Source organism: Coenobita brevimanus, chromosome 76, assembly GCF_032717465.1.
Source record: "Coenobita brevimanus isolate Jiangsu-jjx chromosome 76, ASM3271746v2, whole genome shotgun sequence".
Lineage (NCBI taxonomy): Eukaryota > Metazoa > Arthropoda > Malacostraca > Decapoda > Coenobitidae > Coenobita > Coenobita brevimanus.
Genome location: NC_137029.1, coordinates 31,789,543 through 31,861,631, shown reverse-complemented (window position 1 = coordinate 31,861,631; position 72,089 = coordinate 31,789,543). Strand labels below are relative to the sequence as shown.

Genomic DNA, 72,089 nt, shown 5'->3' with positions numbered 1-72,089 from the left:
GAATCTCTAGCCTTGCTATACCCCAGGGGAGCATCGGCAAAGTAGAGTCCGCCGGACTTACTGTGGGTGGAGTGACTGCCGGTTCTCCATCCTCTGCCACCCACCTTCGGGAGCAAGCATATCGGCACGTCCTACAGACACCTTCATTGGTTCTCCCCAGGAGGGAGGCGGGCCTGGAGGTAGACTCCGCCAGAGCTACCTAAGTGGGACAGACCGCCGGTCGTCTCCCGAACTGCCCCAGCCCCGACGACAGGAGGCCAGAATCTGCCAGACCTGTTGCATTGGCCAGGAGTGCTCGCCGGGTCTCTCCTCCCCTTCGTCCCCGGGACAGGTGCCCCAGCCTCAGCGGAAGAGGGAGAGAGTCCACTGGACCTGTGGCATTTGCCTAGAGAGCCCGCTGGACCTCCCCCTACCATCATCCCCGGGACAGGTGCCCCAGCCCCAGCGGCAGAGGGACAGAGTCTGCCAGACCTGTGGCAAACGCCAGGAGTGCCCGCCGGGCCTCTTCCTCTCACCTTCCTCGGGCTCAGCACCCGAGGGAACGTCCTTCGGACCTCCTCTCTCCTCCGTCCCAAACAGAAACCTAGGCAGTGCCAGCCGGGTCTGCCTGGCCGAAGGAGCGACCATTGGGTCTCCCTCCCGTGTCTCGGTCCCGAGTTCCGGCAGGGACTGTCAGGCCTGCCAAGCAGGGGAGCAGGCCGCTGGTCGTTTCCCCTCCGTGACCCTCGAGGTTCCTATGGAGGGTGACGCCCCTCACTCAGTCCATCCCTCCTGTGGCGGAGTGAGGCGTCCCTCTCTCCGCTCCTCTCCCCCAGAGAGTGGGAACTGCTCCCCCCGCAGGTACCCCACCTGAGACCAGCCAGGGCGAGACTATGCTGAGGCAAGGCCTCCTGCAACTTCCTGTCTAGTGGGTCTCGCACCACGCCCTGGTGTCCCTCTCCGCCTGTGTCCGTAAGTAGACTCTAAGGTTACAGTTCCCCCTGGTGGTGTTAGTGTTCAAAAGCAGACCCTCCCCACTGCCGTCGGGGGTGGACTGCGGCTGCCTTCATCAGGAGGGGTCCGGCGGCTGTGGTGGGCTGCAGGGGTCGTCCTCTAGGGGCTGCGGTCTCATCTGGGGGAAGAGGCCGTCAGGGGTGGTCTACAGCTGCTCACACTGGAGGAGTCCGTCAGCGACTGCCGGGGGCAGTGGTGGAGTCGCAGCGACAAGACGCCTGGCCTCGGTGTAGCCTCGCCCTGGCTGGTCTCAAGTGGGGTACCTACGCGGGAGCAGTTCCCATTCTCCAGGGGAGAGGGGCAGGGAGAGGGGCGCCTCGCTCTGCCACAGGAGGGACAAACTGAGCGAGGGGCGTCACTCTCCGAAAGAACCTTGAGGGTCACGAAGGGGGAGTGACCGGCGGCCTGCTCCCCTGCTTGGCGGGCCTGACAGTCCCTGCCGGAACTCGGGACCGGGACTTGGGAGGGAGACCCAGTGGGCGCTCCTTCAGCCAGGCAGACCCAGCGGGCACTGCCTAGGTTCCTGTTTGGGACAGAGGTGAGATGAGGTCCGGAGGACGTTCCCTTGGGTGCTGAGCCTGAGGAAGGCGAGAGGGAGAGGCCCGGCAGGCACTCCTGCCATTTACCATAGGTCCGGCGGACTCTGTCCCTCTGCCGCTGGGGCTCGGGCACCTGTCCCGGGGGCAACGGGAGGGGAAGGCCCAGCGGGCTCTCCAGATGAATGCCACAGGTCCGGCGGACTCTGTCCCTCTGCTGCCGTGGCTGGGGCACCTGTCCTGGGGACGACGGGGAGGGGATGCACGGTGGGCACTCCTGGAGAATGCCACAGGTCCGGCGGACTCTGGCCTCCTGTCGTCAGGACTGGGGCATCTCGGGAGACGACCGGCGGTCTGTCCCACTTAGGTAGCTCCAGCAGAGTCTCCCTCCTGGGGAGAACCAGCGAAGGTGTCTGTAGGACGTGCCGACGTGCTGTTTCGTGAAGGTGGGTGGCAGAGGGTGGAGAACCGGCAGTCACTCCACCCACAGTAAGTCCGGCGGACTCTACTGTGCCACTGCTCCCCCGGGGTATAGCAAGGCTAGAGGCTCCAATGGAGTCCTCTCCTCTTGTGAAGGCCGATCCAGTGGATACGGCGTCCGAGGGCTTGCTTGGGACTTGGGGGTTGTCCCACCTCGATTCTGGCGAGTGCTTCCTCCACCGGAGTGTAGTGCACTCAAACTTCGTACTGCACGGTGGTCTGGCTGCGGGGAAGAGGAGCGTCGGGTCACGGGGGAGATGTGTCGCTCTTGCTGGGAAGGCTCGGCAGGTGAGATAGCCTCCCTCTCATCTCCTTGTGGGGTGGGGGTCACCTCTCTGTACCCTCCTCCTGAGGTGGTGGTGTTCAGCTCGCTCCGCCGAGCAGGTATTTCAATAATTCTCACCATCTCTCAGAAAATCTACAATTCTCATCATCTCAGAAAACCTATAACCCTCACCATTTCTCAGAAAAGCTATAATTATCACCATCCCTCAGAAAAGCTACAATTCTCGCCATCTCAGAAATCTTCGATCATTCTGGCTTGCTGTATCATCAGTGTCGGTTAAGAAAAATTACCGGAAATAAAAGAAAACGCCTTTACGTTCACCCTACTCCAAGCCTTCGTACCGGCGACTAAAAATTGTTATACGATGATGGAGATTACGATTCCTACATAAACTCTGAGAAGTCATCAGCGTTTAGTGCTTAGTTTCAGAATCAGTTAAAAAATAATGGTTATCTCTCTCTCTCTCTCTGTGGCAACGAAGGTAAAAAAAAAACTTCCATATCATCGCCCCCCCTTCTCTCTCTCTCTCTCTCTCTCTCTCTCTCTCTCTCTCTCTCAAGGCAACAACAACGACGGTAAACAGAAAAACAAGGAATCTTCTCCACCACCCCCACACACTTTCCCCTGGGCGACAGACACACAGTAAACGTTTTATGGCGCTGTGGGACCCCCGGCCGTAATGACCCTCTGGACAGTCCTCATGTTTCTCACTCTCCTCTCTCTGATTTCACTTTCGCCTCCTGGTCCGTCTTGTGTGACAGAAGCGCAAAGATGGGCCAAAATTTTCTCCACACGTCTGCTTGTTATACCTCGAGTTCATACGTTTTATAGACATCATCATCATCATCATCATCATCACCCTCAATCATTCCACTGCAGGACAATAGCCTCTCCCATCTTTTTTCCAATCTGACCTATCGACTGTTAGCCTATTCCATCTAAACCCAGTGAATCTCCGAATCTCATCTCGCCATCTCGTCCTCTGGACCTGCCTGCCTACACATCTATCTACCTGCCTACCAAGCTGCCCACATACTCGTACATACATACATACATACATAATTACACAAATGCATCTTACAAGCCAGTGTTTAATGTTTCTGTGGGTCGGCCTTTTTCCTTCTGGTCAAGTCCCCTGACTGGCCATGAGATCCATTCTCAGGGCCCCGTCCTGTGTTTTGCTAAGCCTGCCAGTACTAGGTGTCCCTTCCACATCACGTCTGCAGAGCGCCTCACCCAGTTACTAAACATTCTCTCCACATGTCCATATCATCTCGGCCTACCCGTCTGCGTCACTTATATAGCACTCTTACAGTACTCCTCAGTGTGGCACTTCACATTCATCTCACAATTCTCTTTTCAGTAATTATTTCCCTCCGGTACTGTCCGTGATTCGGTACCAGACAGTATGACATTACTTTCATACGTAGAGCGAGGCCCTTCGGTATCAGCTGTTAAACAGCACCCTAAAATTCTTTCAACCACTTCTGCGTCACTGAGCTAGTTTCTGCACCACTTTCTTTGCTAGTCACATCCCCCGTATAAGAAAACAACATAATCAAGGGCTATATTTCCTACACCAATCTTCCATCACTATACAACATAATTTCCCCCTGCACATGGCATAATAATTATTAGTCACACCCTGCACTCTATCTATCCCATCACCACATTATGTGTCCACCCTGCATAAACACCAAACAATATCGACTTACTATATATAATTTTTTATGCTAACTTGGCCTAGAACTAGTATCTCTCCATTTTGAATGTTGAACTGTAACAATAAATTAACACTAAAATACGGTGCTAGTCACGAAGAAGTGCTATGGAAGGGATGCAGAGTCGTGGCATTGTCTTTTCTGCTACTGAGCTTCATGAAATAAGCTTCACAAGGACGAAAATGTGGGCCAAGTTAGAGAAATACAAGTATACCAACAATTTTTTATGCATAGGACACAAGGCCACTGACCACTTTACCACGAAGGAGCTTCTGTCCACCCCACTGACCATAACCTTTTGGGAAGTCACCTAGCTCTCTCTCTCTCTCTCTCTCTCTCTTCACTCCTTATTTCTAGATCCTACGCACCTATTATTGTTAGACATTGTTATCGACCGCCTTTACATGGCGGAGCGATAATGCTCTTGCCCGCCTGTGTGTGTGTGTGTGTGTGTGTGTGTGTGTGTGTGTGTGTGTGTGTTTCCATTATATCTCATGTACAGCTTGAGCTATCAACATGAAACCTTCAGGGTATCATGATATGGCCAAAATCTTGGACTTGGCCAACAGCATATTCTGGCGGGCGACTAGCATTCGACTCCAGAATGCTTTTCTTTCATTTAGAATGATGGAGTATATCCCGTGTAAATTCCTGACACATAAGGTAAAAAAGAAGGGGGGGGGGGGAGGAGAACAGACGAAGCTCCTGGTGTTTGTGGAATTATTTGGATGAATATATGTGCTCAATTAAATTACGATCACGTATGGAAGGAGGGAATTCATTAACCTAATAACACACACACACACACACACACACACACACACACACACACACACGAGCAAATGAACCGACACAGTTTCACATGGAGAGAAAACCAGGATACACCTTTTCCTGAGGAGCACAATGTCCCATAAATACAGGCTGAAACGAAACAATAAACAGGAAATAAATCTCTATTCTCTGCCACCATAAAACGTACGAAAAATTATCAGTAAGAGAAAACGTGGGAATTTCAGGCTCGAGAGAAAACGTGTGTTGAGAATCATATTGGTGGGTAACCCAAATAAACCCAAATAAACTCGGCTCAGACAATGGGCGGATGGATACCACAAGTGCAGCACATAATTCGTGGGAAACCAGATAATTCTCTCTCTTTCTCTCTCTGACCTCTCTCTCTCTCTCTGACCTCTCTCTCTCTCTCTCTCTCTCTCTCTCTGACCTCCACTCCCCCACCACAAAGCACACACCTCTCGCCACAAATGTCTCATCAACCTACTCCCTATCTCTCAGCTCTCCATCACTTCGTTCTTCCTCTCCATTCCATCCTTCCCTCCCTCTCAACACTTCTACCTCCCCTCTGCCTTTCTTTCTGTTAAACCGTGAGCTTCTTTGCTACGAAAATATCCTTAGATTAATAAATTCCCTTGACGGTAGTACATAAATTAAGATAATTTTTTTTTTTTTTTTTTTTTTTAAGGACCCCGTGGATAATCAGCACAAAAAAAGGTAATTATACTCGAGTCACTTAAGATTCAATAAAATATTTCCATAATGTTTGAAGAAAGTGCACGAAATTGGAGACGGTATGCATCATTTTTTATCTGAATGACATCAATTGTTAAACTATGCTTCTTTTATCTTATTTTATTTTTTTAAGGAAGAACGTCGTGTGTGAGCTTAAGCCTGTATGGCACACAGGCCGATTGCCCATCAGCCCTGTGTATTGCCAGTGTATCTGTATTTACACTCCCTCCCTTCACCGCCTTGCCTGCTGTTCTAAGTTCTGTTTTCTGTGTATCTGCTCAGCTATAACACACCCACACTATCCCACTAACTCCCTGCATCCCTCCTCAGCGACGTGCAGCCAGCGGGAGTGCCTACGGTGTGACCTCGCTTCGGCGCAGTGTGTCAAGTGTGCCTACGTGATCATGCCATCCACACGCCTCTGCCACACTACCTGTCCACCGGGATACTCCACCTCATGGCCAGTACATTCCTCTCTCATGGGACGCGTTTGTACAGGTGAGGCTTAAATAAATATATGAATGGATGGATGGATGGATAGATGGATTGATGGATGGATGGATGGGTGGGTGAGTGGGTGGGTGGATGGATGGATGAATGGATAGATGATGGATGGATGGATGGATGGATGAATGGGTGGGTGGGTGGATGGATGGATGGATTTATCGATGGATAGATAGATAACAGAGAGAGAGAGAGAGAGAGAGAGAGAGAGAGCACGTGCATAATTTTTCCTTTGCATATAATTAACCCTAAGGTACTGCAACGATAAGAGTCACCTTTCTCTATGTTCCACGTCTTATTTCTCTTCATCACTAATCTTCAGTCCCACCCATCCACTGCTGTCTAATCCCACACCACATCTAACTAATGATACCTAATTAAATAACGCGCCGGTAATTTTACTAGCCAAAGTTAATTTAATTACTTCTAAGGTTGGTATTAACTCGTTATTAAATGGGCGGGAATGGCTTGAGAAGATGCAAGCAGTGTATTTTTGGCTTCACATATTTCATTTTTTTTTATTTAATATCATATTCTTTTTTTTTTATATATCTCACATAGTTACCGATATACTGTACATCAATCCATACATCTGTGTGCCCATATAACTGTGTATGTATGTATGTATGTATGCATATATGTATGTATGTATCTCTCCCGCTACCCCAGAACGCATCATTATCAGGTCGGAACCTATTATAGCGACGTTTGCGGTGGGCTATGCGGTTCGGTCTGTCTATCTATTTATCTATCGGTCTATCTATCTTCTAACGTACCGCCCTTACACTACCTACCTATATATTTATCTTTCTTGCACCAGAACTCATTTTATCATCATTAGTTTCTTAACAGGACCTAACAATCAACGTAGAGTTAGCGATAGTTGTTGGAGTGTATCTTTATCCCCGGTCTAATACATCTACCCCACCTCTCCTCCTCTTAATCTATCTGTCTATCTATCTGTCCATCTATCTATCCCCAGAACGCAGTATGTTGGCCCTCGTATCAGGTCGGGACGTCACCATTATCGCTGCGTCTGCGGTGGGTGGGGCGGTGTGTGTGGGTGTGGTGATTGGGGCGCTCCTGTACATGCGCCGACGGACCAAGCCATCACCAGACCCCCACCACAACCACAACCACGGCCACCACAACCACAACCACCACCGCTACCCGCTACCGAGACTGTGGAGGGACAAGAGGCCGAATTCTATAGGTGAGTGGCAAATTGTAACGAGCTGAAGGTATGAATTTGTCGTAAAAAGTTTGAAGGTAAAATATCGTCGTTCACAGCTGCAGATAAAACGCTGCCATTAAAAAGAAAAAAAAAAAACTGATCGAAGAAAAATGTAAGTAATGGTAAAATGCTGCAAACAGTTAAAAGTAATCAAAATCTGTCGGCGAGCTGATTAAAACTGTCATAAAAAGTTGAAGGAAAAACAATGTAAACAGTTGAGAGCAAAATACTGTCAAACGAGTTCATTTTATAGATATTTACCTGTCATAAACAAGTGGAGGTCAAATATATACTGTAAACGTTTCCTGCCACTGGGCTACGTGAAATAAGCAACTTAGAGACGAAAATCTGTACGAGGTTAAGGTGAAATATGAGTAATTAACCCCACAGAGAAGCCAGTGCCTGACGAAGAACGAGGGGAATTTTTGGAGCAGCTGGCGTGTCTAAGGGGAGAGGCTGGCAACTTCCTGGAGATGCTGAACCACACCAGGAACCGGTTCAGGATGCTGGGTGGACCGGATTCACCCACAGACACCAAGACTAAGGCATACAGGTGAGGGACTGACGGGGATTTAAGGGACTGGAGGAAGGATTGAAGTGGGGTTCAGGGGATTGGAGAGAGATTGAGGGGGGTTTAAGGGATTGGAGAGAGATTGAGGGGGGTTCAAGGGCTTGGAAATTGAGGGGGGTTCAAGGGACTGGATGAGAGACTGAGGGGGATTCGAGGGATTGGAGGAGAGACTGAGGGGAATTCAAGGGACTGGAGAGAGATTGAGGGGGATTAAGGGACTGGAAGAGAGATGAGGAGAAGGAGGAAGGGATACGTGCTAGGAGATAACGAGACGGCTAGAAGGTGTTAAGAAATATCCGGTACTATTCCAAAACCCACACACACCTCCTCACCCCACTCTTCTTCCCCCAGGGCCGTGGTAAGGGATCTGTCTCGAGTGCTCACCCTACTAAACCGCCGAGAAGAGCACATCCTAACAGTGCCTGGAGACTGGAGGAGGCTGCTGTCCTGGGCTGTGAGGGTGCTGGCCAGGTACAAAAGGCAAAAGGCGGCCAAGGTTAGTTTATATATTGGTGTTTTACTAAGACCGTTGCAATGATTCTTATTACTGTACCACAGCACTAGATTCTGTAGTAAATAATGGTGGGGATCATTTATTAGCGTTAGTTATATTTGAATCCTATGTTATGGTGAGTAAAATTATACCACGTACAGTGATAATTTAGTTTACCTTCAAGTATTCTATCATAGGTAGGTAGGGAGGAAGGTAAACAGATAATTAATAGAAAATAGATAGACAGGGTAGAGATAAATGGATGGATTGAGATAGAAAGATAAAAAAAACTAATCTGAAGCTTGCGGAATCATCACCTACAGGTCTGGATGACTGTTGAAAGATTGATAAACGAATGGAAGGAATAATAATAAACAGTATACAAACAGTGCACAAAGGCCTATCACTAATTTACCCCCTATGCCCCTGAACATTAAAAAAAACTATGACCTTCTCCACTATCAAACTTATCTCTGTACCCCTCACAGGAAAACGGTGACCTGCCCTCCCCCGACCCCTTAAACACAGGAGGGACCCTATACCAGACCCGACGGCAGGCCCAGGCAGAGAGGTGTAGGCTGGTGGTACAGCAGGCCCCTCCCCCGCCCTCAGTACACTCCACAACCTCACTCTCATCATCACCTTCGTTCAGTGACGCCGATTCGAGGAGCTTCCATCAGAGTTTGGAGGATTCGTTTGAAGGTGAGAAAGATGCAGTTTTCCTTTATTTTACTACCGATCTGGCACTTGGTTTCCCCCCAAACTTCAACTCACGCCAGTTCGTCAAACAGTTACGATTTCTTTTTTTAATGAATGGAGGACATTTGCAGTTGGTGTATGGATTTTTCTTTATAACTGGCTTTCCTTCCTCTGTTCTGTTAAAAAAACTCGTTCGTAATCCGAAAGAGTCAACCAGTCTTGAGTATTTCTTTGAAGGTTTGAAAGATTGAAACCGATTTTTATTTTTTATTTTTCAAAAGCTACTATCAGTCTAGAGGCTTCGTTTGATATGAATGTATTTAATATGTGTTATGTAAGTTATGAGGTAGGAACGAGTCTCTGGTTTGTTCTCAAATTTATCTTCCAGTCTGAGTACACCCTGGCCATCGACTGAACTGAAAGGGATTATAGATATTTGTCAAGTGAAAATAAAATAAAATAAATTAATGAATAAACAGACTATAATGATTCTTCTTGTTTCCCTGGGGTCAAAGATCGTTGTCAGGTGGAAATAAATGAATGAATAAATAAATAAATACCGTAAATAAATAGATAAATAAACAGACTCTGATCCCTCCCTTTCTCCTGCAGATCTTTCCCGCAGTCAGATGGGCTCCCGATCAGTGTCCCTCATGAGTCTCACGCCCATCATTCTGGAGGAGGAGGAGGGCATTCTCTACGAGGACCACCTTCCCACTCCTCCTTCAGACGATTCACCGAGTTCGAGCCGTTTTAGGACCTCAAGCACGGGTACAGTATTCATGAAAAATATTACAGTATTCATATTACATTATTACGGTACTAATGAACAATATTAACCCTTTTCAATCCGAATACTTTCTTCAATTTTCTTCTTGCAATATCAGGACGATTTTAACCTTGAGATTTTATTTATTTATTTATTTTTTTTTTTTTGGGGGGGGGGCTTAAGCACAGGCAGAGTTACATTTGTCTTAACCTTTATGTCCCTTTACCTTTTTCTATTTTATTCTTCTCTCTTTCAGGACGATTTTTTCTTGGGATTTTTCTTACGGGAGCAATTAATTAGTTTAGCAGAGTTACATTTCCCTTAACCCTTTCAATCCCTTTACCTTTTTCGATTTTAGTCTAGCTCTTTCAGGACGATTTTTTTCCTTGGAATTTTTCTTACGGGAGCGCTTAATTAGTTTTCATTAGTACCGGGTGTTTCGTAAGGTAATATCGTCAGGAGGTAGCAAGAATACACCAGACCAATACGTCATCATAATGAAGGGGTTAAGCTAAATTGTTTATATACTGTTCGCTTATTTATTATATGTTCACTACTAAGCACCTCACAAACAAACAAGAGTATGTATTAGTGAAAATTAGGGCAAAAAATTCTTACCGATAATAATTAACCCCAGGAGACTTTTTTTGTGGTTAATCCCAATAATAATGAACTTCTGTGGACATCTATCAAAATTATAGGTTAATTCTGATTTTTGTTAATTGCTGTGGGGACATGTTCGTTGTCAAACCTACTTGAGCCCGATAACAACTGTTCTCATTAATTTATCGTACACAGTACTTAATTCACATTCAGTTAATTATCATGGATACTTATTTATTGTAAAAACTGGCTGACCCTGATGATAATAAATTGCTGTTGGGATTTGTTCACCGCAAAAACTGGCTAAGAACCTGTATGATTACTCCACAGGGGACAAATACGGCGAGATGCAGTTCCCAAGCGTCGACTACAACGTGGAGAACGAGGACAGACTCAAGGTTCAGTATGTCGAGAAGAACAATAACAACATCACCAAATTAGCCTCTGGCAAATACCACTACAACGGCGGGAAAGTCGACCCATACCGAACATCCGCCTCCATTCGGGAACAAATTATGAACTTGAGGAATATGGAACACCTACTGGAGGCCAGGAATGTGGACAAATATATCACCCCTGAAGTCAGCCCATCTTCAAAGAAACAGAGAGAGGCCGAGGCGAAAGAAAACGAGGAAACCAAAACATCCGGGGAACCGCAGGGTGGCGACTTGGATCCGAGAAAGTTTGATGCAGAGTCCATTAACGCCTCCCTTCCCGGTACCGACATTTATACGAGTGTCATACGGAAGCCTGTGTCATACCCTGGCCTAATTATGCTCGCAGGTGACCCATACAGGGACGACACGATTGACAGCGGCTCAGAATCAATTACCTGTAACGAAAAGGCGGTACGTGGGAAGAAAGCCCCAGACCTTCCAGTTGTGGTGGTGACTTGTAATGGTGAATCGAAAAGCCACATATTAACACCCAGGATAGAGCTGACTACCAACCTATAAAACGGCTGTAAAAGGTCAGAGGCTCCAGATGTGTAGAAATCAGGTGTGCTCTGAAGTTATGCACAGCCGACATCAGAAGTCCTTTCACCTTTCCTATTTTTCTCGAGACGGAGTTTGAAAATCGGTATCATGAATCCACAGCAACCAACACTGATAACACTGATCTATCATAAAATAAAAGGTAATATTATCAGCTGGTGCGGATTTATCACACTAATTTTCCAAGACCATGCCGAGAAAAAATGAGATGGCGACAGGGTATTTTATGCTGACTGTACAGGGTGATTCATTACAGCAAGGCCAAAGAGTAAATCCCCCAGAAGTAAGCCAATTACTGATGAATGGATTTACATGAAACTCCTGACTTACGTAGTTCAGTCTGTCACCTCAACCACAAATACGATTTTTTTTTTTTAAGTGGTCTCCTTTGCCATCTTGATATAACTGTACCAGGTGCTCTATATTAAGCTAACGCAGTCACGAGAGAAATTACAACTCTAAGAAGAAATATGGCTATTCAAGTCTCTTTATACTTTTTATTGTGAGGTCACCTAAGGCAAAGGGTCAAAAACAAACCTCACCCCCTCGATGACCTAGAAGCAAACATTCTCTGAGAAATAATGCAGCCAAAACAAAGGGTATATTGCAAGGAACACTCAGTAATAAGGGGTACTAGATACTATTGTGTTCACGTGTAAGGGAAGATCACCTACAACAACCGATTAAGTTACAGACGAACTGACAAGCAAAAATTTCTTAGTCCGGTATTTAATTTGCACCAGTTCTTTAATAATAGATACAAAGACGTTTCTCTGAGGCCTAGTTGTAATTATCATCATCATCATCATCATCATCGTCATCATCATCATCATCATCGTTAGTTACCTTTTTTTTTTTTAAACACTGGTTGCTTTGGGCCTCTCTCAGGTGAATAAAATGGTCAAAATGTAACACCTAAAGAGTACGGGAGGGCTCAAAAATTCTGTCACCTTTCCTGTGTCTCTCTCCATGGACTTCGAAAATCAATGTGGTGAATCCGTAGCAACTGACACTGATGAATTTACTTGGTGTCAGATTAGCGTCATATGTGTCGTTTGCTGAAGATCCATCCCAGTTATTTTTCAGTGCGTGCGTACGTGCGTGCGTGCGTGCGTGTGTGTGTGTGTGTGTGTGTGTGTGTGTGTGTGTGTGTGTGTGTGTGTGTGTGTGTGTGTGTGTGTGAGAGAGAGAGAGAGAGAGAGAGAGAGAGAGAGAGACGGGGGGCAGGCGACAGAACTTTAGATCCCTAGTGCAAAGAGCATTATCTTCCCCGTTCCGTCTGAAGAAACTTTGCAACTTGCGAAATACAGTGAAAAACCCCATCTCTTATCAGCGTGTGTTTCAGATGGTTCGATTTTTCCGCTATGTGTTCGTCAAATTCAGGGAACATACTTGTGTCTGTACCTTCCTGACGAGAGAAGTATTGATATTATTTCCGGCTCTGTTTTTCAAGACTCTACGTGAATAAAGTGTTCAATCACCTTAGAAAACGGACTTAAGGGTGCAAAACACACGTCATCACTTACACTATGACGTCACATTCAGGTATGGCAGATTTAAGAAGGGAATCTGGAGGTGGGATTCTCAGGCACACTTACGATCTTTTTCCCCATCGTAGCTATGTTTCTACGAGAAGATCTGGACAAAAAGGAAGATTTTTATACGCCTCTCCTTGATCTTCCTAGAGAAAATAGTTATAGCCTACTGTAATTTTCGTGTCATGGCTAAAGATTTAATTATTACGTTAGAACTGGACAAAAAGGAAGATGCTAAAGCCTCCCTGTGCCACCTGCATTTTAAAACCTTAGTTAGACAGGGAATTATTCGTAAGTGTGTTTGTGTTTCCCGATCCTGTATTATATATGTAGCATTTATATTCTGTATTATAAAGTGTAGTATGTAAGCTGTGAACTGTACATGTCCGTGTTTACGTAGATGCTAATATTTGGTGTAAATACGAAATACTTAATCAAATACTTAACAAATATTTCTAAGAGTTACATTTATTTATCACCAATGCAAGGAGATGAAGGACTTTAATATAATTCGAGGAGAATCGTTTTTGTAAGTATAAAACCAGTACGGATTGCCAAGACTCGAGGAGTATCTACAATTTTTTTTTTTTCAATAATTTCTAGCAAATATATTAACATCACGTATCACCACAGCATTTATACTCCCTCACTTCATTATCACACCCCTTTTGTATGAAGTTCGTAGCTACAGAATTATTATTATTATTTTTTTTTGAACAGCTTAAGTCATTGCTGGAACCGTATAACTTTCAGTCATTTAATACGCCTTGGTAAGACTTCTTTTTCTTGTAGCTGCAAAAACTTAGATACTATCATGTATTAAATGGTGAAAGGATTAATATGTATCCTAGTGTCACGAAGGAAAACCTTTTATTTTGGGTCTATAAGGATAATTTTTTTTTTTCTGCAACGAAATTTCATTCTGGTTCTAAAGGAACTAATTTAATTTTGGCTTCTGAAGGATACAGTTTTTTTTTTTTTCAATGGACGCGGCTTAATATTTTGGTGTTAAAGGAAATGAATTTTAATTTTGGCTTTTAAAGGATGCATTTTTTTTTCTAATGAAGGACACGGATTTTTATTTTGGTTGCTGTTTCACTACATGTAACTAAATTCAGTCAATCTAGTTCTCTTTCATTACCATTCCTCCCTAACTTGCTCACCTAATCCCTAATTCACCCACCTCACCACAGTAACTGACTCGCATGTTCTTCACTTCTCCTAACTTATCCTAAGTCATCTAACTCCTAACTCAGCGCAGCCTACAAACTTACGCTGACCTTAATCCACTAAAGTTACCCAAATTTATCCTACCTCATTCTAACCTACCCAAAGTTACTCTACTTCACCTTTCTCTCTCTCTCTCTCTCTCTCTCTGATTTACTCTACCTCAGTCAAATCTACTCAAAGTTTCTCTCTCTCTCTCTCTCTCCTAAACCTAGTCACTCAAGATCGTAATTCCAGGAAACCAAAGAAGTAATAGTTAGATGAAAAATAAGTAAATAAATTATAACTGAATAACTCCCAGCTGTAAATACCTGTAAATAAACATAACCTAGAATACATGACGATTTTATTTTGTGTGTTTTTTTTCATACTTTTGTGTTTTTGTAAATTGTAAAAAAAAATCATTAATAAATTTATGTGAAGATCTGGGATTTTTTTTCCTGCAAGACTTTTACTATGTGTAGCCTACGTGTTTTAATCTATTTAGGTATACTGATGTACAGTAAATAGATATAAACAGATACACAGTTATTGAAGGGCAAAAAGGTAGTCCGCCACGCAGTGAAGTAGAGAGAGAGAGAGAGAGAGAGAGAGAGAGAGACAGACAGACAGACAGACAGACAGACGGACAGACAGAGAGAGAGAGACAGAGAGAGAGAGACAGAGAGACAGACAGACAGACAGAGACAGAGAGACAGACAGATTCAGTTATATATACTGTATATATATATATATATATATATATATATATATATATATATATATATATATATATATATATATATATATATATTAGATAGACAGACATAGATATCGGTTCAAATCTCAACCTTTACGGACATACACTCAAAGAACACCTTATGGGTTATGAGGAGACCATTTTCGTCAATAGAGTCATCAGTATCTGTAACCCCTGTTTATCTAGTTTTATTTTTTTATTTTTTTAGCCACACAGTCACCTGAAATTTCTGTGGTAAGTCCCCGTATATTGAGTGTGTGTGTGTGTGTGTGTGTGTGTGTGTGTGTGTGTGTGTGTGTGTGTGTGTGTGTGTGTGTGTGTGTGTGTGTGTGTGTGTGTGTGTGCGCGCGCGCGCGCGCTATTAACCTAAAAGAACTGTATGATTAAATGATTATCCTTGAATCTCTGAGCTTGGAGTTATGTGCATGTGAATTGAAAGAATTTTGTGTGGGGGGCGGGGAGGGGGCAACAAGTGTGTGGGACATGTAAGAGCGGCACAGGTGTGAGCACAGCGTTGATTACAGGTGTGGTGCCGGGCAGGTCTATCCAACTACCATCAAACCTACCTAAATATTATCAAAAAGTTATTACATTTACGTTCATTTTTTTTTTTTTTGGACAATTTCTGTTTTTATCATCTTCACCATTAGCATAACTTCATCATCATCATCATCATTATAATCATCATAATCATCATCACCATCACTAATCATTATCGTTATCTTTATCGTCATCGGTACCATCATTGCTATCATCATATTATCATCTTTTTTTAAATCGTCACCATCATCATCATTAACCATTATCACCATCATATCGTTATCATTATCATCATCGGTATCATCATTGCTGTCACCATCACCATTATCTTTTTTTAAATCATCGTCATCACCATATCATCATCATCATCATCATCATCATCATAATTGTTCTTTAACACTGTCGTCATACCCGTTATTACTCTTTATATAATTATCGTTATCATCACTGCCACTAATGTCCTCATTATCTTTTTTACCATTATCATCTGCGCTGGAATGTCATTATTCTTGCTACCTCCAGACGATTTTAGCCTGCGTTCAATAAAAACCCCTTTAGTACGAGGAGCGTTTTTCAGCTAAATAAAATCCCCTGGAACAGCAAGAGTAAACCTAAATAAAATTAATAAATAAAAAGAAACCAAATCGAAGCCATGCATATACAGTATATATAATATTACCTTGACCCACTAACGGTCGGGGCAACTCTAGTACCGGATATGTTAGCGTATTCCAACTAAGGCCAGATTATTTTATGTTGAATGAGCCAGTCACAGGGGCCTCACATCATCATCATCATCATCATCATCATCATCATCATCATCATCATCGTCATCCCCCAACTCATGTTACTGCTAAACTTAACAAGCTTCATCATCATCATCATCATCATCATTATTTCTCCTCATCGTCTTAATTCTCCTTTTTCTTCCTTCTCTCCTCCCCCGCCACTGTCCACAACACCACATAAACAAACATTAAGTTCATTCATTGGTCAGCTGACGTCATCAGCCAACTCGTCTCAACCCTGTGTAAGAATGACTGGCTTCCCCTTTAATTCTGTAATTTTTTTTTCACCTACCTCGTTTCTACGGTGCTTTCGAAATTCTCTTACCGTTAAGGGAAATTCTTAAAAAATAGAAATAAACAATAATGGTGGTGGCGATGATGATGATGGGATATTCTTTAAAAATATCACGATACGGGAACAACAAAAGAACAGTGACAACGATGATGACTGATGATAACGATGATGATGATGATGATGATGGTGCATGAATTTTAAACAATCTCACCTTTTTTGTTGTATAAGTGCTCTGTATACCTTTTACAGCAATAAGTATTTCAATCCAAATGGCCACAATCATCATCATCATCATCATCACGACTTTCTCCTTAGTTCCTGTCACCCGCTGAGCCAATGTAAACACGCTATATATCTCCCCCCCCCTACTCCCAAAGAAAGAGAGAGAGAGAGAGAGAGAGAGAGAGAGAGAGAGAGAGAGAGAGAGAGAGAGAGAGAGAATAGGCCACGAAAACAAATCAAGGTTAAGACAAGGATAGCAAGAAGACCCATGATGACAGTAAGAGGACGCAACAAAAGATCGCATTCTAATTGGCCTTGGAGAATCCCTAGCACCCTTTCCATGGCGACTTATTTTCTTTATACACCTCGGTATCAATATTCTCGTGTGTCATGAATGCAAACCACGTCTATTAAAACGATATAAACAACATGCAAGAGGTCTTTAAAGCCTTTTCCTTAGCGATTTAGTCTGCAACCTCTTCACTGCGATGACTCGGTTTTCTCTCCATCTCGAAGTCTCTCAAGCTGAATAAGGTCGTGTGGAAATAGGAAAAAAAAATCATAATACAGAATATGTCATCGTGTTATAAAGTTTCTACAGACACACCTGGAATTATAGATTTATTTATTAATGTATTTATTTTACTATGCAAGCAACGCCGTATCCAAAGTTCCGACCAATAGGGATGGCGATTTCCCCTCGATTCTTTTTTTTTTTTCTTTTCCTTCTATTTTTTTTTACTGTCCCAAAATAAATGAGCTATGTTTAAGCTGCATATTTGAAAGATAAAGTGACGTGTCAAGAGATAAATGTGTGTGTGTGTGTGTGTGTGTGTGTGTGTGTGTGTGTGTGTGTGTGTGTGTGTGTGTGTGTGTGTGTGTGTGTGTGTGTGTGTGTGTATTTGTTTTGTGTGTGTAATGTATGTTGTGTGCACGTACGTATACATGCAGGTATTTATGTTTGCGTGCTTGCGTGCGGGTGTATGTATGTACATATTTATGTTGTGTGTGTGTGTGTGTGTGTGTGTGTGTGTGTGTGTGTGTGTGTGTGTGTGTGTGTGTGTGTGTGTGTGTGTGTGTGTGTGTGTGTGTGTGTGTGTGTGTGTGTGTGTGTGTGTGTGTGTGTGTGTGTGTGTGTGTGTGTGTGTGTGTGTGTGTGTGTGTGTGTGTGTGCGCGCTCGTTCAAATCTAGTCACATGCAAGAGAAGCAGAATAACGCTTTAAAAATGATCCTTACCACTGATGACTCTAAGGACGAAATTTGCTTGACGAATACCATTAAAATAACTAATTCGTCCAGAAAAGAGTTTTAAAAGACAAGGATATTACGGAGTCAGCATATTTATCTACGTCGCAAGGTGGAAGGTATATGAGAGCAGGGCGTGCTTAGTTTTTCCTACCACAAAAATGGATAAACTTCACTAGCTCAATGTCACCGTCGTCATCATCGTTAACTTTTGTCATCATCATCATCATCATCATCATCATCATCATCATTATCATCATCATCATCACTATCGTTATCACAATTTATCATCGACATCGTTACCATCATCATCATCATCATCATCATCACCACCACCACCACCACAGTTAAATTTATCATCATCATCATCATCATCATCATCATCATCATCATCTTATCTGAGTTAGAGACAATATAGGTAGCTATGCACTTAGCCGGGTGTACATGTGTAGGTGTGTGCGTTTAGGTGTGTGCGTTTAGGTGTAGGCTACTGTGCATCGGTACGCTTAATGGGGAGTACATTTTTGGGTTTGAGGTGTACATGTGTGCGTTTACCAGGGCGTACATGGATGGGTTTTGGTTTACATGTGTGCGTTTACTAGGTGTATATACCTGCGTTTAGGTGTACATGTGTGCGTTCACTCGGGTGTATATGAATGCGTTTAGATGTACATGTGTACGTTTACCAAGTTGTACATGCGTGCGTTTAGGTGTACACGTGTGCACCTCCGAGGGGTGTACACTGAGCAATTAACTCTTTCTGTATGATGACACCTTAAGAGTATGGCGATACTGGAAGGATTTGTCTAACAGAATACAACAGTAAGAAGTAATAAGCAAAATAAATCACTTAGGAAAAGGTGTTAGGGGGCTTACATAACCGACAAGTATGTGAATCATTGTATTTAACCTGTATGAGTGGTCCAGTTCCCTCAGACGAAAAATAAAGTGACTATAACCCCTTAAATATGGAGACGTGTGTGCTGTCTGGCTCCACTGTTAATATTTCAATTCTCACGCCAAGGTGTTTTAACATTAATGGCGACCGGAGAGGATGTTTGGCCAGCTTTATGTACGTGTTTGTGAGGGTTTGTGTAGATCTGTGGTGTGTATGTGTGTGTAAGTGTAAGTGTGCTGGGGTGGGCGTGTGCGTAGGTCTTGTGTATGTGTATATATATGTGACAATTAAGGTGAATATGAAGGTACTCGTATGTGTGAACCTTTGTGGTGGTGTACATATGTATGTGTGTGTATGGTGATGTGTATGTATCTATGTACGTGTCGGTGAATGCATATGTGTACTGATATGGTACTGTGTAGTTATGTAAGTAGGTTAAATGTCATGTGGAGGTAAGTACGTATGAGTGTGCGCGCTTCAAATGTGCACATGTGGGAGTGCCTGCGTGTGTACAGTTGAGAAGGGGGAGAGCACAGGTGAGGGCGTATTCATTAGTGGCTCTCTAACCACAGGGCAGCTTACACACACACTCGCGTACCACCACCTTCTCTCTCCACCCTTAACACCAGGGTAAGACAAAACACAACCTAACCTAAACATAAGCAGATCTAACCTAACCTAACCAATATGAAACTTAACCTAGCCTACCAAACCTTGTCGTACTAAAATCTAAAACAAGCCAATACCTATCGTCTCTCTGATCACATTCTCCCTCAACCATCACCATGGAAAGAAAAAAACAATCTAACCAAACCTATCCCAATCTAACCCAGCCAAAATGATGCCTAACCCACCCTGCCACAGCCTAACCTTCTCATCAAAATCTACCTTAAACCAATACCTCTCGTCTCCTATCCTATCACCTTCTCCACCCACTACGACAACGGTAAGAATACTCAAGAAGGGAAAAGTGCCACAATACATATAAAATCATCTCAAGGTGTCAAAAATGAAAACGAAGGAAAAACGGAGGAGTCATATGAGTAACTTAATGAAAAAATAGAAGGAAAGACAGTGAAGGTATGTCATAACAGAAAAGAGTACTGTCAGAGGCTATCCATGAGAAACAGTGACTACAGAATATAAAGGACTAACGTATAGGAATATTAACTGTCGATGAATAAGACACCACAAAATACAAGCAGGAAAGATTAAACCAAGAAGAAAAATGTGAGGCAACAAAGTTTAAAAAAAAAATCAATACAGAATAAGAACACGTCAAAAAAAAAAAAAATAATAATAATAATAATAACAAAAAGACGAGTTCAGAATATTAAACAAGTGTCAATATACAAAAAAAAAGAAAAAGACGTGTCAGACTAGAAACTGTCCACGAAAACCTACGCCAGTATGGAAAGTGATTAAATATAGAAGTAAAAAAAAAAAGTGGTGTCAGAAAACACCAAAATAAAGGTTGTCACAGAACAGAATACTGCCAAGAAAAGTGTTGGAATATACAATTGCCAAAAAAAAAATAAATAAATAAATAAAAAGAGGAAGAACTGGCGTCGAATCAGAATAATCCAAGAAAAGGTATTAACACAAAATTCTATTAGACTACAATATTCCATGATAGGGTAGATCGTAGATGTGACACTGCAAAAATGTTCCAGAAGAGAGGCATCACACGAAGAAAGAAGAGGGGCGTCACATGAGGAAAATAATAATCATAAAATAATAAGGAGGCTTAAAAGTGGGAATCAGAAAGTTTTTAGTAAATAGAAGCTGGCTGACCACAAAATGCCAAAATGTGTCATAAGAGAAAATAAATGAATAAGAAATGCACCAACAGAATACCTCCAAAAAGGTGTAAAATTATATAAGCCATGAAACTGGGATGCCAGGACAGTGAGAGGGACGTTGAAAGGAAAAGAATCATTTTCATAAGAGACAAGGGGTTTTAAAATTAGAAAAAAAAAATTGTCAGAAAAACAGTATAGAAATAAGGGTGTCAGAAGAGAAACTAAATGGAAATCAGAAGAAAAAAAATGTCAAAATTGATTATAAGAAATCATCATCGTCAACATGATGATAATTATTAATTATTATTATCATTATTATTATTATTATTATTATTATGACGACGACGACGACGATGATGACGATTATTATTAGGTTTTATTATTATTATTATTATTATTATTATTATTATTACTATTGTTATTATCATTATTATTATTAGTATTAGTATTAGTATTAATATTATTAATAATTAGTTTTATTATTATTACTACTACTTCTATTACTAGTACTGCTACCACTACTACCACTACTGCCACTATCATCATCCTCATCATCATCATCATCATGTTCGTATTTTTAGTTAGCTCTTTTTCCGGGCCACCACTTACGGGAATAAGGCGTCTGGAAATAGATAGATAGATAGATAGATAGACAGATAGATAGACAGATAGACAGACAGATAAATAGATAGACAGACAGATAGACAAATCATCATCATCACCACTATTGCTATCCTCAACGTCAACCATCCCTACCAACAACAACAACAACAACAATAATCATTACGGTAATTTGAAGCATCTAAAAAACCACCCTCATACCCCTTTCCCCCCCAGAGAGATGTGGGTGTGGGCGGCAGTGCTGGTGGTGTGGGCGGGGGGTGTGGGGGTGGGGACGGAACCCCTCCCCGTCCACTCACTCACCCGCAAGGACCTGGCACGCCCGCACAGGATTGTGGGTGGAGATCCGGTCAAAAAAGGTGACTAAGAGTTTTGGATTTGCACGATCGTCTGTGTGTGTGTGTGTGTGTGTGTGTGTGTGTGTGTGTGTGTGTGTGTATGTGTGTGTGTGTGTGTGTGTGTGTGTGTGTGTGTGTGTGTGTGTGTGTGTTCGTTACAGTCTCAGAGGAGGCAATGCTCTCCCGACGCCAATAAAACTGTTGATTTATTCCTGCATCTCAAAATCTAATCAATTCTTACTTTAACTAGTGTCCATATACAGTATTCATCAGTTTTAAGTGAAATCCGATTTTATTATTATTATTTTTTTAGATATTTTGCCCATAGACAGACAGACAAACACACGGACGAATACATAACCACATCCAATTTCGTTGGTGGAAGTAAAAAAAGGAATGAAGTGAAATTAATAATTTAATCAGCTTTCCTTTTCTACTCGTTGAGTAGTGACATCGCTTACCATGATGCAGAAGGAAGCAGTGTAAACAAAGCAGATTTTTTACTAGAAAGCAGTGTAAACAAAGAATTTTCACCATCATTATCATTATCGTTATTAATTAATCATTCCTTATTACTGGAGTGTGTAGGATTAAAAAAATCGGGAAAAAAGGAAAGTAAAAAGCGAAGTTCTGATTCTTAATACAAAATAATATAGCAATTAACAAGTTATAAAAATCGAAAATACTTGTGTCCAACAGTTTCTAAGTAAAGATCAAAATTATCAAAATCGCTCGTTAACCCCTTACATCTGGCGACAAATTTTTGGTTTATTCTTACTACATCCAGCCTATTATTATTATTATTATTATTATTATTATTCTGAGTCAACGTTTATGAAGGTTTTATTTAAGTCCTCAAGCTCAAAAAGTCTCTACAAACCTGAATAAAAGACAACAGGAATAAAATACAGAATTCGTTGTTGGACAGATGTGGCTAAAGGCTTATGGCGCGTAAAATGAACCCTCATTTGACTCCAGTAAACAAACATGGCCGCCGCAGCGTGACGTCATGAGGCAGGTGTTGCTAGCGGATCTTTCAGCTGGGGTGACATCTCTTTTAGTGGTGATGGCGTCATTTTTTGTTTAATAACCAAGCTAAACTCACAACTCAGTACAGCCATCTCCATAAATCAAGACTTATCTACGATCAGTGAATGGAGACAAAACAACCTTGTCTCATTTAATGCTAGTAAAACTAAATACAAACAATTTACTAACAGACTGGTATTGCCAGATTCGTATATTACCTTCAGTGCTACAAATATTCCCATCTCCAAAAATATTGAAATTCTCGGCGTCTCACTAACAATGCCTGTTACAGATATTTTATGAACAGAGAACACCAGTAATCTGGTGTATGGATTAGTTTTCTTATTAATTTGCTTTTCCTTCCCCTGTTCTGATATTTAAAAAAATAAAATAAATAAATAAACACATACACACAGATCCACGCCTGTCCGCGCACACATATATACCCAAACGCGCGAGCGCGTGAGCGTCTCACACACACACACACACACACACACACACACACACACACACACACACACACACACAAAACACCCATTATGTGATTTTTTCCGCCTCAGCGCCCCCCCCCCCCAATACCTGTACATAGCCTAAACACACACACTTGTGACTTGTTACATATATTAATAACCTCTCACTTTTCTGAATGAGTGGGCATATCTCACCCAGAATGTGAATAGTCTCTCTCTCTCTCTCTCTCTCTCACACACACACACACACACACACACACACACACACACACACACACACACTTGTGACATTATTAATGATTATAAATAGAGAGATAAAACACATAGGCCACAGATTTACATGACTGTACATAAATACATAAACAACCACATATACTACATAATTAACATCCTCGTAAATATACTGTACATGAACATACAATCATATATACATACATTACATACATACATACATACACATACCCTACAACCAGCTGCAATGATGCGTGTTCAGCCAACCTATAACACGACTCATAAAACACACAAAGCGATAAGGCTGCCGTAAATAAAGCCAGGTTGAGCACGTATTATCGATGGCTGCGCACGTACGGTCAAAAATGTATCTGCGCATTCCACGTGAGAGAGAGAGAGAGAGAGAGAGAGAGAGAGAGAGAGAGAGAGAGAGAGAGAGAGAGAGAGAGAGAGAGAGAGAGAAACACTACAATCTATGAATACTACAAAATGTTCGCTGGTCCTACCCTACACTATAGCCAGTTTGTCTTTATCTGACGGAACTGGGCCACTTCCAATACTTGAATACTAAATCGTGGTTGCTAAGAAACTCGATGGGCCTTAATTATGAGGTAGGAACGAGGCTCTTTAATCACAAGTCAATATAAGCCCTCCAATACACCTGGTCATCAACTGAGCTGAATAGGGTTAGAAGTCTTTGTCAGGTTGGAATGAATGCGCTATAGGAGTTCTGTTTTTATATATACCCGCGAATCACATATTTTTTCCTTTATAAGAACTGTTCACTATATGCCAGTTTACGTGGAAGTAGACTCATCTTCTAAAGGACATCACGAGCACTGATCATTTGTTACCATTTTAGGACGTCATTCGATCACTCCCATTCTATACTTTTCTGATCGTCTGTACAAAGGCGAAAGATAGAAGGGTAAAGTGCTCGTGGTTGACTAAAAAAAAAAGATAAAAATAATTAAAATGCAAAAATAAAACTTCCACCTCAGTACTTAAGCATACAAAGAGTCTAGGCATCTCTAACTAAAATTACGTTGACCCCAGCTAACATTTGTTCGAATTTCTTGACATGGGACGACTTTTGCATTTTACAACTCAGATAGATGTACATATGATCCAGGACCATGGAGAGGCGGATAAATGAATAACTAGACAAACTGACAAAGATAAAAATAAAATAAATCTAATACGCTTAGCTGTGTCTACGTAAATAAGATACAAAACAAGATAAAGAAAAATTACACTCGATCCTAATTCCGTAAATATTTCTCCTTTCATATAATCTGCTATTTTCTACGGCTGACTGATCAATTTCACTCCACGTCAGATCCCGTGGCTAATATGAAGTGTGGTGATGTGAGGTGTGTGTAAGGTGAAGCAGTATGAAGTGTAGCTGCGTAAGGTGTGGTGGTGTGAGGTTAACTAGTGTGAGGTGAGGTGAGTGAGGTGTGACTAAGGTGTGACTGTGAGATATAGCTGTGTAGGGTGTGTTAGTGTGAGATATGGCTGTGCAAGGTGGGGTAGTGTGCTGTTCACCAGTGTGCGGTGTGGTAGGTGATGGTCAGGTGTGGTAGTGTGATTCCGTGAGATGTAGCAGTGTTGAGGTGTGGTGTGTCGAGGGCATGAGGTGTGGCAGTGTGAAAAGTAAGATGGCCAGCATTTTTCAAACTCTTCTTAAGACCTATCATTTTTTTTTTTTATTTCTCCTACAGGTCAGCTACCATGGCAAGTCTCCCTGCAAATAAACGGTCGTCACTTCTGCGGTGGCACCCTCATCAGCCCCACCATCGTTGCAACAGCTGCTCACTGTACCAAGCTAGAGTAAGTAATGCACATACGCACATGCATTTACACCCAAACTCAACTATATGCGCGCGCGCTCACACACACACACACACACACACACACACACACACACACACACACACAAAGGCGTTATTTATATTTTGGCTCTGATTACCAAATCTAACTTAAATCCAGTCCCAGTGATTTCTCTGTCCTCTACATAAAACTCACTACCACTGAGAGTGAAATTGGCCACACAATCACTCACACATCAGTCAAGCTCACGGAATCCAGCCCCATTCAAAACCTGAGTCCTCCCTAACCAAAATTAATCTACCATATACCTCAACTAAGCCAACCCAGCCGATTTTAAGCCCTACCAACCCCACCTTAACCTGGCCTACACCAACCCAACCCAACCCCACCCAACCTACATAAACCCTTCACTACGCTGACGTATTATCCTTTCTAATAAGCTAACCATTGGACAATTTTATCACAATTAGGTTGAATTTGCATCTAAGAACAGGTTAATAAAAGTTACATATATTCTCTCCTAATACAAAAATTTTCCGTAAAGTGGTATATAAATAAAAAAATGGACTGGCTATGACAAAAAAGTCCTCGAATTGAAGGGGTTAACCTAAGCAAATCTTCCCTAACTCAGGCTAACCTAACTTAACCTAGATCGTTCCTCCATCTGACCGAACTCGACCTACCGTATATAATTCCTCCGCCTGACCTAACTTAACCTAGATCGTTCCTACATCTGACCTAATTTGACCTAGATCGCTCACCCATCTGACCTAACTTAACCTAGATCGTGCCTCCATTTGACCTAACTTAACCTAGATCGTTCCTCCATCTGACCTAATTTGACCTAGATCGTTCCTCCATCCGACCTAACTTAACCTAGATCTTTCCTCCATCTGACCTAATTTGACCTAGATCGCTCCTCCATCTGACCTAACTTAACCTAGATCGTTCCTCCATCTGACCTAACTTGACCTAGATCTTTCCTCCATCTGACCTAATTTGACCTAGATCGTTCCTCCATCTGACCTAACTTAACCTAGATCGTTCCTCCATCTGACCTAACTTGACCTAGATCGTTCCTCCGTCAGCCTCAATTCGGTGCGTATCGTGACGGGGGCGTGGGACCTGAAGGAGCAGTGCAGGACATACCGGATTGCCAAAGCGGTGGTGAATGACTACGACACCAGCACCTTCGTCAGGGACATTGCCTTGTTGCAGATGGGAGATATGGTGGGGGACGCGCAGACCAGAGGTGAGAGGAAATTACACACACACACACACACACACACACACACACACACACACACACACACACACACACACACACACACAGTCACATATCCATCCATACATACATAAATACAGACACGCTGTACATGCGAATACATGCATACATAATAGAGAGAGAGAGAGAGAGAGAGAGAGAGAGAGAGAGAAACTGTCCATTATTATTACCGTATTTCAAGTCCAATAAAGTCAGATCTGCTCCTGTTCATTAAGGTCCAGTATAACCTAACAACCATACCAAAACAAGCAAACAAAACCTAATATAACAACCAAACATAACGTAGCAAACCAAACAAAACAAAACCTTACCTATCCAAACTTTACGCAGGCTAATCTAATCTACCCGAAATTACGCTATCCAATCCACCCTAACACTACGAAACCTACCCAAACAAAGCCATATCTAACCCAATTTAATCTAACCTAACAACCATACCAAACCTACCCTAAACTAACGTAATCTAACCCAGCCTACGTAATCTACCTAAACCAAGCCTTACCTAACCCAATTTAATTTAATCTAACAACCATACCAAACCTACCCTAAACTAACGTAATTTCATCAAGCCTTACCTAATCCAACCCAGCCTAATCAAGCCTTACCTATGCCAACCCAGCCTAACCAAGCCTTACCTATCCCAACCCTACCTAACCCACTCCCTCCTCAGACCTGCCCAGCGGTGTACCTGTATCCCTGGAGACCCGTGCTGAGCGAGGTGCCGGCGAGAGGTGTACCATATCGGGGTGGGGGAGGGTGAAGCAGGGGTCAGCACTACCACACATACTAAGGGCTGCTGATGTGAGTGTTTTAGGTCATATGTGCACATGAGAGAAGGTGGGTATGAGGGTTGGGATGATGATGATGATGATGATGATAGTTTGCATGAATGAGTAGGGGATGATGATGATAGTCTGTATGAAAGAGTGGGGGGGAAAATGGGAATGATGACTGGGATGACGATGATGATAGTTTGCATGAAGGGTAGGGCTGAAAGGGAGAAGGTGAAATTAGGGCTAGGATGGTGATGATTCGCATGAAGGACGGAGGGAATAAGGGTTGGGATAATGATGATGACGATGATGATGATGATGATGACGATGATGATGATGATGATGATGATGCCACCGCTAGGGTACTGTGTGTCCATCGCATTTTCTGAGATGGGGAACTAAGTCCATAGCTAGTATTCACGTCGGTAATGGGGGTTCCCTGTACTGCATGGTAATCCTTCTTGCTTTTTCCTGCCGGCTTCGGATGGAGGGATTGATAGGTGAGGCTGGGGAGCTTTCCTTCTTTTCTACCAGAGTTTTTGACTCATAGACTATTTACTTAAGTTACAGCCGACCCTAAAACAAACAGCCTCGAAAGGGCCTACATGTTGCCGTTTGCCCTCCTTTGTACCTATTCAGTATCACTCTTTCTGCAATGGCGCGTCAAAAATCAAGCGAATATTATTTATGCAATCAATATCGATACTACAAAGGCAAATCTCACACAACAGCAGTATGGCGTAGTAAGCAAAATAAATCGCTACGCAAGAGGTGCTACAAAGCGTCATTATCGGCAAGTATAGGCCTGCGAGTCACAAAGGAGATAAAATATGATTATCTGTAAATCCGATAATGCGGTAGTGATGATAAAGAGGTTATGCAGTAGCCTATGTTTGCATAATGGGTGCTTTCTCTCTGTCTCTCTCTCTAATACTGCACTCTATCCCCCCTCCACAGGTTGTACTACGGAGTGACGCGGAGTGCACGCAGATGTTCAAGTATCACTCTTATACCATCTACCCCTCCAACCTATGCGCTGGAGGGGAATCGAGGGACGCCTGTCAGGTAAGATAAGGTGTAGTTAGTTAGGAAGGTACCGTTAGTTAAGGTATGGTTAGTTAAGAAAGTATAGTTAGTTAAGAAGGTATCGTTAGTGAAGGTGTAGTTAGTTGCACGAATCAAATATCACACCCAAAGGAATGCAATATATGGACGGAAGGATCCAATGCTGGCAGAGAATTATGGGTGAATTTTAGTGGCTGAACAATCAAATATATAACTCTCCTCCCACTTTCGTCAGAAGAAATTTACAACTCACGAACTATAATGAAAACCCTGTCTCCGCTAGTACGTTTTTTCTGATGGTTCGATTTTTCCAGTATGTATTCGTCAAACTCTGGGAATATACGTGTGTCTCCTCTGTGCACAAATCACCAGCAGATAGATAATATTTACTGATGTCACTCCGAAACGTCTATTAATCAAGCGAATTAGGGGAGACGAGAGAGAAGTGAACGAACTTTTGCAACAGACTCAGCAACTGTGGTTAATATAGCAGGCTTAACTTTGCGAAGATACCTAACCTATTACAGGTCAATTGATGGTCGTGTATAGTTTACCTGTACGAAGGATATAACTAGTAATCAAGGAGACTCTTTCCTTCCTGAAATTCAAAAAAACAGAAGTTAGCTTTCAAGTTGTGGGAGTGGCCCAATTCCATCAAATAAAACCAAACTGAACCATAATTTTGTTAATTCTCTCTCTCTCTCTCTCTCTCTCTCTCTCTCTCTCTCTCTCTCTCTCTCTCTCTCTCTCTCTCTCAGGGGGACTCCGGCGGCCCTCTAGTATGCTGCAAGAACTCTACCTCTGAGGTGGGTTCGTGTCGACTTGCGGGCATCACCTCCTGGGGCATTGGCTGCGCTACACCTGGCCTGCCCGGGGTGTATACGGAGGTGGCACATTACGTGGACTGGATTAAGAAGGCGGCGAAGAAGGAGTTTGGGGAGGAGGACGCGAGATCATTGACGTTTTATGATGAGGAGGAATAAAAAGAATAAAAAAAAATGGGGAGGCGGAGCAAAAAGGATTATAATAAAGCAGAGAAGTAAAAAATAAAAAAATAAAAGGAGATAATAAGGGATGAATATTAATGAACAAGGGAGCACATATTTGGTAAAACAGGGCTTGAGGTTACTGAATTCTACGCGGAGGAAAAGGTGAAAAATAATATGACAAAGTGTGAAGCAACAACTCAGTTAAATTGCTACATCCGCAGAGAAGCAAAACGATAACAACAAGAACAACAACAACAATAATAATAATAATAATAAGTTAATAATAACAATAATAATAATAATAATAATAATAATAATAATAACAACAACAACAACAACAACAATCTATAGGCGCTTTATTCGCTTTTTTGGTTAGTTCTTTTTACGGGGTGGGGCACTAACCCACCACCAACCCTTTTAGTCGCCTCGTACGACAAGCAGGGATACTGGGGGAGTATTCTTGAAACCCCCCTACCCCCAGGGGGGATCAAAAGGAACTAGAGACATAATAATAATAATAATAATGATAATAATAATAATAATGATAATAAAAATAATAATGATAATAATAATAATAACAACAATAATAATAATAATAATAATAGTGACAAATGAGCAAGGGGAAAGGGGATGGAGTTGAGCTATACAGCCTACGGAGATGTCACATTACATTACACATCACACACACACACACACACACACACACACACACACACACACACAGCCAAGCACGACAATACACCCACAACACTAACAGGAGCGCGGGTATAAAGACATAGGTAGCCAAGAGAAGGCATAATTTTTACATTTCAACTCGCTCAATCCTCTGACAAAGATAATCGTCAGGAGTCAACCAGAGTAAAATACCCAAGTTTACCATCGCAGTGAAAACGCTAATGAGATTTTTGTTGATCCTTTTAACACTAAGTGCTCCTATGACACACTATCGGCTGAATACAATCGTCTGGCGTTAGCTGAAATCAACTACTAGAGTTGTCCCGACCATGTGAGGACTAAGTTTTTGATTATTTAGTTATTTATCTACTTATTTATTTTCTGCTGCACTGTACCTAACACCTGATAATTTTAGTCATCTGATGGAAGACCACTGCAACCCTTAAAAAAAAAAAAAAAAAAAAAAAATCCCCATCACTACCACGACGCTTTTCATATATTCTTGCCACCCATGAACGATTTTGCTCAACTTAGAAACACTGCTTTCTACGGCAGAGTTAAGCCTGCATCTAATCCAGGGAATTTTTTACTGCTCTCTCGTTCGAAAAGTTTATGTTAAAGTTTACTTAAATCATCCGATAGTACCATGAAAGTAAAAAATACACTCTGGTACTCTGTCTGAAGGGGTTAACAGTGAGGTATGGCTAATAAAGAAATAAACATTATTTATCTCCTTTACTGCCATGTTTTTTTCCCTACCCATTATGAGATAAAACTCTGAGTCCTTATTCACAGGCAGAATTACGGTCAATGGTAGGTGTTGTCTTCAAGTGAATCTGCCCTGAGTGACAACCCAAATGGTGTCTCGGCAACTATTACGCTGGGTGGTAACCATATAACCAACATACGTATGTCTGATGTGCTAACTGTAGTTCTTTCACCTTAACCTGGCCCTGATTTTCCCCCTTTTGCAACTTAATTCAAGTATCACAGTGGCAGAGAAACATTGCTAAGGCTCTACTTCCTTTCCAAAGCACTTCTTCGTGACCAGCACCGTATTTTAGTGTTAATGCATAGTTACGGCTCAGCATTCAAAGTGGACAGAGGGCAGTTTTAGGCCAAGATAATGTAAAAGGAGTCTAGTTGGTGAGGGAACCCCAGCCTGATGTGTCCCATAAACGCTTACATTGAAGGGATGGATGAGGTTTAATTTGCACATAATGCCACTCAGGGAAAAGTAACTGGTCACCCTTGCTTTAAATTTCGTAACCCTGTTAACAAATGGCTGGATTAAAAAATAATAACTTTTGTATATAAAGTTTTAAAACCAATGTAATATTATGTAAGTGAAAAAAAAATCAAGGTGTAATAGACAAGAATATTAAGATACTGGGGATGCGGCCCTAAATCTTTTTAATGAAGTTTCCAAAAAATAAGAAAAAATTACCTTGCCACATTAAATAAATAAATAAAACAAACTAGTAGGGAAGAAGTGTTTGGGAACTTCTTAATCTACGCAAAAATAAGACATAGATAAGCAACGTCTCATCTTATCAACACCAAGAAAAAATTAAATCGGGCTCTCCAAGGCTGATACCACTGGAAGAAAGAAAATGGGGTACTGTGATCATGAAGTATTTACGTAGAGGTTTCTTCCTATCCATTGCCTCTCCTTCACTATATCTCTACCCCTGAACATTCTTCCCTGTTGTTCATGGCTAGAAATATCACCACCATTCCCCACTCCATCCACCCCTTTCTTGCATTTTTTTTTTTCCTAAACGCCTCCCACTCTCCCCAGCCCCCTTCTCTCTCTCTCTCTCTCTCTCTCTCTCTCTCTCTCTCTCTGTTTCTCTCTCTCTCTCTCTCTCTCTCTCTCTCTCTCTCTCTTTCTCTCCACATACAATTTTACCCCAATCCCATTTACTTTCCCTCCCTTCTCATTCACTCTATCCACCCAAACTACACCTAGGGATGGCCCGAGGAGTATGTGATGGGAAGGAGGGGAAGGACAATTTTCACCAACTTGATCCGTTTGGCGTTACGGTTTGACCAACTAAACAGATATAAACAAACCAAATTTATGACCCCACCCCTCCTCCTTGCCACCGTTCCATGGGTAAAGGGGGTCCAGGTCCAGTCACCTTGATTAATTACCGCATGGTACTTGATTTTGGCTTAGATTATTCCCCTGACAGGAAGGAAACTAGAGTATTTTGTATTTTGTCCTCTCTCTCTCTCTCTCTCTCTCTCTCTCTCTCTCTCTCTCTCTCTCTCTCTCTGTCTAAAGTAAGTTATGTTAAAAAATATTTTGTCCTTTTGGAGACCTCTCCTTTTATGTAAAAAAATAGTCTCCACTCTCCATTTTTGACCAACTCAGTAATTTTTTGACCAACTCAGAACCCCCCCCCCCCGTCGGGCCATCCCTGTCTACACCATTCCACCTACACGTACCCCTTACCTCAACACTCCGTCTATTCACTTCCTTTTCCTTCACGCCCACTCACTCTATCTCCATTCGTGCTATCCTCACTCAATCAACTCTTTCTTCCCTCCTCCCATATTTCACTCACAAGTAGCTCAGTTCATTTACTCACTCAGTCCCCCCTCTCCACACACACAGCGTTCACTACTCCCTCACTCATTCACCCTTCTTGTTCCTTCACTCCCTCACGGTCCCCACTTACTCCTTCGCTCCCCATTCATTCATTCATTCCTTTCACTCCCCACTCACTCATTCATACTCTCACTCCCCACTCATATTCATTCTCTCACCCCACTCACTGATTCACTGTTTTCCATTGTTAGAAAATAAGGACCGACTTGACTGAAATGTGCCCGGGTCTGTTAAATGACCGATACTGATGTGGTAGGTGGGGGCGCTCACCATCCACTCACTCGATGTAGTGCTGCTTTCGGGTTACTACTTTTTCCTCCCTTCCTTCTGTCTTCCTTTCCTTCCTTCTTTCCTCTTCCGTCTGCCTATGGGTGACTTTGCACTTCCTCTTCTGTCTTTCTTTCCTTAATTCTTTCCTCTTCTTTCTGCCTGTGGGTGACTCTACACTGAGTGACAAGCCAAATAATTTCCTGTACAGAAGTAAACAATTTACTACGCTGGGTGGTAATCACATAACCAAGTTATGGCGCCGGTGGTTTAGTGGGTAATTACGGTGCTCCAATCGGATTGAGCCTTTGAAGGTTTATATCTAAAGGGTGGTTGGGATTTATTGCTCATGTAATGCCACTCAGGGATGAGTGAGACCTGTCACTTTCATCTTAAATGTCAGGACCAACTTGCCTAGCCCCGGACTCCTACGCTCCTCATGGGGCAACATAGGATTGGATGATGATGATAATGATGATGGTGATATCTGATTTTAAAAAATCAAACTGTTCAGCATCACAAGTTAAATCAAAAGTGTCCTTGTTATACAGAAATCTGACCTTAAAGAATACCGACCTCCTGGGCACTGTTTTATGTACCTTACCATAGTAAATTGCCTCCCCCCACCCCCGTTATTTTTCTAGTAGGGAAAACGACCCGCCCTATGCAAAACTGATCCCTCACGTAAATATTTCAAACCTAAAGTTAGATAGTTAGATTAGGTTAAGTGAGGTTAGGTTTTGTTAGGTTACTTTTCCAATGGGTTAATATTTTGACTGACCCCCCCATGAACTGTAATTGGTGCAGCAGTCTAAATAAGATATATACAGTATATTCTGAAAAGTGGGCTCTTAACCCGTTAGACTCGGGGCAGGGATTTCCCTCAGCTAAATGAATCGTCTGGCTGAAGCCAGAATTAAATACAATCATCAAGAACGACTACCCTTAAAGGCAGAAGTCTTATACTAGCAGTAACAAGAATATAAACAAACGAGATACGTTATCTCTGAAAGACAGGTTTTCCTCAGCTGAATAAAATGGTCTGGTGGTAAAGTAAAACATTCTATAAATGATCTCTGAAGGGGTAAACGTACTGTCAACCCCTTCTCTAGGACGCCACATGTTTTTTATTCTTGCTTCCGACAGACGATTTTGTTCATTTTCGGTAGAGGCTTTCCGAACTGGGGCGTTAGATCTAGCCTTCATGAACATCTTCGATAAGCCATACATTGCATTAGTTTAATAATATGGTCTGAAGGCAACAGAAATAAACCAATAAAATACATCCGATTCCACAGGTATCTGCCTGGTTCTTTCACCCCTTCCCTTGCAGCTTATTTCCCACAGCACAGTGACAATAATTACAATACTATAGCTCTACGTCCTTTATACAGCAATTCGTGATGTGCACCCTATCTACAGACAATCTTTTGCTAATTTATTAGAGAAGGTAACTTGGCGAAGTTAGAAAAAAAAAGTTCACCGCCGTTAACACTGAACGAACTTTACAATCCTACCCATTTCGTCAGCTAAGGTAATTCCAGGAGTGACGTCAAACTCCAACAGGTAACTTGTGACGTCATAAGCTTGCTTTAACGCTAAGTAATCACTGAGAAACACGTCATCACTAAATGAGTCATGGTCATAGCAGCACGATAAATAGAGGCAACACTCACGAGTTTTCCTTGTCATTTACCCTACTACTGCCTCGTACGTCACTGTGATGTTTTCTAGGAAGTTCGAGCCTTGGCCTGAGTGTTTACGTAACATTAGCAAAGTATTCCATGACTACTAATAGCAATATGTCTGTTTCTGAGCACATATAACAGAGACTTGACAAATAATTGCGCAAAAAAAAATATATATATATAACAATATTGTGAAAGTGACAAAACTTATTTAAATCACCAACAACATATTCTTAGCAGAAAGTGCTAAACTCAGATGTCAACAAGGCCAACATTGATAAGTCTTAACATCTGAGAAAGAAGGGAGTGTCAACCCAGCATCTTCATCTTTACTTTTGTCTGCCAGTTTAAGCTACAAAACCTAGGTGAGAGCAGTTAAGAACCATAGCTGAGCATCGCATTCATCAAATTAAGAGAGATCAATGCGGTGTCATGGAGTTATAGATAAGTGAAAGTGATAGGAATTAGTTGCTGTCTAAAATCTTGGCGACCTAATTCATTGCTTTACACCCCCCAGAAATGTATCTGATGCAAGACAAAATTATCTGTGGACAGCATGATTAAAATGAAACGCAGCGAGACTCGGGCAGTGAAGGGGCAGATTATTCGTGGGCTTAAACATACTGACTGCTGAGATGATATTCATTAGTTCCACGTGTACTGCATCCTTGAATGACAAGCCTTAGGGGTTATATTGTGAATGAAGAGCTGAGAGGAAGGTTGGGGCCTGATGTATGAAGTGTTGTGATGAGAAGGGGTTGATTCAGATGGTTTGGGCATCTGGAGAGGATGGAGGATGACAACTGGGTGTGGAGGGCAAGATGTATGAGGAGCGAGGGTAGCTGTGAAAGTTAGATTGAAGTAGACCTGGAACAGGGTCATACAGTATGACCTCAGGGATAAAGGACTGAATGCAGAGGCTGCTAAAGATCAAGCAGCACTGAGAGCCACCATTAGGTGACCAAGGCCAAAGCATGCAAGCATATTGGAGCCTTTATAAATGACCAAAGTATTTGGACTGAAGGGGAAAAGACAAGTGGTTAGGACCAGCTAATATGGCAGACTACTTAGAGTATATGAAAAAGCATAAGCTACTTAATTTTTGGCTTAGTGTTCTTGCATGCAGTACTGATAGTGACCATGAATTGCCCATTGAACTTGAAAAATAGTCAGTAATAATTCTGCTGATCAATCATCCTTAATCAGTCTTATCTTGTGATTACATACTCTATCACTTGCTATCTCCACGAGCTACTCCAGCTGGGTGTTAACTGCAGTAGTATCTTTGAGTTCATTCAGTGTACACCCATCTAGTTAGCTAAGAGCAGATCACTGATACAAATAACATACTGTCATCATCATGCATAAGGCTAGGTAGGGTACTTTTATGACTGTGTTTTCTTAATCTTCATCTTATATATTTATCCATCTATAGCCAGAAGCCATAATCCTGCATGGGGTGGCTGTTTGTCTTTGAGTTAGTTGTTTTAAGGGGAGGGGCACTAACCCTCCACCAACCCAATTGTTAACATGTAAGGAACAGTCTGTTCTGCCAGCTCGTATTATGTTTAGAAGAAAAAAATTTTTGAAGGTGATAGTATGTTTCTACAGCTGTCTAGTAAAGTGTTGAAGACAAAAAAATAAAAATGGGTGTAACAATTCAGTCTGTCAACTTCAAGCCACTTCTACTTAGGTACTGTACAGTAGTTTGGAAATGATACCGGTATCTTGGACTTAAAATGCTTAGAAAATTTTTTACATTAGTCTATCTCATACTATGGTTAACCTCACACATCCCTTTCAACCTGACTGATGCCAAGTGTAGTCAGATTGGAGGGTCAGTTAGACAAGTGGCCAAGGAGACCCATTCCTGCCTCATAAATAAGGTTCACTGAATCGCACGTAACTGTAACTGAGTACGGTACTCAGATTATGAAAGATTCATTTCCATCAGGTGAAAAAGATCAACTAAGGTGATGTCATAAAACAGTGTTACAGTATTGATAAACTTGCTGTCATCATGTATAACCTTTTGATGAACTGAAATTTTGATAAAACCCGTATCACAGAAGGTCTTCATATATGTGGCAAAGAATGAAGAACTTTCATCATAGCAACATACAGTACCACCTGCCCTTCAAAGCTGGTGTCACTGAGGATATCTGTGAGAAAATAACCCTGCAGGTGCAGTTACACTACTAAGCAAAGTTAGGACAAACCCGACCCATATCACATAGTGGTCTGGAAGGGTCAGTGTTAGCCCGAATTTTATCATCGTTTAAAGCATGTTGGGTGGAAGACAAATGGGAGTCGCAAGGTTTGGTGATTGAATCTGGGACAAGGTATAAGAAGAGGAATCTGAAAGTTAATGTAAACAAGAATAAAGTTATGGTGTTTGAGAGGAATGAAGCCACACTGCACAGTGTGGTTGGATGGTGAGGGTATGGAGAGAGTGAGTGCATTCAAGTACTTGGGTGGTGTGATGAAAAAGGATGGAAGTTTGGGGGATGAAGTGCCTGAAAGGGTACAGCAGGGAAGGAAGGTTGTTCATTCACTGAAAGCAGCGATGAGAAATAGAGAGGTGAGTATGGAAGTTAAGAAGTCAATGCATGATAGTATTGTGATCCCTACCTTGACGTATGGAAGCAAGGCATGGCCCTTGCTAGAGGGGAACAAGTCAAGAGTGAGAGCAGTGGAAATGAGTTACATGAGAGGAGCATGTGGAGTAACATGGAGAGACAGGTTGACGAATGAAGAAGTGAAAGAATGCTGTGGCGTGGATGTGGATGAGATTGAGAAAATTAGGAGAAATGCACTGAAGTGGTTTGGGCATGTGGAGAGAATGGAGAATGAAAAACTGACTAAGAGGGTGTATGTAGGTGAAGTGGAAGGAGGGAGGGGGAGATCAAGGATGAGATGAAGGGATGGAGTTGAGAGGTACATTAGGGAGGGAGAAGTGAGCTGGGGGGAGTGCAGTCAAATGGTGGGTGACAGAGCAACTTGGAGGCGTTTTGTTTGCGGCCTCCCTTTGTGGGATTAGTGCATTGGGCTATAGACAGATACCCCATAGATAGATTTAAAGCACTGGCAACTAGAGTGATAGTTCGGTGTCCTGCACTTGTTGGTTCAGATCTTCAGGATGTGACATGACGCTTTCAATTATGTATAAAAATGCCGAAAGAAATAGGACAGTCACCATCCCTTAAATATTCTGAACAAGTAGCAGCCTAGCCTTGGGCTTCTACAATTCATGTGGAAGCCTGTGGGACACTTTTACTATTGTTAAAATCTTGGCAACTATATTTCTTTCACCGTGGTGGGGATATTCATTCTTCATGCAGCTTTTTTCCCGAATGTCTATGGTAGAAGACCACAATACAGTATTGTACTGTACTACGATTCTTCATCTTTTCCATAATAGCACTTCACTGTGATCAGCACAGTGTTCTTTTGTTAATCTTGCTACAGCTCAGCATTCAAGGTGTAGAGATGTCAATTTTAGGCCAAGTTAAGCTGAAAAGAGTATAATCACTCTCATCATCCCATTCTTCCGTACAGGAGAATGGAGGCTGGCGGTATGACACCTGGGGGAATGCCTCCAGGGCCCCCTCAGATGATGCCCATGACCAAGGTGGAGCTCAGTCTGGCTGCCAAGTGAGTGTTGCTGGACAGTATGTAGTAGCATAGTCTTTTTGTTCTGTCCTTGCCACTTTTAAGACAAAGGGTTACGTATATTGTAGTTCATTAGGCTAATCCCTTCATCCTGAGAACTTCCATACAGAGCAAGTTCTCATTACAAGTCACCATTTTTCACATACTGTACTTCTTTACTATTAAGTCAGCAATAAATGAAAGAACTGCTGATTAAAGTTCTGTTACTGTCTGTGCTGCTAATATGCCAGATGCCTCTGATTTACAGTATCTGTTTTACGGTATGAAAAGTAATATTTTGGACCATATCCTTGACTTAATGAGGACTACCCGTACATCCTATGGTTGAAGGGGTTAACATTCACATATACCTCACAGGGACCTGAAGAACAAGGATGTCATGAGCAAAAGTGACCCTGTGTGCATTGTTTACATGAAGGAGACAGGTCAGGATCGCTGGTTTGAACTGGGGCGCACAGAGATGATCAAAGATTCACTCAGTCCACAATGGGTCCGCAAGATTGAGGCCGACTATCGATTTGAAGAACGACAGGTACAGTAATGTCGGATAATAACTGATCAAAATGTAACAGTCGGTACACTGATTAACCCAGATCAGTTTACTGTATGATACTATGCACTATAAGTCCACCATTCTTTTTCTTGGATACCATATTTAGCCTTATTTAGATGAGTTTTCAGCAGTTGCTGAAAATCAGTTAGCTGGTTAGGGCACCTGCTTAACCTCAGTCCATAGAAAACATCTGATATACAGTAAGACCTCACTATAATGGACTAATTGGGGTCCAAGCCATTCCGAAAAAAGCGAAATTCCAAAAAAAGCGACATCTGGACTGCCCCCCTGCTAACTCAGACTTTTTCCAATATTTCAGACATTAGTCTGGATTGCACCAACAGTTTTTAAACTGTTTTCACTACCACTGCATTACTGCACTGTATTATACTTTCACCACAATAATCAAATGGTGTAATACATAATACAGTACTGTACTGTACGCTGATAAACATGTCTTTTACTTACCTTTTTGTGGTCAACATAGCCAAAGTAGTTAGGCAGTCCAGACTGCTTCTGGCTTTATCGGACTTTTTCCGATATACAGCACAGGAATTTAGTCCTGTAGCTCTTCAATTCCAATAAAAGTGAATTCCGGTCAATTGAAGTTCGTTATATTGAGGTTTTACTGTACTATAATCAGCTGCAAAAGAAGGATTCCAAAATAAGGAAACATGGAATAATGAGATTTGACTCTCTCAACATTATTCTTGTGCTGACATTTTCAGACTGCCCTTTCTTTCACTACCTGAGAGTTTTATTCAGTTCTGAAGCTGAGTGTGATTTTGCAGATGATGAAGTTTGCAATATATGACTGGGACACCAAGAGTTCTAAGGTCGATGAACAAGACTCCCTTGGTTCAGTCGAGTGTTCCCTTGGAGAGATTATGGGCCGCCAGGGGTCACAGGTAAAGTAATAAAAAACCTTTTAGTTTGTTGTATGAGTCACCTCATAGTGTATTTGATGTCTGTGTGTAAGGGACATCCTTTTCATTTTATTCTTACTATTTCCAGATGATGGCTACCTCTGAAGTTAATTTGGCCATTCATGTATGTAAAAAAGTTGACATAGTAGCTACTGTATGTATCAGAACTCGTCCCCTTCTTGTACTGAGGTCTGCTTTTAATATGGTACTGGTTGTTGTACATTTTTACCATTACTGTTCTTTTGTTCTGTATGATATTATGAGTATTTTATATTTTCTTCTCAGCTAAGCCTTACTGTCAAGGGAGGTGGCAAGCTGATAGTCCAAGGAGATGAACTGTCGGGGTCAAAAGAAGTTGTCACCATGAGTTTCATTGGCTCAGGTTTGGACAAGAAGGACACATTTGGCAAGAGTGATCCCTTCCTTATTTTCTACCGTTGTAATGACAACAGTTCTTACATTGCTGTGCATAAGACTGAATATGTCAAGAAAACGCTGGACCCTGTGTGGAAGCCGATTGTTGTACCAGCGCGTGTGTTGTGTGCTGGTGACCATAACCGCAACATCAAGATTGAGTGTTATGACTGGGATTCTGATGGAAGTCATGATCTTATTGGGGAATGTTATACTACTCTTGAAAAGTAAGTCGGGAGGAGGATGTTTTAGTTAATGTCTTTAAAGGGTATTTTGGCAGCTTCAAATGAATTTTGGATTAAAAGTTTTGTACTGTACGGTATACATACCGGTACTTAGTTTTGTCATTAACTAGGGGCACCACGAGCAAAGTTATTTTTTTTCTTTTAAGTGTAAATGTTCTTTTTTTTTTTTTAAATTCCAGGCTAACATGGATGTATGTACAGAATAGTGTGTGTGTGTTATATATATATATATATATATATATATATATATATATATATATATATATATATATATGTATATATATATATATATATATATATATATGTATATATATATATATATATATATATATATATATATATATATATATATATATATATATATATATATATATATATATATATATATATATATATATATATATATATGTATATATATATATATATATATATATATATATATATATATATATATATATATATATATATATATATATATATATATATATATATATATATATATATATATATATATATATATATATATATATATATATATATATATATATATATATATATATATATATATATATATATATATATATATATATATATATATATATATATATATATATATATATATATATATATATATATATATATATATATATATATATATATATATATATATGAGGGGAAGTGAGTGCAAGAATTATCGAGGCATAAGTTTCTTGAGTGGTGTAGGGAAGGTATATGGAAGAATTATTATAAAGTAAGAAAGATATCAGAAGTCCTAGTGAGTGATGAACAGGATGACCCTAGGAGTAGCAGGGGATGTGTGGATAAAATATTTGCAGTGAGACAGATAGTTGAGAAGGCTTGTGAGAAGGACCAATGGCAAGTATGGATCTGGAAAAAGCATATGACAAAATTGACAGAGAAGGATTGTGGAAGGTTTTGCACATGTATGGTGTAGATGGTAAGCTGCTAGGTGCTGTCAAGAGTTTTTATGAGGGTAGTGAGGCATGCTTATGGGTAGATGGGCATCTAAGTGAATGGTTCACGATCATTGTGGGCATGCAACAAAGTTGTATGATATCCATATGGTTGTTCAATATACTGTATACTGTATATGGATGGGGTGATGAGAGAAGTAAAAACATGAGTAATGGAGAGAGGGATGGCTTTGTTAATGAATGGAATATCTCAAATTTGTTGTATGCTGATGATGCTGAATGAAAGACTGACTAAGAGGGTGTATGTAGGTGAGGTGAAGGGAGCGAGAGAGAGGGGAAGACCGAGGATGAGGTGAAGGGATGAGAGGTATATGAGGTGGAGGGATGGAGTTGAGAGGTATATGAGGGAGGGGGGAGTGAGTTGGGGGGAGGGTAGTCAAATGGTGGGTGACAGAGCGACTTGGAGGCGTTTTGTCTGCGGCCACCCTTAGCGGGTTTAGGACGTTGGGCTATAGATAGATAGATGATGATGCTTTGCTACTTGCAAATACCGCACAAGAACTTGGTAGACTAGTGCAGAGTTTTGCTGATGTCTGTGAGTGTCATGCCTTGAGGGTAAATGTAGAAAAGAGTAAAGTAATGCTAACAGAGAGAGAAGGTGACTCCCAGCGTGATGTTACAGTGAATGTAGAGAGACTGGAATTGATGAGAGAGTTTAAGTACCTGGGTACAGTGATAAAAAAGAGAGGAAAATGTGCAAAAGAAGTGGAAAGTAGAGTGACACATGAAAGGAAAGTAGCTGGTGCTCTGAAGGCCTTGATAAGAAACAGAGGCTTCAGTGTTGCAGCTGTGTGAGGCTTACATGAAGTAGTGTTAGCGTCAACTTTAAAATATGGATACGAGCCTATGGTGTGGCATGAAAATGGAAAGTCAAGAGTTAGAGGAGTGGAGGCGGGACTGCTGAGGAATGTATGTGGAGTATAGAGAGTACAAAATAATGTGATTTCTGAAAGATGCGGAGTGAGGAAGTCTGTGGACGCCAGAATCAAAGATAGTGTACCAAGATTATAGTTACAGAATGTGGTAAAAGCTTTTGATGTATCAGATACAGTCAGGATTCCAGGGGCTTCAATGATGAATGAATGGAAGCGTGGCTCATTGGACTGGGTAAACGTAGGCTGTCTGGACATTGCTACACCTCACCCTGCCCTAGGGTGGGAAAGGAGGTTCGAATGATGATGATGATGATGACGACGACGATGGGAGGAGTATAGTGTGTTTGTTCTAACCTGACAAAGGTCTCTTAACGCCTTTTAGCTCTGTTGATTGGTGGGTCAGCTTCACTAGTAACCAAGGAAAATTCTACGTGTCACAACCAAGGCTCACTGAATTTCATGCAACCACAACACAGTATTCAACTTGTGGGAGTGGCCAAGTTGTCAGATGAAAACAAACCCACTTTAGTGCTAACAGTTCTGTAGTTGAAAGTGTGAGAGCTAAATGCATGAGATTTAGATGTACAGAAAGACCATTATTTTTCACAGTGTAATAAAACTGTACTAAGGTTAAGCCCAGTATGGCATCATTTTGGTCTGCTTTGAAGTACACTATCCATTAACTGCACTTATCCCTACAGACTGCTTGAAGGACCCGGCAACAGCAATACATATTCTCTCATCAACCCAAAAAAGAAAGCCAAAAAGTCCAGCTACAAGGACTCAGGGAAACTTATACTCAAGTCGGCCTCATGCCACATTGAACCATCCTTCCTCGACTACATCCGTGGAGGAACCCAGATCCACTTCACAGTTGCGGTGGATTTCACTGCATCAAATGGAGATCCACGCAGTTCTGGATCCCTCCACTACCTACAACCTGGAGTGGATAATCAGTATGTCGTGGCCATCAAAGCAGTAGGGGAAATTATCCAAGATTATGATTCAGGTAAATAAAGGTCTATCTATTGCCAGACACCTCAATCCTGTTCGGTGTGGCCATAAACAAATCGCCCCCACGTCGCCCTGTCCCCCGCCATTTCACTGCCCTGCTCCCAACTCACACCCCCCTCTCTCATATACCGTACCTCTCCACCCCATCCCTCCAGATGGAGGTAAATAAAGGTGATTCAGTATAATGACTAGAAACCTAACTGATTCTCCAGGGCTGGATTCACCCTCAGCACACAAACTCTACAAACCAATTTCTCTCTCTCTCTCTCTCTCTCTCTCTCTCTCTCTCTCTCACTTTTTTAGTGGTAGGTGGGGGTGCTCAACATCCACTCACTTGATGTAGTGCTGCTTTCTGGTGTCTGCTCTTTCCTCTCTTCCTTCCTTCTTTCTGTCCTTCCTCTTCTGTCTTTCCCTCATTCTTTTCTCTTCCTTCTGTCCACAGGTGACTCAGCACTAAGTAACAAGCCAAATGGTTTCCTGTATAACAGGAAGCCATTTACTACACTGGATGGTAACTATATAACCAAATTATGGCTGCTGGTGGTTTGGTGGGAATAGGCACTCCAATCAGATTGGGCCTAGGCAGGTTTATATCCAAGGAATGGTTGGGGTTTACTGCTCATGTAATGCTACTCAGGGATGAGTGAGGCTGGTCACTCTCATCTTAAATGTCAGGACCAACTTGCCTAGCCTGAGGCTCCTGCTTTCCTCATGGGGCAACATAGGAATGGATGATGATTTTTTTTTTAGGCTCCTGCTTTCCTCATGGGGCAACATAGGAATGGATGATGATTTTTTTTTTAGGGGGGAAGGAGGTGGGGAGACTGTTAGACCACAGATTGAAATTATCTTGATATTCACAAAGGCTAAAGGTACATTGCATGAGAAACAAGTCTAAAACAAAATGCACATCCCCCTCCCCAAGAGATCAGCAAATTTCATTCTTAACACCAATTCCACGTTGTTTTTACAATACTACATTTTTTGTATCTGGCAAATACAGTATTTCAAACAGTGACAGCCTACACAAAAGGACCTACTTATTCACATCTAGCACAACACTTCTAAAACAATATCCAACATTCAACACAGAACATAACCAGTGAAATGGGTCATTCATTCTTTTGAAAATAATTTAAGCTCTGATTTCTAGATTTTTGTCCATCACACAGGCAACATTGAGCCTATACCCTATTTTTATCCTCCAGAGCCTGCCACTATATACTGTATATATTTAGATTTTTCAGTATTGTTCAGCCTGTATCTTCACTATGTTATGTTTTACTCCCTACTCTGTTCATCATATGTCAATCCTCACTCTGTTAATTCTAAATTAATTTTGTTACCTTCCTGCTTCGTAACAAATTCCAGTATATTAATTGCCTTTACACTCCTATCTCTGTTTTTCAGACAAGATGTTTCCAGCTTTGGGTTTTGGAGGAAGGATCCCTCCTAAATGGGAAGTAAGCCATGAGTTCTTCCTCAATCTCCGCCCAGATAACCCTTACTGCCAAGGAGTTCCCGGGATTCTGGATGCTTACTACCGCGCCATCCAGTCAGGTGTGATGAGTCACTATGACTATATTATTTGACTACAGAGCAATGTTCCAGTCAAAAAGTTGAAGCTGTTTCATATAAAATAATATTTTGGCTCCACTTTTACAAGACAAACTCGTTGTTGTTGCTTAGTCCCAGTTTGTCTGGCTGAGCAAACTGTTGACCATAGGTACCGTTATGCAACTACAGGCACTACTGTGGGGCCAATCTACAGGTATAGCAAGGTACACATTCAGAGTGTAGGGATCAAACACCCTCATGGTTGCTGTTGAACCCTTTTTGATGCCATCACATTCCTTTATCTCTGCTTCTTTCCACTTGGTTTTTCATGGAAAAGATATGTTATCATTTATTTACAAGAGGAGCTGCTTGTATTTTGGAAACTGATGCACCCTCTTTGTCCCCATCATTCACATTCCCCTTATCTGTCTCTGCCTTTATCCAGTTGGGCTGTATGGACCCACCAACTTCGCTCCTGTGATCAACCATGTAGCCAACTTTGCCAGAGCCCACCAGGATGGAAAAAACTACTTTGTACTTCTCATCATTACTGACGGCATCATCACAGGTTAGCAAGTCTGCTGTAAATGCCTTTTCCAGGTAGTAACTCTGAACACTGGAAGTGTGAGATATATATCTTAGGAAAATGTATTTAGCATTTTGTCTTGCTGCAGCTTTGTAATTAAAATAGGTGCAGTACAGTTTTCCAGCCATGAAGTTGTAACTGAGCATAGTTACTCATGTGTTCCATACCATAAACATCAAACCTAACCCACCATATCCCAGGACCCTGTCATACTCTACTCTTTGCCCCACACTAATGTGGCCACAAAATTCATGCTAACCCATTACTGTACTTTCACTGTCCTCACCATTAGTATGACCAGAGTTCAATCCTAACAAGCAATTTCATCTAACCCTCACTACCCACTACCCAGACATGGCCAACACCCGTAAGGCACTGGTACATGCATCCAACCTGCCCATGTCGGTCATCATTGTGGGAGTGGGGAATGAGGACTTTGCTGCCATGGAACAGCTGGATGGTGATGAGAAAAGGCTCAGCTATAATGGAATGTATGCTGAAAGGGATATTGTCCAGTTTGTTGGTAAGTCTCATCAAAAACTCAATCCTTCAGGCTAAGTGACAATTGAGAATATTATTCTGGTACTACCACATGTTATTCCTCAGCTTATATGTTACACGTCAGTCTCAAGGGATTAAAGAAAGTTTAGGGGCTTTATTAGATGCTGGGGGGGTAGGAAAGAGAAAGACTGAAACAGAGGCAGGATAGGATCATTAATGGGATGAAGGAAAGAAGCTTAGTTATGACAGGGCTCTCTCAAATGAAAGTAAGACAGAAAGTGAGTGAAGTGCATCCATAAAAGGCAAACTGATAAAAAAAAAAAGTGCAGATTGTTGTGCCTATGACATGAATTGAGCATTTTGAAGGGCTGGGGAAAATGATATGACTGCAGTGGTCTTGCTGCACAGGGTATGTAATAACCAGTATCACTAGATTAGTAATCTTGTGAAGATGTACAGCCAGTGACAGAAATTAAGGTATTTCACCTCCCTTCCCTCTGCTGGCTAACAGGGTTTGTCCCTAAGCTGGGAGAGGTCTAGTATATATCTTTGCTCATAGATGATACTCTCTGATGTGAAGTGTCAAGGTGAAAAGTGATGAACCTGATTATGGTGTGAAGTAGCCGCATTGGTGTACTGTATTAGGCCAACTTTTCACCCAACTGTAAAGGCTACTGTCTTTTTTTTATTTTTTTTTTGCAATGCAATAAATGATGCTTGGCATACTGGGTACTTGCTTTACAGGAAGACCTAATTATATGTCAGATCTGTTTTCATTTTTGGTGCCAGAACTTGAGGGGATTGGCTTTCCAGGTAACAGTGAGGTTTGAGGCTCAGTTATTAAAACTTGAATGTGAAGGTGTCAACAAGCCCTCAATTTATGATAATTCTCAAGCATGTGATGATAAAACATTTCTGACATTTGATCACTGTTGCTGACTACTCTGTAATATGGAATGCAGTCTGATCACAACTAAGTCAGGCCAAATGTCCTCAAAGAATACAGCCATGCTATTCCTGAACTGTGACCTTGACCTTTGATTGCTCTGTACCAAAAGTGAACCAGCTTTCCCTATGCCTACTCCCAAAGTACACTGAGTGCCAGTTTTGATCCAGATTGGATCAGACAGTCATCAGATATATTGTTAACATAGATACAGTCACAGAAGCAGACCTATCAACAGCTGTGCCTATTGTGTTGCTAATTATGGGGCTTGCATGACCATAAAAAAATTAAGGGCTTGCTCATGGTACATTTTCACTAAGTCATTTTAATAATATGACTATGTGGCAATACTGTGACATCATTTCTGTAATTAACTAAGGAATCAAGAGCAGAACCTAAAAAGGTTACATGTAATGAGGTCTTTCTGTATATTATCAGTAGGTGGTGTGTGGCCTTTTCAGCTATAGCAGAGGTACCACAGTTTGGCTGTAATTCATTTCTGTTTCACCTTTTCTCTCGTCCTTTCTTTCCTTTTTGGTTTTTCTTTTCCATTATAACTGATCCCCATCTTTCCTGATATAAAAATCTTTCAGTCTCAGTTGTTTTCCCTTCCATTTCCGCAGACTCATCCCTATTGCTTATCCCATTTTATTTTTATTGATTATCCTGTTTTATTTTTAACTGAACAAACTCTCCCAATGTGACCTCATCTCTCCAAAGTGTTTTCTTTACTCTCTTCCCCTGTTACCTCTTCTTTCTGCATTATACTGCTATCATCCCTTCCCCCCCACTTATGTCTCTCACCCCTAAGCCCCATTTGCTCCTCCTTATCCAGTCATATTTCCCAGTTTTACTATTTCTTCATTTTTCTCACCTCCATTATCACCCCATCTTTCTTGCTCTTACTGCTATTACTGCCTTTCTCCCAAACTTATATCTCACTCGTAACTCTGTTTACTCCTCCCCTGCACCCCACCTCCCATCATCCCTCCCAACGAAAACTGAAAACTAAACCAAAACCAAAGAGCTGCGCCGTCACCTTGGATCCTACGGAGGCCAGAGTGAATACAGCCGGGTTCGACTAGCAAAGGATGTGCTTGCTGAGATACCTAATCAACTGGTGTCATGGATGAAGCTAAGGGGTCACAGACCAGGTGCCAAGACCGTCCAGGGGCCGACTAATACCTACGGGATGGAGTAGAAGAGAGGGGGGAGTTTATAAGGCCAAGGTTCATTTCTCTTACTCATGTCATCCCAGAGCTTTGTTTGGAGGTAATGCCGGGTGAGGTGTTAACATTTTTTTTCCCTGCCTAATTGATGTTCTGTATGAGAGAAGGACTATTTGTTCATCTGTTTAGTTTCCATCCTTTGAATTCAGATTTATTTATTTATTTTTTTATATCCCTTATTCCAGTTGTCAGTTATGCCTTGTCCAAGAGATCCACAAAAGTATTTTTCTCTTTTTATAACCTCAGTATTACATTTCCCAAGGTATACTTTTTTTTTTTTATACAATCCTTTTTTCAGTCCGTCATTTGATCTTCCTTTCACTTTTTTTTTTTTTCCCCTTTCACCTTGTGCTTTTACATCCCCTGTTACCCAGTACTCAATCCAACCCTGGTACACTGATCTGTAAACTGAATAAAATCACCTCGTAGGAGGAAATAGAATAAACAAATTAATCCCTGGTTGAAAGGGGCTTACACAGAACTGTACCTTTTGTGTGTGTGTGTGTGTATCTATCTATCCATCTATCAATCTGTCTATCTATCTATCCATCTATCAGTCTATCTATCCATCTATCTATCTGTCTATCTATCTATCTATCTATCTATCTATTCACATCTGACAAAGAAAACAAGGCATTAAATTTTTCACTAGGATGGCATCTTTTGTATTTTATCCTTGCTCTCCCCAAACTTTTTTTTCATCCCAAGTGATCATGAAGAGAAGGATACTTGTTAAACTTTAAGTTAACTTTTTTCCCTGGCTGTACTTCATTATACAGTATATCTATCCTCTTACTGTATCCTGTCATCCCTGTTTTGTTCTGCTGTTACCATTCTTATTTCTTTCCCTATCCATTCCCATTTTCTCATTTGTTGCTTTGCTTTTTCACCAACCTTATGCATGCCTCCCACATGGCTGACTGAATCTTTTGTATGACCTGCTTCTCTTAGTTTTCTGTGTTATTAACTTTTCAGACTTCATTATTGGTGGGAAACTTTTGTTTAACTTTAAAGCTTTTTGAATGCTGCAGTACATAATGACAGGGAGAATGGTCTAACAATTGTATTTTGATCAGACTTTTCAAAGAATTTTTGCACTGCTGCATTCAAGCTTATCAGTCTTCACTTGCATGGGTTAAGGTGGTGTTCGAGTCACTGGCAGTGGTATGGCTTTGAATTTTCTAACTGCGAGGATCGTGGATTTGTCATTGATAACCAAATAAGACTTAATTGTTTAAGTCTGCACTTGTCAAGTTATAATGTTGCTACTATCCGGCTATCAATAATGCCATCATCATCATCATCATCCGGATGTTCTTTTCCGCCCTAGGGTAGGGTGAGGAGTAGCAACATCCAGACAGCCCTAGTTTGCTTAATCCAGTGGGCCACACTTCCATTCACTCATCATTCAAGCCCCCACAATCCTGGCTCTAGCTGGTATGCCAAAAAACTTTCACCACATTCTGTAGCTTCACATAAACATATCTGATTGAGTCAATGTCATAAGGGAACATATTGCATATGATTAAGTTTTTTTTATATCTTTTAGGTGACAGCTATTACTTATATTTGCAACAGCCTGTCTACCCCTACTATTTCTGATGCAAACCTAGTCAATGAAATTGGAGGGGAAGGAGGGAGAGATAGAACTTACTTTTGCTCTGATACCTGTACTGTCCCAAATGAAAAACTCATGCTTTAGATCTCTCCCTCTTATGTGAACAAGAACAAGGTTAAGATATAATGCCTATGAAAATGACATCTAGGTTATGAGTGTAAAATCAGAGTGATGTAAATTACTTGAACTGGAAACAAGTCTACAGAGATGCCTGATGCTTATAGTCACTTAGTGAAGTGAGGTCTTGCACACATGGGTTTGTAAGTCCATGAGGTGGTTGGAGGTTTTTGAATCTGTATGTCATGAGGGGTGTAAGGTGGTCATTTACCCTTAAATGGTCTGGACTGTGGCAGCTTAACCTTGGTCCTCTACACATCAAAGGGAACAATATATGGAGCTAAGTGGTACTGGATATCAGGATGGAGGACACAGGGAACATTCATAGAAAAACCTCAAGTTCCCACACATTAAGGATAAGAAGGATTTTTTTTTTTTTTAAACCAACTTCATATAATTATTTCCTTATTGTAGCAACGGTAAGTCCTTGTTACAAATCTCCGTTTTTGACAATTATTTTATGCCATTAACTTATTCTTAGGTCTTTAGTGGAAAAGTTTCTAGAGAATGGAAAGAAGTTGTATGCAGCCTTCATGGATTTGAAAAAGGCATATGACAGGGTGGACAGACAAGGAATGTGGAAAGTACTGAGGATATATGGAGTAAATGGGAAGTTGCTGAATGCCATGAAGAGTATGTATGAGGGTGCTAAGGCTGCAGCATGTGTGGATAGTGAACAGAGTGAATTTTTCAGTCTGAATGTTGGATTGAAACAGGGATGTGTTATGTCTCCATGGTTGTTCAATCTGTATATGGATGGGGTTATAAAAGAGATACAAGGTAGGGCAGTGGATGTTGGAGCGACCCTAATGAGAGAGGGTTAGTGTATGGAAACTCCTTGTACTGTTGTTTACAGATGACACTATATTGTTAAGTGAAGATGAGGGGGAACTGCAAGGCTTGGTAAATGAGTTTGGGAGTGTGTGTAAGAAACTGAATCTAAAGGTGAATGTAGAAATGTGCAAAGTTATGGTCTTTGAGAGAAATGAAGTCACTGAATGTACAGTGAGGGTGGATGAGGAGGAAATGGAAAATGTGAGTGCATTTAAGTCCTGTACTTGAGTAGTGTGATGAGTAAGGATGGAAGTTTAAAGGGTGAAGTGCTTGAAAGAATACAACAGGCAAGAAAGGTTGCTGGTTCTTTGAAAGCAGTGATAAGGAACATGGTTTCCTGTGCACTAGGAAACCATTTACTATGCTGGTTGGTAACCATATAACCAAATTATGGCACCTGGTGGTTTAGTGGGTAATTAAGGCACTCCAGTCAGACTAAGCCTGTGTAGGTTTATATCCAATGGGTGGTTAGGGTTTATTGCTCAAGTAATGCCACTCAGGGATAAGTGAAGCTGGTCACTCTCATCTTGAATATCAGGACCATCTTGCCTAGCTCCACGCTCCTACACTCCTCATGGGACAACAAAAGATTGCATGATGGATGGATAAGCAACTGGGAAGTGAGGATGGAAGTAAAAAAAGTCACTTCATGACAATATTACGATACCAACTTTAACTTATGGAAGTGAAGCTTGGACCTTGTTAGGACACAAGTCAAAAGTGAGAGCAGTGGAAATGGGTTATCTGAGAGGAGCATGTGGAGTTACATGGAGAGAAAGAGTAGCAAATGAGGAAGTGACAAAGCGCTGCGCTGTGGATGTGATACAAACGTTAGGAGAGATGCACTGAGGTGATCTGGCCATGTGGAGAGGATGGAGAGCAAGAGACTAACGAGGAGAATGTATGCGAGTGAGGTGGGGGGGAGAGGGAGGGGGAGGCCGAGGATGAGATGGAGGGATGGAGTGGAGAGGTATATGAGGGGCCGAGGATGAGATGGAGGGATGGAGTGGAGAGGTATATGAGGGGGGGGGGTGAGCTGGGAGCAAGGCAGTGGAATTCCATTGGACAGGGCAACATGGAGGTGATTTGCTTATGGCCACCCCTTAAGGGATTGAGGCGTCTGGCAATAGATAGATAGAACATATCAGTAGGGTTAAAAAAAGAAGGCTAGTTCATATGCTAACCTATAAAGCTGATAAAAATGTTTTCCCTGCCTAACAGTACCAGCTGTGATATTTTACAACCACATGCTTTACTTGTAGCAAGGGCTGCCTGTACATCCCTCTCACCTCCAACTTGAATTTCAGAGCTGCACAAATTCATCTCGGGAAATCAGCAGATGGCACGTGCATCCTTAGCTCAGGCTGTGCTGAGGGAGGTGCCTAATCAACTTACATCTTACATGCGCACCATTCAGTCCGTCAAGTAATCAACAGCACCTTGCTTACCATTACCACTCGACATTTTCAGAAAAAAAAAAAACTTTCCTTTTTCTTTTTTTCTTTTAATCCTACAACCATGAGATAATTTTATTTAAACAGAGGGGTCTTTAGTTTTGACGGAAATGTTAAAGTGTATCTCTAACTCCTTCAATCCGAAAACTCTCCTACAGCAGAAAAAGGGCCTTGAGATTGAGCATGAATAAAATACGAAAGATGTCATCAGAATGGAGAAGTTTTTATGGAGACCCAACATTAGATGACCAAGGCCGAAACATGCATGTTGGAGCCTTTATATACGATCTGAACTTCTCTGTATAATTTTGATCCTGGGGACCCTGTTATCTCTGCATTAGGCTTCATATCCCCTCTACTGCACTTTATTTTGTCAACTGAACCCTTAATATCACTTTGTTATTAATGCCATATCCATTATAGAAAATAAAAATAGCCTACAGGGGAATATTAAGGAATACTGCTCTATGCAAAATAAATCTGTGGGGAAAATATACTGTTACTATGAGCTCTCCTGTACTAACAAGAATCAGACCCTAGTTGTTCTGGTTTCCCTCAGCAGATTAAACTCATACAGTATTAGGAGAATAAAGTATCAATGGATTAATTCACCCCAAAAAATACTGAGAGCAGTTGAACAATGAGGTTTGAAAAGTGAAAACAAAACTGCTAATTTTACGTGAAAAGATAGTTTTTATATATGAATTATACTGTGGGCTACAAAATGTAAGCTAATCTTTTTACATTTATGGAGAGGATTTGTTGAGCAAGCTTTCTTGTTTTTTATTAAAGAAAGTTTTTGCTTTTTTTTTTTTTTTTTTTTTCTGTTATAGAGATAAAATTAGTGAATTATGAACTGCACATGTTACCAAAAATCAAAGCTCAGTAAATCCACTCCATAATCCAGTGGTTTTGTGTTTTTAAATAATTGCTTAAAGATTGTAAAGAGTGAAAAAAAAATTAATGTACGTGTGAAAAATGCTTGGTGTCGGGTGGAGATGACTGCAGAAAAGAACATTCTGCTGTGGTGCACACATACAATACAGGATAAAACCAGAAAGCACTCAGAGTGCATATCTTCGCCAATGCCGGATCTGGATCTGGTTCCGTCCCAAAATGTTATCAATTCTTTCTTGGCCCATGGCCCACCCCACCACAATATTTCATTGAAATTCATAGAGAACTTCTATTGTGCGGCATACATAGGATCCAGATCGGCTCCAAAATTTAAATAAATTTTTCTTGGCCCATTGCCCACCCCTCCGTAAAATTTCACTGGAATTCATTGCAAACTTTTGGAGATATTGTGTGGACAAACAAACAGACAGACAAACACAGGTGAATACATAACCTCCTCCAACTTCGCTGGTGGAGGTGAAAATTGAGTAACTGTGCAATATGTACTATTTATATACGGTATCCATATAATCTCGCCTATTATGTCAATCATTAAAGTGGCAACTTGGTGACTGGGATGACATTTTAACATTTGTAACAGAGCACACTAATCCTCATACTAGGATAAGTTATTTAATGTAACTGCAAGAAATACTAAAAAGAAGGAGAGGTGGGGGAAGGAGAAGGAAAGGAATTGGAAGCAGTAGGAAAGTGGAAGAGGTTGAGGGGGGATAGTAGTAAAAGAGGAAAAGGAAAAGAGTATGAGATGCAGCAGGAGAAGAAATGGAGGAATAACTGAAAGATAACTAATTACGGCATAGTAAGAGGGTTAAGCGCTCATGCCTTTGTAAAACATGCTTTTTAAATTTGTGTTTCTCATCATTTTTTCAAGACTCCAAGAAAATAAAGCCATTCACTGTTTGATTCTGTACATTTTTGACTTCTGACTATTTTGTGTGGCACAGAAGGTTTTTGGTAAACAACAGTTAACAAACTTTTAAAATAATCTACCTGCCTATTTATCAATCTATATATACCGGTATATACTGTATATATACTATATATATATATATATATATATATATATATATATATATATATATATATATTTATATACATACAGCATATATAATACATACAGTGAAATCTCCTAAATCGCATGATTTTAAATCGCTGATTCATAATATGTGGAAACACCATGTAACAGTCTGCAACGTCAGCAAATTGCGGAAATTACATGAAATTTGCGGATACAGTCTCAAAAGTGACGCTTTTCTATTGCCTAGTGTATAAAGTGCCGCCGTTACCTCAAGTCTGCACATCTAGCTGGGCGTAAACCAATCATAGTCAAGCTTGGCAGTTACTAAACCAATCATATTGAAGCACAGCATTTACTATAAGCCAATTATAGCGCCTCCCTCTCAAGCCAAGCACGAAGGACACGTGCGCTTGACGCCCTGATTCCCAGCTCGGTGCATTGTCTCCTCTCCGTTTTTAGCATGTGGTTCCTTTGTGGTTCAGGAGAGGATTTTTTTTTTTTTCCCTCCCATGCTCCCTCCACCTACCCAGTGTTACCCTGGCTGATTGTAACCCCCCTAAGCCTACGACTTCTTTGAGGAACGGGAAGAAGAAGAAACCAATGTTACCTTGCACCCAAAAGTCAAATGTGAGGAGGACTGACAGCAACTGAGAAGAAAACCAAAGTTGCCCAGCAATACAAACACAATGAATCAATGCTATGCACCATTTATGGCAACAGGGTGTTAGTGTTTGCTGGTGACCTGGTTGCTGTACATAGGTTTGGTGGTAAGGGGGACAACTCTTCCGAGATAATAGACCCGTAAGTAATTTTTCCCTCAAGATTAGTTATTTCTATCCATCCATCCGTTATCCAATCCTATGTTGCCCCATGAGAAGCGTAGGAGCCCGGGGCTAGGGAAGTTGGTCCTGACATTTAAGATGAGAGTGACCAGCCTCACTCATCCCTGAGTGGCATTACGTGACCCATAACCCCTATTTCTAAATCACAGAATTCTTAAATTGCGGCATGTGCTCAGCACCATCAAGATGCCATTTAGGAGATTCTGCTGTATACAAAATGCAAGTCATTAATTTCCTGCATTGTATTATTTAATGAGTTCAGAAGTTTGGCAGACTGTGATTTTTTATATCTACTATATATTGCATGTAAACTCTTCATGGACTTCATAGTTTACTTTCATTATTTTGCAGACTTACTCCACTTATCATTTAGTGCTGAGGAAGTGTAAATTTCAAAAGTTTAACTTGTATGTATTAAGAGATAAAATGAATGATGTCCAATCATGGGAAAATTTTGAAGATATTCCTGAGTAAAATTTTGTAGCCAAGATGTTTTTATATAGTGTCTAAACAGGTAGCCAGGGATCTGTAAATGTGCAAAGAGTAGCAGTTTTATTTGACACAATCTTCCTTAAGAGAACCTGTTGTATGCATGTGTGGGTTTGAGTCCTTTCCTACAACCATCAACTTTACAGAGAACTTAAATATTAGGTTTATAAGAGGGTAGCTACAGATAACACCTCACATTTTTTATCCACTTAAATAGTCCAGGGTGCTATGAAGTTTTTATTCATTACAGATGATCCTAACTATGGCAGGGACAAAACCAAGCTGTTTGTTAATGTAGTACAGTATATTTCCTTTTTACTATTTTCAGGATTTAAAAAATCTGATAAACACTGTGAACATTGCCTGTGTACAGGTGTATATGTGCACATTATCAGAGTTTCAGTAACCATTACTGTTTTGCAATACATTTGTATTGTATCTTAAATTACTGTACTGTAAACTGGGGTGAATGTGGGCGATTTTTTTAAATTTTCAGTGCAATGTAATCTAGTTTTTAGTTCAGTCCAAGATCTTAAGTATTGTTTGTGGGGCTGGTCCACTTGGGTATCAAATCATAGCAGTAAAAATTAAAATGTTTCATATATAATTATAGCAAATACAGTAATGAGCGTCTGAATTTGTACTCACACTTCGGTGAATTCAGACACACTGTATAAATTCGTACATACACAGATAATGAATGGAGACGACTACCCTGGGCTCCCAGTTTAGTCTCGGGCACATGTGGGGCCATTTCAGATGTTTTGGGCCTTTAAAAAAAAATGTTCTTCACAACAGAAATAATGTCACTCCCTGACATACAGTAATAAGCTAATGACTATAAAGAGATATGAATGCAATAGCAATTTATTTTTTTCTTTGGTTTAAATAAAACATATTAGAACACATGAAGATAAGATAAATATTGCTGCAAACCCTAGTTCTGTGTATACTTGACAATTATTTCAAGTTCTGTATATACTTAACAATCATTTCTGACTAATAATTTCTTCTTTTGGAAGACTAATGGAAAATTAGTTGAAGGTGATATTTATCATGATTATTTGGCATTACCATTTTCTTGCCTGCTTTTTCACTATGATAAGGACTTCAATCTCCACCAGTTCTTTTATTATATGTTTGAGTCTTTGGGTGTCCTTGCTGAAACAGGTAATACCATAACAGCTCAAGAGTATACTTGTAAATGACACATATGAACCCAATTACATACAATATCCACATCTGGCAAATTGTTGGCAAAAGTACTTTGTAAAAAAAAAAAAAAAAAAAAAAAAAAAAAAGTTATTTTTTTTGTTCATGCTCCCCATCCGACTTGACCCCAATGTCTGAATTGACTCCAGTTTGCATTAAAATTTTAAAAGTTTTATTAAATGCCCAATTAAGAGATTAACTGAGAAGATAATGCCAATTACTTACTTTGCACTTTCACACAACTCATGAAAGTACATCAGGGCACCGAAGACTTTCCTGCATCTATTCATGAATATATCTACCAAAGATACTTTGCCAGGGTTACGAATTTTATTCTTTTTATATATGTTTGCTTTTTTGTATATATTTGGTATGCGTCACGTGATATATTAAAGATCTGTATACACAAAAGTACAGTAAAGAATTACAGACAATAGAGCCCAAACAGATTTCTAATATGTTTATTCATTAATTATTAATTTAAATATATTTTTATTGCAATAATGTCCGGATTCGCCCTGAGTCCGAATTCACCCCAGTTTATGGTAATTCCAATGATGTTTCCATTAATTTCGTGAAAGGTTCATTATGATTTTATTCTTTAATACCTTTTTCACCCCCACCTACTGCTTCTTTTCTCAGTTGTATAAAATCACTTGGATAAAAAAAAAAAATAAATAAATAAATAATTCCATCCATCCATCCACCATCCAATCCTATGTTGCCCCATGAGGAGCATAGAAGCCCGGGGCTAGGCAAGTTGGTCCTGCTTCACAAATATTCGGATCTAGCAGTTGTCAAAATGCAACCCTAATGTGTCCATGACCTACAAAAGTGTTATGCTACGTGAACAGCTAATTTACAACATTACTGAGTCAAACTTCACGCAAGTGCAGTATGTATTGTCTTGTTGGCAGTACTATACTTCTGATCCACATGACAGTACCAAGCTTTTTTCTGTACTGACCAGACTGTGGTCCAAGATATCCAGGGAAAATTTAGCACAACATAATATACAAATTTTGTTTCAGTCACACTGGGTCTCCCTCAAGTAGTCCTATACAGTGGCTACAGTGAGAGCGTCCTGTAAATGTGATGAGCTTGACATTTACTGTATACTGTATGTATATACTTTGACTAATCATCTCCTTCAGCCTCAGGACTTCATTTTTAAAAAGATGTCCTTGGGGTGATGTGATTATGTGGAATAACAGTTGCAGGGATTGGTTGTGCTTGTAAAGTTACAATAACAAATTGATATTACTTCGTGTGTTGCTTTTCTTAGTGTTAAAACCACGTATCTATCTGTCTGTTTATCTATAGCCAGATGCCTTATTCCCAGATGTCACCACATATGATTCGCCCTCATGCTATTTTTTTTTTTTTATACTATATAGTCTATACAGAGCTGCAATGTGAAAAAATATAGATATAATACACTAAGTTGAAGGAAAGAAATCACTCTTTGGCTCTGTAATAACTTCATACACTGCTAACAAAAAATTCTGAGTTGTTATATGATGTTAAAGGAAAGTAATAAATCCTTCTTACTTGAATACAGAGAAGCTAAACCCTTCAAGGAAAACTGTAATTATTAAACTTCAGATTATCAAATACTGATGAACAGAGAGAGAGAGAGAGAATTTCAGCATATGATACTTAGCCCATTCACCTGTTTGGTATTCTGTAGAGTACTCAAAATACTGTGACTACATGATGTGAATCTTAATACACAGATACCGTTTTCCATTTAAATGCCAATAGTGATCAAAACTTCTGGTGCTATTTTTCTGCATCTAGTGTATGAAAGTTACAAATGCTGCTGCTTTTTATCTTTTCTTGGGTGTTTGTAAAGATCTTACTTCCAGCTAAATACTGTATTCGATTTTCTGACCGTTAGATGAATCATAGCATAGCATAATCTGTTACTCTTTATGCATACATTACTCTTACTGGCTCATAAGTGCCATATACCAGCTAGCATAAAGTTTTCTGGCAAATGCGCTTTCATGTGAACAAAACTGTACTTTTTTTTTTTTTTCCCCTGAAGTTTGTGAACAATCATTAAATCACTGTTGGTAAACTTCTTTTATACAGCAGTGCATATACTGTATACCTAATACAATATTCTTAGTTAACTGAATACTACTGTAGGCATTTTTCCATACATGTTGTCAGAATCTCTCAGTGCTCACTATTCTAACTGAAAGCCAGTTCCGTTGTGTTTCTCACATACTGTACAGTAAGTCCTTGTTAATTTTTTTTTTTTAAGCAATATTGTACACCATCAAGTTAGTTAAACACCTGTCAGGAGGAGGTCTTGAAGCCGCCTTGCCACTTTAGGTTTAAGAGATATGATATCATCACACATTGTGATGCTTCCGATTCTTGTACCAAGACTAGTACAGTGGGGGTGGCATGATATTAGAGTTCTGTTGCTACCGATGCAGCACCTTTGTCAGCTTCACCCAGCTTACAGTACTATTTGCTTTTTTTTTTTTTTTTTTTTTTTTTTTTTTTTAAACGAGGCTGGTCACTCACCTCTTAAATGTCGGGACCAACTGCCTAGTCCTGGGCTCCTACGTTCCTCATGGGGCAATGTAGGATTGGATGATTGGATAATAACACATTTGATGTGCAACAAGGACTGCCTATACAGGGTGACGGGTGTAACTTAAGGACGTATACTACTGTATAATACAAAACACTGTACTGCCTTCCACTTTTAAAAGCTGGACCATGATTCCTAATATTGTAATTACATGACTTTTAACCTCTTCATTATGATGTCTTGAAGTTTTACAAGTTAAATATAATTTCCTGACAGTATCAAGAATCAAGACATGATCACACTAAAAAGGTAAATGGATGTTATTTTTATCCCCTCATTTCAAGAGGTCTCTCCTGAACTGAATGGCACTGTCCTCTTCCCCCCAAAAAAGGCATCATGTTAAAGATGTTAAAAGTCATACTGAGCTCATGAAACTCAGTAAGCTGCCATAGGTGTTACTATACTTGGCGGTATAGACCTTTTTGCCTCGTGTTGTCAGCTTCTTGTGGTACACCATACCTGTCATCTAAGACATATATACAGCAGGATGGTACTATATTCTCATTATTAACTATAATTCAATAATCCTATTAGAGTTCGAGATGCCTTGGATAGTATTCTTGTTAGCAATCCAGATTTGCTGTGGGTACATGACTGGCTGATTTCCCTGATAACATTCCATGACCAAAACAGTTAGTTGCAACACATAACCTTGGCCCTGACTAGTGCCTCTTACTAGTAGACCACTATGTGGCTTATTTTAAAAATAAGCAAAAAAACAAAACAAAAAAGAAAGAAAATTAATAATAACCTACTAACTCTAATGACTTCTTTAAAATTTATTTTTGTTATAGCCAGACAATTTTGTTAACTCTGGAAAATCCATTTGTAATGACAGGATTAGAAATAGACTCTATTCCTGAGTCCTCTCCCTCAGCTAAATGCAGTCATTTAGGGGTAGCAAAAGAAAAAAAGAGAAAGAAAAAAAACTTGACTGAAGGAGTTCAAGGAAAACTTACTGAGCTTCTTACCTCCCCTTCCATGTTGCAGAAAAAATACCCTTCAGTAAAAAAGGTCTTTCCTAAATCATACAAAATTATCTGGAGGCAGCAAGAAAAACATAATATTGTAATGCTTGTATGCTTCTGAAAAGGTTAATGGACTTTTTATGTACTGTACTGTAATCCCTTTAGTATGAAAGACCTTTCCTTAACCCCCTCAAAACAATGATTTACACTATTTGTTATTCAATCCGTGAACTACAAGTCACAGCTCATGCTATGCCAAATAAACTTGAAGAAAGGCCTTTCCTTAACCCTGTCAAAACAATGACTTACACTATTTGTTATTTAATCCACAGAGTATGAGTCACAGCTCATGCTATGCCAAATAAATGTGCATATTACATCTGTGCACTCCACAGGTTATATTCTGCTGCCCCTAGATGGTTTTATTCAAGTTTGGAAGGACCTATAACAGTGAAAGAGTTGGTTAAGGCTGTGTCTGACCCCTCCAGTACTAAGAGTCACTGCTAAGCTGAATTAAATTGTACTAAGGTAACAACCCAAAACTAATGTCACCAGATTGAATGTTATGACGAAAATAAAAGAAGACACTACAACTATAGAGATAAAGCTTGGTTGCTAATGATAAAACTGTCCACAGAGTTTTTGATGCCATCCATCTACTATAATTGTACTGGCATTGCAAATTATACACTAATGTTGAAATACTATAAAGTAAGTGTGTTAGTATTATATTCATTATCATCCACTCACTTGATGTAGTGCTGCCTACTTCTTCCTTAGCCTTTATCATTCTTTTTCTGTGCCTACCCTCCTCTCTTCCTATTTCTCCCATCTTTCCTGTCAATACGTAATGCATTTCTTTCCGTTACAGGTAGCTTTACATTGAGTGACAAGCCAAATGGTTTCCTGTGAGTCAAGAAACCATTTACAACGCTGGGTGGTAACCATATAACCAAACCATACATGCTCCCTACGTGTCAAGTGGGTTGGTGGAGGGTTAGTGCCCCTCCCTGTAAAACAAATAACTCAGAGTCAAATGGCCACCCCGTACAGGATTATGGCGTCTTGCAATAGATAGATAGATAGATAAGTAAGAGAGAAATGTCAGAGACACAGTACTATATTTGTCTAAGAGTAATTAGAGTTAAGTTTTCAGAGATATTAAAATGTGTGTGTGCATGGATGTGTGTGTGTGTGTGACTATTTTTTTTTCCTAATGATATTAGTCATCTTAACACTCTGACTACAAAGGGTTTCTTTCTCCAGAGTTAAGTCATCAAGAGTCTGTAAGAATAAAAATAAGTTTTTCAGTACAGGGAAAGACTTATAGGGAATGTTTTAAACCCCTTCTATACTGTATGATGATAACTTTGTAGTTTTTCATTCTACCAGATGATTTATTCAGTTTAGGTAAGTCTCTCAGTAATGGTGGAATTAATGAAGGCTGTATCAGCTCATACAGTCAGAAAAATCTCCTAAGCTGAGTAAAGTCTGATGACAGCATGAACAAAATATGACCAGTGGACTCAAGATGTCAGCCCTTTGGCTCCATATGGTTTTTCTTGACAGAATAAAACCACCAGGGCTTGGTGAGAATAAGAGTAAAGTATCAAACCCTGAATATCACAGTAAATGTACTAAAGCCAATGGATGACTTAACTGTATTAAAGAGCTGTTGTTTGTTTTTATTGTAAGCTGACAGACTTATTTCACTGAAAACTACTACACTGAATATGTAAACAGACAGTATTGTTTTGTGTATTAATGTGCTGAATAACAGGCTTTTCTGGGAACCCAGGTGTTGAGAAGCAATGTTCTTCAAAGCATAGGAAGCTCCTTAGCACCTCATTATCTATTTATTTTTGCATAAGTCTGTGATTGACAGATCTTAGGGGATTAGGACTGCAAATGACAACTTGAGAGGAAAGATGGGTCTGAATGTACTAGTACTGTGATGAGGAGGAGTAGACTGACATGGTTTGGGCATGGGAGGGTGAGAGGTGTGGACAGTGAGGTGAGAACTGCTAGAGGCAAACCAAAAAATACTTAGGATGAGATCACAGAGTTTGACCTCAGGGATAAGGGACTGAATAGAGAGGCTTCTCAAGATCAGTGTGGAAAGCCGCCATTAGGTGACCAAGGCCGACACATTCAAGCATATTGGAGCCTTTATAAATGAACAAACAACCTTGTTAATACTTCTGGTGGTCTGATGGTTAGAAAGCCTCAATCAGAGTGATGGCCTTCCACAGGTTCATTCTCCAAGTGGTGAATGGACATTTTCTAACCACATACTGAATAAACTGTAGGGAAGTATCTGCAGGCTGATTATCTGCCCTTGAATATAGCTCCTAGACTACACAAACCTAACCTTACATCTAGATGGGAGCAGTATGGAACTGGCTGTTGCCTTTTATATGTTGAGAGTAGAAGGGTTTACACAGTAGGCCTACTGATGGATGGATGGACAAGAGAATATATAGGTAAAATATCAAAAAATAAAATATAATAAATCACCATGGAAGGGGTGTTATAGAGCTTCCTAACTGGTGCACATGCACATGGGAGAGAGCACACACACACACACACACAGTATATAATGCTATATACAAGCTGCTTCACTGGTTATGAATCCACAGCATGAAGCTTACCCCAGAAGTTAAGGTTAGGGTAAGGTCCTATTGTAATGATGTATTTTGTATGTGGTTTGAACTTTTTATATTAAAATAATTTTCAAATGTTATTCCTATCTTACATTATGCTGTTGTGCCTGATAAGTTAACTATTTCAACTTTCTATATTGAATGGAATTAATTCCAGTACCAGTGTGAAAATGAAATATCATAATACTGCACACAATATAAATGCTTCACAAAACAACTAATTGTCCTAAAATTGCAATCTTTTCAACTTCACTGCTAACTTGTGAAAGAAAATAAACACTAGAATATAATGTTAATCACGAAGAAATGCTAACGCAAGGATGTGGTGCTTTACCACCGTCTTTTTCTGTCACTAAGTCAGGTGAAATATGGTGCAAAAGGACAAAAATGTGGGCCAAGTAAAGGTGAAACGAGTATAGTGTGCAGTTATATTGCAGTACTGTACCTCAGTTCTCAGTATTAGCAACAAGACCAGAAAGAACTGTATGTGCTGTAATAATTAATTTACTTTTTTATTTGGTATTGCTAAAAATAAGCATGTAATCAATTCTAAATTTATTTAAACCTCTAAGTAAAAAACAGCCTGGTCAATATTCGGGTATAATTCAGGCATGGTGTACAGTCATTAGATTTCACCAACAGCCCACTGCCAGCACTGTGTTCTGCCCTCCATAATTGTCACTCTACCTGTAAATAAGTATACAGTACTTTGTTCATGTATTCTTATTATGTGCTTCATTTTGCTATCACATCAAATTGTTCAGGTACCACCTTTCATTGCCACAGCCAGCAGATAAGTGTATGTGAACTTTTGCTCATGGCTGTACATGGTATAGAAAAAGCTGTATTAAGCAACTCCTAAACATACCAAATACATGGTGACAAAGTTGGTTTTCATGTAAGACGATCCAGCTCACAAGCAGTCTGCTAAAGATGGGCCTATCCAGTACAGATACATACAGAAAGTGTGCTGTATTTCTGGTTCAGTAGGGACTCACTGAATTAACCCTTAAAAATAAAAAGAACGACAAGAAGGTAAACACATGACACTACTGTATACCTAGTGTCTTACAATGTTGGTTCAAGATCATGCTATGGTGGGCATTTCAAGTGAGTACAGAAAGTCCTTATTTATGCCTGCATATGTTCACACTGTGTTGGTTCTACCAATGGCACATACCAGTACAGACTGACACAAACAGCTCACACAACAAGTTCACTTTCGTATGCATCACTCTTCCTATAGAACCCTGTCCCCATCTGTACTTCAACAGCATGAGGAAAGGTTAATTCTCGCTATCACTCCCCTTTGAAGCAGGTGTTATCCCACAGTGAACCAAATACAGATACAGTACAATTGTGAGTGATATGACACACTGCCCTATCAATTTTTGGTGAGAATATGGGTGATTATGTTAAGTTGCTGAGAAATACAGCCAGTGAACTGATTTAACAGACATCTAGCACATCTGTGGGCATCCCCCATTTCCCAAAGATGTCAGCTAATGCAGCTTTTACAGTACACCAGAATATCATTAATCTGGCTGTTTACAGAAGAACTCTCACTATCCAATAAACATACTATACTTAACTACTGCAACAAAAAAGTCAACCCAGTCCAGGTGCACTTCAGGTCATCTATGGGGACATTCATTGCTCAGCTATTTTTCCATTAATATAATTGCAGTGCTGCTGGAATGCAGTGGGAAAAAAGTCATTAGCCTCTAAGCACTGAAAATATATATATATATATATATATATATATATATATATATATATATATATATATATATATATATATATATAGGTTGAATCCCAGTGACATTAATCAAAAAATGAAAGTTAATTATCAATGCTGGATATGACACTGTTTTACTTCCAAAAGTAAGATTATTTTTACTTTTACAGGCTTGACATAAAACTTTTAAAGTTTCAACAGAGTAGTTTAAGAGCCATGAGTCTATAAATGTACTAATCTGTTTTCCAACTGTCATTTAAGTGAAGTTAAAATGTTACTTGATTAATAAATATTAGATCTTCAGTTTAAAGGTTTTGACTCTTCATGAGGATGTGAAGGAGCATTGTGATGTGGATGTGGATGTGATAGGAACCGTTAGGAGAAACACACTGAGGTGGTTTGGCCATGTGGAGAGGATGGAGAGTGAGAGACTGACGAGGAGAGTGAATGTGAGCGAGGTGGAGGGGGGGAGAGGGAGGGGGAGGCCAAGGATGAGATGGAGGGATGGGGTGGAGAGGTATATGAGAGAGGGGGTGGTGAGCTGGGAGCATGGCAATGAAATAGTAGTCGACAGGACGACATGGAGGCGATTTGTTTGCTGCCACCCCTTACGGGATTAAGGCATCTGGCAATAGACTGATAGAGATAAACTCTTCATCCCTGTAATCATATATATTTTCCAAATGTCATTATAGAGTTTCAGTGAGTGTAATATGAAGTTGGCTACCTTACTTCAGAGCACAGTGGTAGATAGTGGCAAAATCCAACCCCTTACGATGTAGTGCTGCCTCCATTTTCCTTAGGTGACTCTACACTCAGTAACAAGCCTTGTAGTTTCCTGTAACTCAGGAAACCTTTTACAATGTTGGGTGGTAATCATATAACCAAACAGTGCGATGATGTGGAGCCTACAATGGTTCTCCTGTTAGCTGGGTACTGTGAGAGAACAGCAGCATCCATCCAGGAAGCAAACTTCCACACTCTTACCTGTGCCTTGCACAGGTAACATCAGTTTGCTGCATGGACAGCCCTTCAGGGATGATTGCTTGCCTGTGGTTGGATCTGCTCATCCCAACAGACTGGGGTTGATATACTGTACTACCATTACTACTGTACTATTACTACTACTACTGCTACTACTACTACTACTACTACTACTAAGCATAGTTGGCTAATCACCACCCAAGCCTATATCCTAATCTTATCAATCTTATTTCCCACTAAAATGACAACATGGCCTTCCCCCTACACAACCTTGTACACTCTTTTTGTAATACTTGCTCTTATAACCACATCTGCATCTCCCTGTACTTTTAATCATGTTACTATATATTTTTTTACACAAATTGTCTGCTGATAAACACAATGGTGCAGAAGGGGATACTATATGGAGGGGGATATGGCTATGGAATGTCATGTATCACATTGGTTGGAAGACCACTGTGTGGAGAAGATAAACAAGGCTTTGGTAACTCCAAAAGTAATCTACAGTCAGACTGACTCAAGCTGTTAAGTAACACTATATAAGTACGAAGTGCGTTAAGTGTGGATGTTTATGTCTTTGGGATGGAGTCAGGATTCCGGAGGCCTGAAATGCTCAGTGAGTGTGGTACATTTAAGTGTCTCTGGGATGGGAGCCAGGCTTCCAGGGGCTTCAAATGGATATTAACTATTTGAAGCCTTCGGAAGCCTGGGGCCATACTCATTCACTAACTTAATGAGTATGGCTCATTTAACTGGGCAGACTTTGGTTACTTTCTCCTTCTAGTATTACTGTATTATTATTTTTCATGTTCTCTCCACCTCACCCCCTCCTTAAAGCAGGAGGCCTGAAGGATGGTAATGAACTGCAAAGCTGCTCCCTAAAGTGAATGTGTCAGAGCGTCAGAGGGTTGCAAGAATAGAATACGAAAGGCGGTCACAATGTTCTTTCCACAGTTTCAGGAAATGTCACTTTCCTCTAAAACCATCCAAACGTACTCATGACATCATTGTGAGTGAAAAACCAGCACAAAGGGGAGACCACACGGAGGAGCGGAAAGGGCCCGAGCAAGACGGGCATAGTCCTCCGCCACCATGCGCCCCTCTTCGCCTCAATGGAGCCCATGGGAGGTACTCTCGAGCCAGGCCAGCACTCACCAGGATCAGGGCTGGACTCGTGTAATCACAGTCCCAAGTAGGACTGCAACGATGCCCAGTGTGCTCGTCGGGGAGGGAACATCAACCGTACTTCCCTCACCTGCAGCCCCCGCTGGGAGCAGGACCGTGGCGCCGCCCACCGTGCTCGCTGGGTAGAAGACAACCACTAGACTCCTCTCACCTGCAGTCCCAGGACAAGGCAGAACCGCAGCGGCGCCCACCATGCCCGTCGGGGAGGGAACGTCCACCATACTTCCCTCATCTACAGCCCCCACAGGGAGCGGGACTGCAGCGATGCCCAACGCACTCGCCGAGGAGAGGACGGCCACTGTCCTCCTCTCATCTGCAGTCCCAGGTTCTAGTGGAACTGCGGCGGCACCCACCGTTCCCGTCGGGGAGGAAACATCCACCATACTTTCCTCGTCTGCTACCCCTGCGATGCCCACTGAGGGTATCGCCCCTTGCTTGCCTCACTCCTTCAGAGGCCAAGTGGGACGCCCCTTTCGCTCTCCCCACACCCCAAGGGGAGGAGCTAGCTCCCGAGCGAAGTTGCATCAGGAAAAGGTCTGGAGTGGCCCCATTGTCAGCCTGGGGATACGCTCGCTGCAACCAGCACCCCTACGTCACCCATTACTGCCAGACTCCCAGAGGAAGAGATGCCACAGGCGGCCCCTGACAGCCTCTCAACAAAGGCTAGGCTGCAGCCCCCAGCCATCAAGGGATGTCCCCAGGACTCCCAGCTGAAACTTTCCCAGACCAGCCAGCAAGCCGTTCTCCACCAACGCAGGTGCAAGGCAGCGTGCCTGCTCGCCCTGTTAAGCCCCAGTCCCAAGGGCCGACACACACAACGAGGGCCCTCCAGGGAAAGGCCTCCCTCTACGCCGCCCAGCTGCCAGATGACCCAGCTTACGACAGTGGTCTTGTGCCCCTTCAGAGAGTGCACACCTGATGGGACCCCTCCCACACCTGGTCTATGCCTACAGCTACCCTGCCCACTGTAGTCACAACTGTTGTCCTTTGTGTCCACCATAGTGTGTGTTTAACCCGCCCACTTGTATTGTGCCCAGTACTGTATGTCTGTATGACAATATACGTGTAAGACTGGTTGGCCTGTTTTTTAGCCCTGTTCCTCTGGTTGCATGCTCTAGACCTGGTCTTGAAATGAACCCTAGATCAGCTCCTTGTACTCAGGGAGCAAGAGGTTGAGTTTGAGTATGCAGCATAACACTGGTGGCTAGCAGTGGTTCTAGATCTGGTCAGAGAGCAACAAGGAACGAAAGGGAATATCTAACAAAATGGGCGGCCAAACCACACGTACAAATGCCAAAATTCGATCCTGAACAGTGCGGCATAGATATGTACATGTGCATGATTAAACCAACATTGGACATCGGATTTGAGCATGACAGGGAGAAGACAGCAGTAACTCTACCCGATGTGGGAAAAGCAGTGTCAAGCATCGCCACAAAGACTGTCACGGAGCTAACATGGGCGCAGTTCACAGAAATTGTGACTCAAGCAGTCACTCTATCACTAGGGAAAGTCATCGTTTTATCCCGGCTTGATGCCGTCACCTACAACGGCAACCTGGACGACATGTTCAATCAGGCCAGGCGACTCATCACCGCCGCTTACCCGGAGGCCAACGTGGCCACCCGGGAACAACACATCTTCAACACCCTGTTGAGGATCCTCCGCAGCACCATAAGGGAACATTTTTACAATCTATGACCCAACGGGAGACCTTGACAGGGATGTCCAGCTGGTCAGGCGCCTTCTCGCCGCTCGCACCACTCCACAACACATCGGCAAAGTAACCAGAGTCCCAACCCAAAAGGCACCACACCCCAAACCACGGACACCCCCTACCCACACTGTTCCTTCAACACCACCCACTATGCCCAGGGCACTCCTGTCCAAGAGGCACCCCCCCCCCAAGGAGAATACCAACCTCATTTCCATTAACCCATGGGAATTCTCCGCCTGTAGTCACCGGTGTCCTATTCACGACATACGTGAACAACTAAAAGCTTCCCAGCGCAGACCAACTACCCAAGGGCGCCGCAAGGTCTCCTCCATAGAAGACAAGTGCGCCAAGGACAACGCACCATCTGCCGACTATGCCGATCCTGGGGAAGTAGAGCTCGAAGAAGAAGACACCCCACAACAGCTGGATTTTTAGGGCTGCCCCCACACCTCCCCACAGTGGCGGGGGCCACCTCACAAAAGTATCGTCCCCCAGTCATTACAAGATGAGACTGAACGAGGTGAAAGCAAGGCTACTGGTTGACACAGGAGCAGCCAGATCCTGCCTCTACATTCATTTCTACTCCCGCCATGCCCCAGCTTTCAGCCCATTTCTCCCCACTTCAGCTCACCCTGTATATGCGGGGGATGGCCCTCTGCCTATACATGGGGACACCCGGGCCTTGCATGGTGATACTCATCAGAAAGTATCAGCCCAGCACCAATTCATCATCATCGACTCGACCTGCCGTACTTATGATGCCTACTTGGGGCTGGACCTCCTGCAGAAGTTACACACCAACATCGACTGTTACAAGCAACGCCTCCACTTCCAGAAGTCTCCAGACTCCCCCTTCCAGCCAAACTGCACATGCACACCCACACCTTCTCCCTCTTCCTGCTTTCTCTCTGCCATGGCCCCTACCTTACCCCCTATTGTCCCTACCCTTCCCACTCCTCCACACACTACTTTACCTGCTACCATCACCTCCTTCCTTACTATCCCCCCAGCCCAAGGCCTGACTCCACCTGAACAGGCCCACCGGAACCTCCATCCTATTCTCTCCGGACCTGCCTTCTGGAACCATCTCATGTCTACTATCCCCCACCTTCCTCCCTCCCTCCCCCCACCTCGGGGCGGTACGCATCGGCAACATATCCACCACCCCTCTCACCCTCCCCAAAGGGTTATAGTGGTCAGTGAAATGGAAGAAGCTGAACCCCCCTCCCTCCTCCCCTGCCACCATTCCCTCCTTACTAAAACACCTCTCACCACATCAGACTGACAGCCTCCGACGTCTCCTCCTGGACTACCAAGACCTCTTCTCGTCAGGGCCGGCGGACATCGGCCACACCACGTACCTGGCACATGAAATCCACACCACAAGGCCATTTATTTGCCAACCATTTCGAAGGAAAAACCCCAAGCAATGGGTTGAGGAAGATCGGCAGGTCCAGGAAATGCTCGATGCCGGCATTATATCCCCATCCACCAGCCCTTGGTCCTCTCCAGTCGTCTTAGTTAAAAAGAAAGACGGCATCATGCACTTCTGTGTGGATTAACGATGACTGAACGACATGACCACAAAGGATGCCACCCCCCTACCCAGGATAGACGGCTCCCTGAACGGAGCGTCCTTTATAAACAAGTCCTGCGACTTGGGATCAGTTCCTACGACTTGCGACTAGTTCCTAGGTCCCAGGACCTTTTATGCATACGGGCCCTGGTATTCCACCTTGGATCTCCAATCAGGATACTGGCAAGTCCCTGGACACCTGGAGGACAAGGGGAAAACAGTTCTCTCGATCAGCAATGGGAAGCATTATGAATTCAACGTCCTCCCCTTTGAACTCTGCAATGCCTCCTTTACATTTTCCCGGCTGATGGAGACAGTTCTCAGTGGCCTCACCTGGGAAATCTGCCTGGCAAACCTTAATGACATCTTCATCTTCAGCCGGACACGGGCCGATCACCTCCAGCGCCTCAAACAAGTCTTCACCCGAATCCAACAGGCAGGGCTTAACCTCAGGCCGTCGAAATGCGTCCTGGCTGAACGGTCCGTCTCCTTTCTAGGACACGTCATCTCCAAGGAAGGCATAGCACCTGACCCCGACAAACTGCTTGCTATCGCAGACCTCCCTCTACCACAAGATGTCCACAAAGTCCACACCTTTATCGGGCTCACATCCTACTACTGGCGCTTTGTGAAAGGGTTCGCCAACATCGTGAAACCCCTCCACGACATGACAAAAAAGAGTGAACCTTTCACCTGGACAGACGATCGCATTACAGCTTTTCACACCCTGAAGACCAAGCTTATCACCGTCCCGATCGTCGCATTCCCCAACTACACCATGCCCTTTCGCCTGTACTCCGACGCATCCCTAGTGGCAATCGGCACTGTCCTTGCCCAGGTCCAAGAGGTATGATAACACATCATCGCCTGCACCAGTTGTACCATCAACCAGGCAGAAAAAAACTACGCCGCCACTAAATGAGAATGCTTAGGCATCATCTGGGCCTTGGACCACTTCCGAGCCCATCTGTTGGGCTCCCACGTCACCACCAGTCACTGCAGTGGCTATGCCAGTCCCAGACCCACAACGCCCAGCTAATCAGTTGAAGAGAAACTCTTGAAGAATTCAACTTTGAGATCACATACCGGCCCGGCAAATTACACACAAATGCCAATGCCTTAACCCGGCTGCCCATCAACTCCATCAGTGTCACCACCAGCCTCCTACAACAATGGCAAAACAAGGATCGTCCCGATTGGATACCACCCCAAGTATTCTCTAAGCTCCACCAACACGGCGACCACCTGTTCACCCATTTCGGGCATATAGTGTTCGACCTGGACACTGCCCTTGACACAACGGTATATATCTCGGGACCAAGAAACTACTGCAGGCATTTAAGGACATGTATTGGACACCCAGCCCCTCCAACTTGGGCAAACAAGACATTCAGGCCTGCTGGCCTTGTGCACTAGGCAAAGATGTAACCCGGACGCCCGGCCCTTCAGGGAATATCACTGCCCATAAGCCATGGCAGCTTTTGTCTGTGGACATAGTTGGCCCCCTACCACCTAAAGCCGGCTACAAATACATCATTATTTTCGTGGACACATATTCAAAATTCCTGATTGCCTGCCCGGCCAAAGAACACCACGCTGTTGCCGTGGCTGACGCCCTCATCCGCCACGTTCTCCCCTACTTTGGCATTCCCCAAGCCCTTCACTGAGACAACGCCCCAGAGTTTACCAGCAAAATATCGAAGGAGCTCGCCACCATCTTCGGGTACAAGCTCTCCCACTCCTCCCCATACTGGCCACAGGAGAATGGGATGTGCGAGAGAAGTCACCACACCCTCCTCAACCAGGTACAGGCCAGGATAGAGGAAACGCGAAACGGGGACTGGCCAGCCCACGTAAAAATTGTGCAGTAGGGAATGAACACCAGTCCCAGAGAAGACAGCATTACCCCTCACTAACGTGTGTTCTGAGAAACCCCACTTCTCCTACCGCTCTGACACCACCTACAGCCCCCCTCCACGTCCCCCACATCTGACTCCCTTCACCACTTCAGGAGCCGACTGCATTACGTATAAAAACACCAGGACCTTCAA

The 72,089-nt window shown here is 41.7% G+C and overlaps 3 protein-coding genes across 3 annotated transcripts; all 3 read left to right on the top strand.

Annotated features, from left to right (window-relative positions):
- Window positions 1–5,929: 5,929 nt before the first annotated feature.
- T48 (FU domain-containing protein T48) lies at window positions 5,930–11,369 on the top strand. Its single transcript, XM_080278971.1, has 7 exons — window positions 5,930–6,038; window positions 7,027–7,257; window positions 7,669–7,831; window positions 8,201–8,345; window positions 8,831–9,044; window positions 9,654–9,812; window positions 10,744–11,369. Exons 1-7 carry the CDS (start codon window positions 5,945–5,947, stop codon window positions 11,367–11,369), a joined length of 1,632 nt encoding a protein of 543 aa, XP_080135097.1. The 5' UTR covers window positions 5,930–5,944.
- A 10,172-nt stretch (window positions 11,370–21,541) lies between these two features.
- Window positions 21,542–29,489, top strand: LOC145408213 (trypsin-1-like). The gene is made up of 6 exons (XM_080278970.1): window positions 21,542–21,680; window positions 25,114–25,222; window positions 26,311–26,474; window positions 27,178–27,308; window positions 28,238–28,345; window positions 29,104–29,489. The coding sequence occupies exons 1-6, from the start codon at window positions 21,542–21,544 to the stop codon at window positions 29,326–29,328; spliced, it is 876 nt and encodes a 291-aa protein (XP_080135096.1). The 3' UTR covers window positions 29,329–29,489.
- Window positions 29,490–35,726: 6,237 nt separating this feature from the next.
- LOC145408291 (copine-8-like) lies at window positions 35,727–48,066 on the top strand. Its single transcript, XM_080279066.1, has 10 exons — window positions 35,727–35,955; window positions 38,140–38,235; window positions 38,611–38,785; window positions 39,598–39,714; window positions 40,018–40,373; window positions 42,963–43,270; window positions 44,686–44,835; window positions 45,278–45,400; window positions 45,771–45,941; window positions 47,891–48,066. The coding sequence occupies exons 1-10, from the start codon at window positions 35,942–35,944 to the stop codon at window positions 48,064–48,066; spliced, it is 1,686 nt and encodes a 561-aa protein (XP_080135192.1). The 5' UTR covers window positions 35,727–35,941.
- Window positions 48,067–72,089: the final 24,023 nt, after the last annotated feature.

Bases quoted from the DNA above. Each gene is read 5' to 3' on its own strand.
- T48 (XM_080278971.1), top strand. From the start codon at position 5,945: ATGCCATCCACACGCCTCTGCCACACTACCTGTCCACCGGGATACTCC. The intron at 6,039-7,026 runs GTGAGGCTTAAA...ATCTATCCCCAG, and splicing joins CATGGGACGCGTTTGTACAG to AACGCAGTATGTTGGCCCTC. The intron at 9,045-9,653 runs GTGAGAAAGATG...TTTCTCCTGCAG, and splicing joins TTTGGAGGATTCGTTTGAAG to ATCTTTCCCGCAGTCAGATG.
- LOC145408213 (XM_080278970.1), top strand. From the start codon at position 21,542: ATGTGGGTGTGGGCGGCAGTGCTGGTGGTGTGGGCGGGGGGTGTGGGG. The intron at 21,681-25,113 runs GTGACTAAGAGT...TTTCTCCTACAG, and splicing joins TGGAGATCCGGTCAAAAAAG to GTCAGCTACCATGGCAAGTC. The intron at 26,475-27,177 runs GTGAGAGGAAAT...CTCCCTCCTCAG, and splicing joins GGGGGACGCGCAGACCAGAG to ACCTGCCCAGCGGTGTACCT.
- LOC145408291 (XM_080279066.1), top strand. The intron at 38,236-38,610 runs GTGAGTGTTGCT...TATACCTCACAG, and splicing joins GAGCTCAGTCTGGCTGCCAA to GGACCTGAAGAACAAGGATG. The intron at 43,271-44,685 runs GTAAATAAAGGT...TCTGTTTTTCAG, and splicing joins TATCCAAGATTATGATTCAG to ACAAGATGTTTCCAGCTTTG.